The sequence below is a fragment of the Ranitomeya imitator genome, chromosome 1 (genome assembly GCF_032444005.1).
Source record: "Ranitomeya imitator isolate aRanImi1 chromosome 1, aRanImi1.pri, whole genome shotgun sequence".
Lineage (NCBI taxonomy): Eukaryota > Metazoa > Chordata > Amphibia > Anura > Dendrobatidae > Ranitomeya > Ranitomeya imitator.
Genome location: NC_091282.1, coordinates 31,157,874 through 31,229,962, shown reverse-complemented (window position 1 = coordinate 31,229,962; position 72,089 = coordinate 31,157,874). Strand labels below are relative to the sequence as shown.

Below are 72,089 nucleotides of genomic sequence, written 5' to 3'. Positions count from 1 at the left end.
GGGTTAGGGGTAGGGTTAGGGGTAGGGTTAGGGTTAGGGTTAGGGGTAGGGTTAGGGGTAGGGTTAGGGTTTCGGTATGTGCACACGTATTCTGTTCCTCTGCGGATTTTTCCGCTGCGGATTTGATAAATCCGCAGTGCTAAACCGCTACGGATTTATGGCGGATTTACCATGTTTTTTTCTGCGCATTTCAATGCGGTTTTACAACAGCGATTTTCTATTTGAGCAGTTGTAAAACCGCTGCGGAATCCGCAGAAAGAAATGACATGCTGCGGAATGTAAACCGCTGCGTTTCCGTGCAGTTTTTCCGCAGCATGTGTACAGCGATTTTTGTTTCCCATAGGTTTGCATTGAACTGTAAACTCATGGGAAACTGCTGCGGATCCGCAGCGTTTTCCGCAGCGTGTGCACATACCTTTAGAATTAGGCTATGTGCACACGGTGCGGATTGGCCGCTGCGGATCCGCAGCAGTGTTCCATCAGGTTTACAGTACCATGTAAACATATGGAAAGCCAAATCCGCTGTGCCCATGGTGCGGAAAATTCCGCGCGGGAACGCTGCGTTGTATTTTCCGCAGCATGTCAATTCTTTGTGCGGATTCCGCAGCGTTTTACACCTGTTCCTCAATAGGAATCCGCAGGTGAAATCCAGACAAAAAACACTGGAAATCCGCGGAAAATCCGCAGGTAAAACGCAGTGCCTTTTACCCGCGGATTTTTCAAAAATGGTGCTGAAAAATCTCATACGAATCCGCAACGTTGGCACATAGCCTTAGGGTTAGGGTTGGGTTGGAATTAGGGTTGTGGTTAGGGTTAGGGGTGTGTTGGGGTTACGGGTGTGTTGGGGTTAGGGTTGTGATTAGGGTTACGGCTACAGTTGGGATAAGGGTTAGGGGTGTGTTGGAGTTAGAATTGAGGGGTTTCCACTGTTTAGGCACATCAGGGGGTCTCCAAACGCAACATGGCGCCACCATTAATTCCAGCCAATCTTGTATTCAAAAAGTCAATTGGTGCTCCCTCACTTCCGAGCCCCGACGTGCACCCAAACAGTGGTTTACCCCCACATATGGGGTACCAGCGTACTCAGGACAAACTGCGCAACAATTACTGGGGTCCAATTTCTCCTGTTACCCTTGTGAAAATAAAGAAATGCTTGCTAAAACATCATTTTTGAGGAAAGAAAAATGATTTTTTATTTTTACGGCTCTGCGTTGTAAACATCTGTGAAGCACTTGGGGGTTCAAAGTGCTCACCACATATCTAGATAAGTTCCTTGGGGGGTCTAGTTTCTAAAATGGGGTCACTTGTGGGGGGTTTCTACTGTTTAGGCACACCAGGGGCTCTGCAAACGCAATGTGACGCCCGCAGACCATTCCATCAAAGTCTGCATTTCAAAAGTCACTACTTCCCTTCTGAGCCCCGACGTGTGCCCAAACAGTGGTTTACCCCCACATATGGGGTATCAGCGTACTCAGGAGAAACTGGACAACAACTTTTGGGGTCCAATTTCTCCTGTAACCCTTGGGAAAATAAAAAATTCTGGGCTAAATAATTATTTTTGAGGAAAGAAAACGTATTTATTATTTTCACGGCTCTGCATTATAAACTTCTATGAAGCACTTGGGGGTTCAAAGTGCTCACCACACATCTAGATAAGTTCCTTTCGGGGTCTAGTTTCCAAAATGGGGTCACTTGTGGGGGGTTTCTACTGTTAAGCCACATCAGGGGCTCTGCAAACGCAACGTGACGCCCACAGAGCATTCCATCAAAGTCTGCATTTCAAAATGTCACTACTTCACTTCCGAGCCCCGGCATGTGCCCAAACAGTGGTTTACCCCCACATATGGGGTATCAGCGTACTCAGGAGAAACTGGACAACAACTTTTGGGGTCAAATTTCTCCTGTTACCCTTTGTAAAATAAAAAATTGCAGGCTAAAATATCATTTTTGAGAAAATAATTTTTTTTTTTTTTCATGGCTCTGCGTTATAAACTTCTGTGAAGCACTTGGGGGTTCAAAGTCCTCACCACACATCTAGATTAGTTCCTTTGGGGGTCTAGTTTCCAAAATGGGGTCATTTCTGGGGGATCTCCAATGTTTAGGCACACAGGGGCTCTCCAAACGTGACATGGTGTCCGCTAATGATTGGAGCTAATTTTCCATTTAAAAAGCCAAATGGCGTGCCATCCCTTCCGAGCCCTGCTGTGCGCCCAAACAGTGGTTTACCCCCACATATGGGGTATCAGCGTACTCAGGACAAACTGGACAACAATATTTGGGGTCCAATTTCTCCTATTATCCTTGGCAAAATAGGAAATTCCAGGCTAAAAAATCATTTTTGAGGAAAGAAAAATTATTTTTTATTTTCATGGCTCTGCGTTATAAACTTCTGTGAAGCACCTGGGGGTTTAAAGTGCTCAATATGCATCTAGATAAGTTCCTTGGGGGGTCTAGTTTCCAAAATGGGGTCACTTGTGGGGGAGCTCCAATGCATAGGCACACAGGGGCTCTCCAAACGCGACATGGTGTCCGCTAACAATTGGAGCTAATTTTCCATTCAAAAAGTCAAATGGCGCGCCTTCCCTTCCGAGCCCTGCCGTGTGCCCAAACAGTGGTTTACCCCCACATATGAGGTATCGGCGTACTCGGGAGAAATTGCCCAACAAATTTTATGATCCATTTTATCCTACTGCCCATGTGAAAATGAAAAAATTGAGGCGAAAAGAATTTTTTTGTGAAAAAAAAGTACTTTTTCATTTTTACAGATCAATTTGTGAAGCACCTGAGGGTTTAAAGTGCTCACTAGGCATCTAAATAAGTTCCTTGGGGGGTCTAGTTTCCAAAATGGGGTCACTTGTGGGGGAGCGCCAATGTTTAGGCACACAGGAGCTCTCCAAACGCGACATGGTGTCCGCTAACGATGGAAATAATTTTTCATTCAAAAAGTCAAATGGCACTCCTTCCCTTCCGAGCCGTACCATGTGCCCAAACAGTGGTTTACCCCCCCATGTGAGGTATTGTTGTACTCAGGAGAAATTGCCCAACAAATTTTAGGATCCATTTTATCCTGTTTCCCATGTGAAAATGAAAAAATTGAGGCTAAAAGAATTTTTTTGTGAAAAAAAAGTACTTTTTCATTGTTACGGATCAATTTGTGAAGCACCTGGGAGTTCAAAGTGCTCACTATGCATCTAGATAAGTTCCTTGGGGCGTCTAGTTTCCAAAATGGGGTCACTTGTGGGGGAGCTCCAATTTTTAGGCACACGGGGGCTCTCCAAACGTGACATGGTGTCTGCTAAAGAGTGGAGCCAATTTTTGATTCAAAAAGTCAAATTGCCCTCCTTCCCTTCCAAGCCCTGCCGTGCGCCCAAACAGTGGTTTACCCCCACATATGAGGTATCAGCGTACTCAGGACAAATTGCACAACAACTTTCGTGGTTCAGTTTCTCCTTTTACCATTGGGAAAATAAAAAAATTGTTGCTAAAAGATAATTTTTGTGACTAAAAAGTTAAATGTTCATTTTTTCCTTCCATGTTGCTTCTGCTGCTGTGAAGCACCTGAAGGGTTAATAAACTTCTTGAATGTGGTTTTGAGTACCTTGAGGGGTGCCGTTTTTAGAATGGTGTCACTTTTGGGTATTTTCAGCCATATAGACCCCTCAAACTGACTTCAAATGTGAGGTGGTCCCTAAAAAAAATGGTTTTGTAAATTTCGTTGTAAAAATGACAAATCGCTGGTCAAATTTTAACCCTTATAACTTCCTAACAAAAAAAAATTTTGTTTCCAAAATTGTGCTGATGTAAAGTAGACGTGTGGGAAATGTTATTTATTAACTATTTTGTGTCACATATCTCTCTGGTTTAACAGAATAAAAATTCAAAATGTGAAAATTGCAAAATTTTCAAAATTTTCGCCAAATTTCCGTTTTTATCACAAATAAACGCAGAATTTATTGACCTAAATTTACCACTAACATGAAGCCCAATATGTCACGAAAAAACAATCTCAGAACCGCTAGGATCCGTTGAAGCGTTCCTGAGTTATTACCTCATAAAGGGACACTGGTCAGAATTGCAAAAAACGGCAAGGTCTTTAAGGTCAAAATAGGCTGGGTCATGAAGGGGTTAACACCCGAAGACACAGCAATGCATAGAGCCCGGGTCATAATTAGAGATCCTGTAAAAAGGCTCAAGTTGCCTGCCATGCAGGTAGTGTCCTACCTAAAAGGGACAGAGAGAAAGTGAGGACTACAACACAGCACATAGAGGAAGGCTTCCAATCCCACCTGGCTAAGGGGGTTCCTGAATCGCTTCCAAGCCGGCCGGATCACACCAGCACCTGTGATCCGGTACCCTGGACTGCGGCTGCCTTACAGTAAAAGGTAAAGAGACTGTAACCTTGTGTCCTCTGATTCTTTCTGGCACTACACCGTCTGTCATCTGTACTATTACATTGGGAGTCCTGGGGATCAAGCTTCACCTGTGGGAAGCCATACCTTCCCTGCTGCCATAACATCATTCCCAGTGCACCCCTTTAAGCAGCGTCGGTCATCCCTGACCGAATACCACAGGTGGCGTCATGAACATTCTTTATTTAAACAATCCCCTTAAAGACCTTTCCTTTAACTTGGACGCCCAGGGCCATGGACCGGGTCGCTGCCACCGTCTTGGCCTGTGGATCCCGTCCGGTGTGCCCGGTCTTGGTGCCGTTTTGGTAAGAGCCGCTTGTTATTTACCTGTCACTTCACGCCGGCTGGCATTTCATATGGATACATGTGACATGGATCTTTGTGCAGCAAATCTCTTTCACCCTTTGGGTTGCATGTCGGCTCCTTAGATGGTGCACACCGGGGGATACCCACTCACTATTTTCATCCTTGAGTACTGTTTTTTAGTATATATTATGTATATTGATTGCACTTTTAATTTTAGCGATTATTCAATAAAATACTATTACTATTTAACTACCTATATGCTCCTTGTGTACTCCTATTATCTATGGCTTGTGTGGAGTTGGCTCTTTTTCTTGGTGAGGGGCTGTGTGGCACTACTTAGTGCTTGATCTCCCCCTCGGTATCTAGTATGTTGCCTGGTTCTGGTATCTGTATATAGGGGGCTGTATGCAAGCTCATACAGTATATAGGGGGATGTCCGCATGCTTAATTCTACTCAATATTAAGTGATACAATATCAATATAAAATAATGATAATTGATATGATAATATTATTATTGAGCAGAATTAATTTCAGCCTATTGGTTCGGCCTCCACAACAGTCATGTTTTATCATGTGGCCCCTTGAGAGTATTAAATGCCCACCCCTAAAAAATAATTATCTTATACCCCTGTAGAAGACCATCACAAACTGGTCTCCTTGTGCCCTAAATTAGAGGCTTTTTCAAAAGACCCCCTCTTTATGGAGACCACCCTTGTTGCTCAGATATTTCTGCAGCAGATTTTCACCTCCCCTTCGTCCTATGTGCATTTGACGTTCGTTTCCGCATAGGCCGCCCCTTTAGAGGGCCGTTATTTTGCTTTAGGTTTGTTTGTGGGGTCTCATTGTATCGTAACACAGACAAATACATTGCCTTATGTCGTAGGACTCACATGGTTCTCTGTGTGGTCCAGGTATTCTGCACACCACCATCAGATACTATGTAGACCACCTTTTTTCAATGCAATTTTGGTTGCTTGTCTCTAAAAGGTCACATTGTATATCCTACAGAATATATGGAAGTACACAGACAGCGGATGTGGCGGCGTACACGAGTCCACAAGGAATGTACAAAGTTACAACTCAATTATACCGAAGCCAAATAACAGCAATGATACAAAATATTATCCTCATCTGCTCCTCATTAATTCAGCACCATTAGTATTGGACGCGATTGAAACTCCATGAGGTGCCAAAACTGTGAAGTATTTCCTGCGTCCCCCGCAGCGGCCCGATTATTTGTCAGTAGTGAGACGGATATGTGTGAATGAGTCTCGTGTTTATTAGAGGCCATTGTCTTCTTTCCCTCCAGTGGGATCCAAGTCATTTCTGGGCTCATCACATTTGTCACACATGGTTTGGCGGCACTAACTTATTATGGACATACAGTGCCTTGCGAGAGTATTCGGCCCCCTGGAACGTTTCAACCTTTTCACACATATCGTGCTTCAAACATAAAGATACCAAATCTAAATTTTTGGTGAAGAATCAACAACAAGTGGAACACAATTGTGAAGTTGAACGAAATTTATTGGTTATTTAAAATTTTTGTGTAAATTCAAAAACTGAAAAGTGGGGTGTGCAATATTATTCGTCCCCTGTAACTTAATACTTTGTTGCGCCACCTTTTGCTGCGATTACAAGTCGCTTGGGGTATGTCTCTATCAGTTTTGTACATCGAGAGACTGAAATTCTCGCCCGTTCTTCCTTGGCAAACAGCTCGAGCACAGTGAGGTTTGATGGAGATCGTTTGTGAACAGCAGTTTTCACCTCTTTCCACAGATTCTCGATTGGATTGAGGTCTGGACTTTGACTTGGCCATTCTGACACCTGGATACATTTATTTGTGAACCATTCCATTGTAGATTTTGCTTTATGTTTGGAATCATTGTCTTGTCGGAAGACAAATCTCTGTCCCAGTCTCAGGTCTTTTGCAGACTCCAACAGGTTTTCTTCTAGAATGGTCCTGTATTTGGCTCCATCCATCGTCCCATCAATTTTAACCATCTTCCCTGTCCCTGCTGAAGAAAAGCAGGCCCAAACCATGATGCTGCCACCACCATGTTTGACAGTGGGGATGGTGTGTTCAGGGTGATGAGCTGTGTTGCCTTTACGCCAAACATATCCTTTGACATTGTTGCCAAAAAGTTCGATTTTGGTTTCATCTGACCAGAGCACCTTCTTCCACATGTTTGGTGTGTCTCCCAGGTGGCTTGTTGCAAACTTTAAATGACACTTTTTACGGATATCTTTAATGGCTTTCTTCTTGCCACTCTTCCATAAAGGCCAGATTTGTGCAGTGTCCGACTGATTGTTGTCCTATGGACAGACTGTCCCACCTCAGCTGTAGATCTCTGCAGTTCATCCAGAGTGATCATGGGCCTCTTGGCTGCATCTCTGATCAGTCTTCTTGTTTGAGATGAAAGTTTAGAGGGACGGCCGGGTCTTGGTAGATTTGCAGTGGTATGATACTCCTTCCATTTCAGTATGATCGCTTGCACAGTGTTCCTTGGGATGTTTAAAGGTTTGGAAATCATTTTGTATCCAAATCCAGCTTTAAACTTCTCCACAACAGTATCACGGACCTGCCTGTTGTGTTCCTTGGTCTTCATGATGCTCTCTGTGCTTCACACAGAACCCTGAGACTATCACAGAGCAGGTGCATTTATACGGAGACTTGGTTACACACAGGTGGATTATATTTATCATCATTAGGCATTAATGACAACATTGGATCATTCAGAGATCCACAACGAACTTCTGGAGTGAGTTTGCTGCACTGAAAGTAAAGGGGCCGAATAATATTGCACGTATATTGCGGATTGTGACATAATACATAGGGGTCCATGGGATTTAATTTACACTTCGGGAAGGTGCCAACATGCACTATAATTATATAGAACAGATTTAAAGTATATGGGCTCATACCCATATGTGAGAAAAAAACATTCCATAATCTGGACCGAAAAAACGGACGAGTGCCATGCGATTTTCAGACCTAGCATCTGAATTACATCAGAATGCAGTGCGATTGCTATCCGATTGCAGTGTGATTTTAACATGAGCTTTTACATACAGCAATTCTCTGTCATTTACACATCATTTTCAAAGGAAGTGTTGGTCAAAACACACACTCACACATGTATATATATATATATATATATATATATATATACTAGCTATTGAACCCGTTCTACGCCCGGGTGGCGAGCATCTATATTGGTATATGTTCTCCATCCTGGTATGTGCTGCTCCATCCTGCGTCTCCATCCTGTCATGCGCTGCTCCCATCCTGCGTCCCCATCCTGACATGTGCTGCTCCATCCTGCGCCCCCATCCTGTAATGTGCTGCTCCATCCTGCGTCCCCATCCTGTCATGCGCTGCTCCCATCCTGCGTCCCCATTCTGACATGTGCTGCTCCATCCTGCGTCCCCATCCTGTCATGTGCTGCTCCATCCTGAACCCCCATTCTGACATGTGCTGCTCCATCCTGCGTCCCCATCCTGTCATGTGCTGCACCCATCCTGCACCCCCATTCTGACATGTGCTGCTCCATCCTGCGTCCCCATCCTGTCATGCGCTGCTCCCATCCTGCGTCCCCATTCTGACATGTGCTGCTCCATCCTGCGTCCCCATCCTGTCATGTGCTGCTCCATCCTGCACCCCCATTCTGACATGTGCTGCTCCATCCTGCGTCCCCATCCTGTCATGTGCTGCTCCATCCTGCGTCCTCATCCTGTCATGTGCTGCTCCATCCTGCGTCCCCATCCTGTCATGCGCTGCTCCCATCCTGTGCCTCCATTCTGACATGTGCTGCACCCATCCTGCACCTCCATTCTGACATGTTCTGCACCCATCCTGCGCCTCCATTCTGTCATTTTCTGCTCCCATCCTGTCATGTGCTGCTCCCATCCTGCGCCCCCATCCTGTCATGTGCTGCTCCCATCCTGTGCCCCCGTTCTGTCATATGTTGCTCCCATCCTGTGCCCCTGTTCTGTCATGTGCTGCTCCCATCCTGTGCCCCTGTTCTGTCATGTGCTGCTCCCATCCTGCGCCCGTTCTGTCATGTGCTGCCCTATTCTGTCATGTGCTGCTCCCATCCTGCGCCCCCGTTCTGTCATGTGCTGCTCCCATACTGCGCCACCATTCTTTAATTTGCTTCTCCCATCCATATGCCCCATACGCTGCTCCATTATGGTTGATGGCCCCCATAAGATGCTCCATAGTATATGCCCCGTACACTGCTCCATTATGGTTTATGGCCCCCATAAGATGCTCCATAGTGTATGCCCCCCGTACACTGCTCCATAAAGGTTTATGGCCCCCATAAGATGCTCCATAGTGTATGCCCCCCGTACACTGCTCCATAAAGGTTTATGGCCCCCATAAGATACTCCATATTATATGCCCCCGTACACTGCTCCATAAAGGTTTATGGCCCCCATAAGACGCTCCAGTGTGTATGCCCCCGTACACAGCTCCATAAAGGTTTATGGCCCCCATAAGACGCTCTAGTGTGTATGCCCCCGTACACTGCTCCATAAAGGTTTATGGCCCCCATAAGACGCTCCAGTGTGTATGCCCCCGTACACAGCTCCATAAAGGTTTATGGCCCCCATAAGACGCTCTAGTGTGTATGCCCCCGTACACAGCTCCATAAAGGTTTATGGCCCCCATAAGACGCTCTAGTGTGTATGCCCTCGTACACAGCTCCATAAAGGTTTATGGCCCCCATAACACGCTCCAGTGTGTATGCCCCCCCGTACACTGCTCCATAAAGGTTTATGGCCCCCATAAGACGCTCCAGTGTGTATGCCCCCGTACACAGCTACATAAAGGTTTATGGCCCCCATAAGACGCTCCAGTGTGTATGCCCCTCGTACACTGCTCCATAAAGATTTATGGCCCCCATAAGACGCTCCAGTGTGTATGCCCCCCGTACACTGATCCATAAAGGTTTATGGCCCCCATAAGACGCTCCAGTGTGTATGCCCCCGTACACAGCTACATAAAGGTTTATGGCCCCCATAAGACGCTCCAGTGTGTATGCCCCCCGTACACTGATCCATAAAGGTTTATGGCCCCCATAAGACACTCCAGTGTGTATGCCCCCGTACACTGCTCCATAAAGGTTTATGGCCCCCATAAGACGCTCCAGTGTGTATGCCCCCTTACACTGCTCCATAAAGGTTTATGGCCCCCATAAGATGCTCTAGTGTGTATGCCCCCGTACACTGCTCCATAAAGGTTTATGGCCCCCATAAGACGCTCCAGTGTGTATGCCCCTCGTACACTGCTCCATAAAGGTTTATGGCCCCCATAAGACGCTCCAGTGTGTATGCCCCCCGTACACTGATCCATAAAGGTTTATGGCCCCCATAAGACGCTCCAGTGTGTATGCCCCCGTACACTGCTCCATTATGGTTGATGGCCCCATAAGATGCTCCATTGTATTATATGCCACCCATAAGATGCTCCATTATATATGCCCCGTATGCTGCTGCCATATATAAAAAAAAAATATCATACTCACCTATCGTCGCTGGGCGCCGAGTGCTGGGGGGCCTGAGCAGGCGGGGACACCGGCGCGCTGTGGGGGTCAGGTGCCGGAGTCACCGCTAGCTCAGGCCCCCCAGCACTTGCTATACTCACCTGTCTGTCCCATTCCACCGCTGCGCGCCGCCATCTTCTGGCTCCTCTGCCTGTGACTGTTCAGTCAGAGGGCGGCGCATTAAGAACGTCATCGCGCCCTCTGAACTGTGAGCGTCACAGCAGAGGACCCGGGAGACGGAGCCGCACGCAGCGCTGGAACGGGGGACAGGTGAATATACTTACCCTCCTGGCGGTCCCTGACTCTCCGGTGGAGATCGCGGTGTGCGTTCAGTGTTTACGCATACCGCGATCTCCTGGGAGCGTCACTCTGTGACTCAGCTGAGAGCTGATGTTTTTAGCCAGGGGGGCCAATATCCATGGTCCCTTCCTAGGCTATTAATATGAGCCCGCAACTGTCTGCATAGGCTTTGCTGGTAATTTTTCTTGGGGTCCCACATTTTAATAACCAGAAAGGCAAAGTATACAGCTGTGAGCTGTTATTAATAGCCTGGGAAGCTCCATGGGTATTACCCCCTTCCCAGGCGAAAAACATATGGCCCCAGTCGCTGGCTTTCCCTCTGCTGGTTGCGAAAATTGCACGGGAACCCATGCCCTTTTTTTCTGTAAAATAATCTTTTATTAATTAAATACATGCCCAGTAATTTGCACACACTGTACTCAGGGGTGGATTAAGGGTAGCCAGGGCCCCGGGCTGTTCAGACACTGTGGGCCCCCCCAGGTCATGTGACGGGGGTCATGTGACGGGGGTCATGTGACGGGGGTCATGTGACGGGGGTCATGATATACCCGAACCAGATTATTCCAGAAAAATGGCCGGGCCCTACTCTACTGTAACCTATTAAATATTTGTTAAAATCTGCAATACAATTTAGGTATATTTTGACCAATAATATCACATACAAGGAACAAATACCACCGCACCATGACCAGACCACAAATTACAACTACAGTGATAGAATAATATCACATACAAGGAACAAATACCACCGCACCATGTCAAGACCACAAATTACAACCACAGTGATCGAATAATATCACATACAAGGAACAAATACCACCGCACCATGTCAAGACCACATATTACCACCACTTGGTGACCAAATATCACATACAAGGGACAAATACCACAACACCATTTCCAGACCACATATTACCACCACATAGTGACTGAATACTACAATACTGATCAGTAAAAAACAACAACACAATACTATCACCATAAGTGCCAGTATTCACAGGAGATCTGTACTTAGTATGCAGTGTCTGTGTAGAGGTAATACAGAGATCACTGGTGGTATTATACACAGTGTATAGTGTCAGTGTATAGGTAACACTGACTCACCAGTGACGTCTCTAGGTGAAGTCCTTCATCTTTCATCCAGCACAGACCACCATCATTTCTTCCAGCCAGGACTCGTTTCTGCAGGAAATAACACAGTTATCTCGAGCTCCGCTTGCAGAACACATTACTTAATTTTTTACAACTTCTACATTACACCACATGAAGAAAAAAAGGCGATATAGTGTCACTCTGCACAGTAACAGGACCGACCCCCATTTAAAACAGTGTCCTTAAAAAATAAAATAAATACATCACTGCAGTAATAATATCCCTTAATTAGCCCCTATGGTAATAATATTCCACATCCTGGCCCCGTGTGTCTCATTCCTGGCTCCAGCCATATGTTCTCGCATCCTGCCCTCATGAGTATCCATTCTACCCCATATGATCTCCACATCCTGCCCCATATGTCTCCATCGTATCCATCCTGCCCCATGATCCAATCCTGCACCATGTCTTTCATTCTGCCCCGTGTCTCCAATCATGCCCCGTATCTACATTCTGCCCATGCCTCCAGTCCTGCCCCCAGTGTGTCCAGCAATCTGCCCCAGTATGTCCAGCATATCGCCCCAGTGTCTCCAGCATACTGCCCCCAGTGTGTCCAGCATTGCCCCCAGACAGTGTGTCCCGCAATCTGCCCCAGTGTGTCCAGCAATCTGTCCCAGTGTCTCCAGCAATCTGCCCCAGTGTCTCCAGCAATCTGCCCCAGTGTCCTCCAGCATTGCCCCAGTGTCCTCCAGCATTGCCCCAGTGTCTCCAGCAATCTGCCTCAGTGTCCTCTAGCATTGCCCCAGTGTCCTCCAGCATTGCCCCAGTGTCCTCCAGCATTGCCCCAGTGTCCTCCAGCAATCTGCCCCAGTGTCCTCCAGCAATCTGCCCCAGTGTCCTCCAGCAATCTGCCCCAGTGTCCTCCAGCAATCTGCCCCAGTGTCCTCCAGCAATCTGCCCCAGTGTCCTCCAGCATTGCCCCAGTGTCCTCCAGCATTGCCCCAGTGTCCTCCAGCAATCTGCCTCAGTGTCCTCCAGCAATCTGCCCCAGTGTCCTCCAGCAATCTGCCCCAGTGTCCTCCAGCAATCTGCCCCAGTGTCCTCCAGCAATCTGCCCCAGTGTCCTCCAGCATCTGCCCCAGTGTCCTCCAGCAATCTGCCCCAGTGTCCTCCAGCAATCTGCCCCAGTGTCCTCCAGCATCTGCCCCAGTGTCCTCCAGCATTGCCCCAGTGTCCTCCAGCATTGCCCCAGTGTCCTCCAGCAATCTGCCCCAGTGTCCTCCAGCAATCTGCCCCAGTGTCCTCCAGCATTGCCCCAGTGTCCTCCAGCATTGCCCCAGTGTCCTCCAGCAATCTGCCCCAGTGTCCTCCAGCAATCTGCCCCAGTGTCCTCCAGCAATCTGCCCCAGTGTCCTCCAGCAATCTGCCCCAATGTCCTCCAGCATTGCCCCAGTGTCCTCCAGCATTGCCCCAGTGTCCTCCAGCAATCTGCCCCAGTGTCCTCCAGCAATCTGCCCCAGGGTCCTCCAGCAATCTGCCCCAGCGTCCTCCAGCAATCTGCCCCAGCGTCCTCCAGCAATCTGCCCCAGCGTCCTCCAGCAATCTGGCCCAGCGTCCTCCAGCAATCTGCCCCAGCGTCCTCCGTTATAAAAAAAAAAAAACAGTCTCCTCACCTGTCCGCGCTCCAGCGGTGAGGTCCCTCCAACAGAGCACACTCGCCGGCGACTGACAATGACGTCAGACGCCGGCGACGTGTGCGCCTGCGGCCGGCATCAGCCGCCAGCCTCCAATTGGCTGGCGGCTGTTGTTAACTATTGACGTGCGGGCGCGTGCCCGCACGTCAATAGGAAACCGCCGCAGCGCTGCAAGGGGCCCGGTGAGCAGATGAGAAGGGGCCCAATGCGGACCCCCTCTCTCTGCCCACCGGGTACGGCGGGGGCACATAAATGGCGGGGGCACATAAATGGCGGGGGCACATAAATGCCGGCGGCGGCCGCCGGCATTCACAGATGATTATCAGAGGGGCAATCTGTGCGGTAGCCCAGGGCCCCCCCAGACCACTGGGCCCTGGGCTACCGCCCATATTGACCCTCTGATAATCCGCCCCTGACTGTACTAATTGTATTGGTCACTGACATCCATACATCTACCTATTCTATTTGTATTTACTGTATGTAATCCATCTCTTCTATCCTGTCGGCTCCTGCAGTGATTTTACAGAAGCCGGCAGATGAATTACTGGCTTTTCTTCTATCTATCTCTCTATCTATGTAATATAAATACATATATACTGTATCCAGTGAGTAAAAATTGGACAGTAATTGCATAGTGCGAGTGCTGTGCATTTTTTTCTCACATCCATTGACTTGCATTGGTGAGTCTTGTCCAAGATACGCAGCAAATCTATTCTATCTTTTTGATTCTTAACATGTCAGTGTGATTTATATATTAGACGGTCATGAATTGCCAGCTTTTCAAAGGCTGTGCTGTGCGATTTTTTTTCTCACACCCATTGACTTACATTGGCGAGTCTCGTCCGAGAATCGCAGCAAATCGCAGCATGCTGCAATTATTTTCTCAGTCTGATTTCAGCTGAGAAAAAAATCGCAGATGAGATGTCACCCATTGAATAACATTGGTCTGAGTGCAATCCGATTTTTTATTGGATTGCACTCGTCCGTTTTTCTCGCAAATGAGTATGAGCCCTTAATCTGAGAACCAGCTCTATGTGGTAGGAAGGTCTCTAATCACAGCTGGTTTTATAGCAAATGGGGCCCTAAGCAGCAAACTAAGAAGTTCTTCCCAGGAATTTATTATTATTATTATTATACATTTTTATAGCGCCATTTATTCCATGGCACTTTACATGTGAATACGGGGCAAATATAGACAAATACATTAAACATGAGCAGATAACAAGGCACACGAGTACATAAGGAGGGAGGACCCTGCCCGCGAGGGCTCACAGTCTGCAGGGGGTGGGTGAGGATACACTAGGAGAGGGAAGGGCTGGCTGTGCGGCGGTTCAGTAGGTTGAGGATCACTGCAGGCTGTAGGCTTGTCGGAAGAGATGAGTCTTCAGGTTCTTTTTGAAGGTTTCTATGGTAGGCGCAAGTCTGATGTGTTGGGGTAGAGAGTTCCAGAGTATGGGGGAAGCACGGGAGAAGTCTTGGATGCGGTTATGGGAAGAAGAGATGAGAGGGGAGTAGAGAAGGAGATCTTGGGAGGATCGGAGGTCGCGTGTAGGTAGGTACCAGGAGACCATGTCACAGATGTATGGAGGAGACAGGTTGTGGATGGCTTTGTATGTCAGTGTGAGGGTTTTGAACTGGAGTCTCTGGGCGATAGGAAGACAGTGAAGGGCTTGACACAGGGGAGAGGCTGGGGAATAGCGGGGGGACAGGTGGATTAGTCGGGCAGCAGAGTGTAGGATGGATTGGAGTGGTGCCAGAGTGCTAGAGGGGAGACCAGAGAGTAGGAGGTTGCAGTAGTCGAGGCGGGAGATGATAAGGGCATGCACTAGCGTTTTTGCAGTGTTGCGGTCAAGGAAAGCACGGATCCAGGAAATATTTTTGAGTTTGAGACGACAGGAGGAGGCAAGGGCTTGGATATGTGGCTTGAAATTTAGCCATCAAATGATGCTGAGATAATGCTGCCAAATACAACCCACATAATACATACAGTCATGGCCAAAAGTATTTACACCCCTGCAATTCTGTCAGATAATACTCAGTTTCTTCCTGAAAATGATTGCAAACACAAATTCTTTGGTATTATCTTCATTTAATTTGTCTTAAATGAAAAAACACAAAAAGAATTGTCCTGAAGCCAAATTGGATATAATTCCAGACCAAACATAAAAAAGGGGGTGGACAAAAGTATTGGCACTGTTCGAAAAATCATGTGATGCTTCTCTAATTTGTGTAATTAACAGCACCTGTACCTTACCTGTGGCACCTAACGGGTGTTGGCAATAACTAAATCACACTTGCAGCCAGTTGACATGGATTAAAGTTGACTCAACCTCCGTCCTGTGTCCTTGTGTGTACCACATTGAGCATGGAGAAAAGAAAGAAGACCAAAGAACTGTCTGAGGACTTGAGAAACCAAATTGTGAGGAAGCATGAGCAATCTCAAGGCTACAAGTCCATCTCCAAAGACCTGAATGTTCCTGTGTCTACCGTGCGCAGTGTCATCAAGAAGTGTAAAGCCCATGGCACTGTGGCTAACCTCCCTAGATGTGGACGGAAAAGAAAAATTGACAAGAGATTTCAACGCAAGATTGTGCGGATGTTGAATAAAGAACGTCGACTAACATCCAAACAAGTTCAAGCTGCCCTGCAGTCCGAGGGTACAACAGTGTCAACCCGTACTATCCGTCGGCGTCTGAATGAAAAGGGACTGTAAGGTAGGAGACTCAGGAAGACCCCACTTCTTACCCCAAGACATAAAAAAGCCAGGCTGGAGTTTGCCAAAACTTACCTGAAAAGGCCTAAAACGTTTTGGAAGAATGTTCTCTGGTCAGATGAGACAAAAGTAGAGCTTTTTGGGCAAAGGCATCAACATAGAGTTTACAGGAGAAAAAAAGAGGCATTCAAAGAAAAGAACACAGTCCCTACAGTCAAACATGGCGGAGGTTCCCTGATGTTTTGGGGTTGCTTTGCTTTGTCTGGCACTGGACTGCTTGACCGTGTGCATGGCATTATGAAGTCTGAAGACTACCAACAAATTTTGCAGCATAATGTAGGGGCCAGTGTGAGAAAGCTGGGTCTCCCTCAGAGGTCATGGGTTTTCCAGCAGGACAATGACCCAAAACACACTTCAAAAAGCACTAGAAAATGGTTTAAGAGAAAGCACTGGAGACTAGGGTTGAGCGAAACGGGTCGAACATTTTCAAAAGTCGCCGACTTTTGGCTAAGTCGGGGTTTCATGAAACCCGATCCGACCCCTGTGCGGGGTCGGCCATGCGGTACGCGACTTTCGCGCCAAAGTCGCGTTTCAATGACGCGAAAAGCGCCATTTCTCAGCCAATGAAGGTAAACGCAGAGTGTGGGCAGCGTGATGACATAGGTCCTGGTCCCCACCATCTTAGAGAAGGGCATTGCAGTGATTGGCTTGCTGTCTGCAACGTCACAGGGGCTATAAAGAGGCGTTCCCGCCGACCGCCATCTTACTGCTGCTGATCTGAGCTTAGGGAGAGGTTGCTGCCGCTTTGTCAGAAGCAGGGATAGCGTTAGGCAGGGTCCATTAACCACAAAACCGCTTGTGCTGCAGCGATTTGCACTGTCCAACACCACCCTCGGTGTGCAGGGACAGTGGAAGTTTTTTTTTTTTTTTTTTCCCCTCAGCGCTGTAGCTCATTGGGCTGCCCTAGAAGGCTCCCTGATAGCTGCATTGCTGTGTGTACGCCGCTGTGCAAACCAACTGCTTTTTTCAAAGCACAAATCCTCTTGTTCCTTCCTTTCTGCACAGCTATCTTTTTTGTTTGTCCACACTTTTTATTTCATTTGTGCATCAGTCCACTCCTTATTGCTGCCTGCCATACCTGGCTGAGATTACTGCAGGTAGGGAGATAGTAGCTGCCTGCCATACCTGGCTGAGATTACTGCAGGCAGGGAGATAGTAATTGTAGGACATTCCCTGTTTTTTTTTTTTTTTTTTTTTTGGTGGGAGATTAAGATTGGCAATTTGGCATTTCTGCTAGAGTGCCATCCCTGTGTGTGCCATCTCTCTCACATAGTGGGCCATAGAAAGCCTTTTCATTTTTCTGTATTTTTTTTTGTGGGGTGTATAAATTCTCCCTGATAAAAATACAGTGGGAGATTAATATTGGCCTTTGGGCTTGTGTGCCAGTCCTGAGTGTGCCATCTCTCTCACAAATAGTGGGCCATAGAAAGCCTATTTTATTTTTTTTTGGGTTTTATAAATTCTCCCTGAAAAAAAGGGAGATTAATATTGGCCTCTGGGCTTCTGTGCCAGTCCTGAGCGTGCCATCTGTGCCAGTCCTGAGCGTCCCATCTCTCTCACAAATAGTGGGCCATAGAAAGCCTATTTAATTTTTTTTTTGGTTTTATAAATTTTCCCTGAAAAAAGGGAGATTAATATTGGCCTCTGGGCTTGTGTGCCAGTTGTGAGCGTGCCATCTGTGCCAGTCCTGAGCGTGCCATCTCTCTCACAAATAGTGGGCCATAGAAAGCCTATTTAATTTTTTTTTTGGTTTTATAAATTTTCCCTGAAAAAAGGGAGATTAATATTGGCCTCTGGGCTTGTGTGCCAGTTGTGAGCGTGCCATCTGTGCCAGTCCTGAGCGTGCCATCTCTCTCACAAATAGTGGGCCATAGAAAGCCTATTTAAATATTTTTTTGGTTTTATAAATTCTCCCAGAAAAAAAGGGAGATTAATATTGGCCTCTGGGCTTCTGTGCCAGTCCTGAGCGTGCCATCTGTGCCAGTCCTGAGCGTCCCATCTCTCTCACAAATAGTGGGCCATAGAAAGCCTATTTAATTTTTTTTTTGGTTTTATAAATTTTCCCTGAAAAAAGGGAGATTAATATTGGCCTCTGGGCTTGTGTGCCAGTTGTGAGCGTGCCATCTGTGCCAGTCCTGAGCGTGCCATCTCTCTCACAAATAGTGGGCCATAGAAAGCCTATTTAATTTTTTTTTTGGTTTTATAAATTTTCCCTGAAAATAGGGAGATTAATATTGGCCTCTGGGCTTGTGTGCCAGTTGTGAGCGTGCCATCTGTGCCAGTCCTGAGCGTGCCATCTCTCTCACAAATAGTGGGCCATAGAAAGCCTATTTAAATATTTTTTTGGTTTTATAAATTCTCCCAGAAAAAAAGGGAGATTAATATTGGCCTCTGGGCTTCTGTGCCAGTCCTGAGTGTGCCATCTGTGCCAGTCCTGAGCGTCCCATCTCTCTCACAAATAGTGGGCCATAGAAAGCCTATTTTTTTTGGGGGGGGGGTTTTAGAAATTCTCCCTGGAAAAAAAAAGGGAGATTAATATTGCCCTTTGGGCTTGTGTGCCAGTACTAAGCGTTCCATCTCTCTCTCTCTCTCTTAGTCAGTGGGCCATAGAACGCCTATTTTTGGTTTTATTTGTTTTCTAAATTCTCCCTGAAAAAATCATTTTATTTTATTTGGTTTCTAAATTCTTCCTGATAAAATCATATTTTTTTTATTATTTTTTTTTCTAAAGTCTCCCTGAAAAAAAAAAAAAAAAAAAAAAAACAGTGGGAGATTAATATTGGCCTTTCTGCTTGTGTGCCAGTCTTGACTCCTGGGTGTGCCATCTCTCTCTCTCTCTCTCTCTCTCTCTCTCTCTCTCCAATTGTGGTCCATAGAAAGCCTATATTTTTTTTCCTTGATTTGGGTTCCAAAATCTACCAGAGAAAATAACTCCATCAATCATTGGTAGAAAAATATTGGCCTCTGGGCTTGTGTGCCACTCCTGATTCCTGTGTGCGTCATCTCTCACTCAGTGGCCCATAGAAAGCATATAGTTTGTTACATTTGTTTTCTAAATTCTCCCTGCAAAAATCAATTTTTTTTTTGGGGGGGGGTTTCTAAAGTGTTCCTGAAAAAAATAAAAATAAAAAACAAATAATAGTGTGACATTAATATTAACATTTGTGCTTCAGTGACAGTCCTGCGTGTGGGGCATCTCTCTAATTTGCAGCCACCAAAAAAAGAGTGTGTAACATTGTGCCTGATTTTCGCGGTGGTCTCACCAACCTGTAAAGGGGTAGCTAAATCATACTGAAGTTATAGCTCACCGTGTAAGTTGTGTGACTGCAACAAATAACGTTAGTTTGGTTACGTTTTTAAAACAATGAGGAAGTCTAGTGGAAGAGGTCGTGGCCGGGGGCGTTCATTGTCAGCTGGTAATGAGGGTAGTGGTAGTGGTGGAGCATCAGGTGGTCGTGGGGAAAAAAATATTGCACCTAAGTCTGGAGCTGTGGAGCCAGGTTCGTCGTCCGGCTACACAAGGCCTCGAACGCTCCCTTTTCTGGGATTAGGAAAACCGCTTTTAAAGCCGGAGCAGCAAGAGCAAGTTTTGGCTTATCTTGCTGACTCAGCCTCTAGCTCTTTTGCCTCCTCTCGTGAAACTGGTAAAAGTAAAAGCAGCGCGTCGTTAGTGGATGTTCACGGTCAGGGACAAGTCACTTCCTTGTCCTCTTCAGCAAAAACAACAACAGAGAAGAATGCAGCAGGCGACACAACGGGTTACTCCATGGAGCTCTTTACACATACCGTCCCTGGCTTAGAAAGTGAAGCAGTTAACAGTCCATGCCCATTACAAATTGAATCTGACATGGAGTGCACTGACGCACAGCCACAGCCAGACTACTATGCTGGTCCTTTGACTCAGACCACAACATTGCCCTCGCAGGGTGCTGATCAAGAATCAGACCCTGATGAGACTATGTTGCCCCATCACGAACGCTATACCACCGAACGACACGGTGACACAGACGAAGTTGCGCAGGAGGTACAAGAAGAGTTATTAGATGACCCAGTTCTTGACCCCGATTGGCAGCCATTGGGGGAACAGGGTGCAGGCGGCAGCAGTTCTGAAGCAGAGGAGGAGGAGGGGCCGCAGCAGGCATCAACATCGCCACAGGTTCCATCTGCCGGGCCTGTATCTTGCCCAAAACGCGTGGCAAAGCCAAAACCTGGTGGAGGACAGCGTGGCCATCCGGTTAAAGCTCAGTCTGCAATGCCTGAAAAGGTATCCGATGCTAGAAAGAGTGCAGTCTGGCATTTTTTTAAACAACATCCAATTGATCAGCGCAAAGTCATCTGTCAAAAATGTTCTACTTCCTTAAGCAGAGGTCAGAATCTGAAAAGTCTCAATACTAGTTGCATGCATAGACATTTAACCACCATGCATTTGAAAGCTTGGACTAACTACCAAACGTCCCTTAAGGTTGTTGCACCCTCGGCCAATGAAGCTAGTCATCAACGCAACATCCCTTCCGGCAGTGTAGGACCACCATTTAGCGCACCACCTGCTGTATCTGTGCAGGTATCTTTGCCAGGCCAAAGCAGTCAGGGTCAGGGAATCACCAGTTTCGTAGTAGGAAACACTGCATCTAGGGCACCGGCGGCAACAATACCATCTCCCACCGTCTCTCAGTCTGCCATGTCCACCGGCACCCCCGCTAGTTCCACGATCTCCATCTCTCCAGTCCAGCTCACCCTACATGAGACTATGGTTAGAAAAAGGAAGTACTTAGCCTCGCATCCGCGTACACAGGGTTTGAACGCCCACATAGCTAGACTAATCTCGTTAGAGATGATGCCCTACCGGTTAGTTGAAAGCGAAGCTTTCAAAGACCTGATGGACTACGCTGTACCACGCTACGAGCTACCCAGTCGACACTTTTTTTCCAGAAAAGCCATCCCAGCCCTCCACCAGCATGTTAAAGAGCGCATCGTCCATGCACTCAGGCAATCTGTGAGCACAAAGGTGCACCTGACAACAGATGCATGGACCAGTAGGCATGGCCAGGGACGTTACGTGTCCATCACGGCACACTGGGTAAATGTGGTGGATTCAGGGTCCACAGGGGACAGCAAGTTTGGGACAGTTCTGCCTAGCCCACGGTCTAGTAAACAGTTGTCTGTAGCCGTTCGCACCCCCTCCTCCTCCTCCTCCTCCTCGTCCTCCTGCAGAAGCAAGAGCTCGTCCACAGACCGCAGTCGCACAAACACTCCATCCGCACCTGCCACTGTTGCACACCAGGTCTCCCATTATGGGGCAGCTACTGGCATACGTCAGCAGGCTGTATTGGCTATGAAGTGTTTGGGCGACAATAGACACACCGCGGAAGTTCTGTCCGAGTTCTTGCAGCAAGAAACGCAGTCGTGGCTGGGCACTGTAGATCTTGAGGCAGGCAAGGTAGTGAGTGATAACGGAAGGAATTTCATGGCTGCCATCTCCCTTTCCCAACTGAAACACATTCCTTGCCTGGCTCACACCTTAAACCTGGTGGTGCAGTGCTTCCTGAAAAGTTATCCGGGGTTATCCGACCTGCTCCTCAAAGTGCGTGGACTTTGCGCACATATCCGCCGTTCGCCTGTACACTCCAGCCGTATGCAGACCTATCAGCGTTCTTTGAACCTTCCCCAGCATCGCCTAATCATAGACGTTGCAACAAGGTGGAACTCAACACTGCACATGCTTCAGAGACTGTGCGAACAGAGGCGGGCTGTTATGTTTTTGTGGGAGGATACACATACACGGGCAGGCAGTAGGATGGCAGACATGGAGTTGTCAGGTGTGCAGTGGTCGAAGATTCAAGACATGTGTCAAGTCCTTCAGTGTTTTGAGGAATGCACACGGCTGGTTAGTGCAGACAACGCCATAATAAGCATGAGCATCCCCCTAATGCGTCTGCTGATGCAAAGTTTGACGCACATAAAGGATCAGGCGTCTGCACCAGAGGAAGAGGAAAGCCTTGATGACAGTCAGCGATTGTCTGGTCAGGGCAGTGTACATGACGAGGTACCGGGCGAAGAGGAGGTAGAGGATGAGGAGGATGATGGGGATGAGTATATTTTTAATGAGGAAGCTTTCCCGGGGGCACGGGAAATTGGTGGCGTGGCAAGGCCGGGTTCTGGTTTTTTGAGGGACACAAGTGACGTAGATTTGCCTGCAACTGCCCCTCAACCAAGCACAACCGCAGATTTGACAATGGGAACTTTGGCCCACATGGCGGATTATGCCTTGCGTATCCTCAAAAGGGACACACGCATTACAAAAATGATGAACGATGACGATTACTGGTTGGCCTGCCTCCTTGATCCTCGCTATAAAGGCAAATTGCAAAATATTATGCCACATGAGAACTTGGAACTAATATTAGCAACAAAACAATCAACTCTTGTTGACCGTTTGCTTCTGGCATTCCCTGCACACAGCGCCCGTGATCGTTCTCACACGAGCTCCAGGGGCCAGCAGACCAGAGGTGTTAGAGGGGCAGAAATCAGAAGTGGCGTTGGCCAGAGGGGTTTTCTGACCAGGTTGTGGAGTGATTTTTCTATGACCGCAGACAGGACAGGTACTGCAGCATCAATTCAAAGTGACAGGAGACAACATTTGTCCAGTATGGTTACAAACTATTTTTCATCCCTTATCGACGTTCTCCCTCAACCGTCATTCCCATTTGATTACTGGGCATCCAAATTAGACACCTGGCCAGAATTGGCAGAATATGCATTGCAGGAGCTTGCTTGCCCGGCAGCTAGTGTCCTATCAGAAAGAGTATTCAGTGCTGCAGGTTCAATACTAACAGAAAAAAGGACTCGTCTGGCTACCCAAAATGTAGATGATCTAACCTTCATTAAAATGAACCACAACTGGATTTCAAAATCTTTTGCCCCACCCTGCCCGGCTGACACCTAGCTTTCCTATGAAAAGGTCTTGCCTGTGGACTATTCTGAATGACTTTTCCAATCTCGTAATTTTCTTCACCTGATTGTCCAGCATACGACATGTTTCCACCTCACGAAATGGCCAAACTCCCCACACGGGGTCGTGCTATCGCCACTTTGCGCTTGGACCCTTGAGAGTGCTGTTTGTCTGAAGAGGTGGGTGTGGCCGCTTTTGGTCGACGGCACTGCCACTGGGTCCCTCATAGTACAATAAAGTGTCTCTGGCGGTGGTGGTGCGCACCCAACGTCAGACTCACCGTTGTAATATGAGGGGCCCTGTGCCTGTACCGCCGGCCACAAGCCAGTTCCCCCCCCCCCAGCTCAAACAGTGCTCTACCACTAGCAAAATTATCTCTCACAGCTTCACCAATGTGTAGTCTAGGCGCTGACATCCTTCAATGCCTGGCACTGACAATACCATTGTTTTGACATTTTTGTTATGTTAGGCCTTCGAAGCCTGTCTGCGGTCACTCCTTCCACTAGACTTCCACTGACCATACACTGCTGCCCATGTACCCCTGGAACCAATTTAAAGTGCCTACAGCCAGCCCAATTTTGTTATGTTAGGCCTTCGAAGACTGTCTGCCGTCACTCCTTCCACTAGACTTCCACTGACCATACACTGCTGCCCATGTACCCCTGGAACCAATTTAAAGTGCCTACAGCCAGCCCAATTTTGTTATGTTAGGCCTTGGAAGCCTGTCTGCGGTCACTCCTTCCACTAGACTTCCACTGACCAGACCACTGCTGCCCATGTACCCCTGGAACCAATTTAAAGTGCCTACAGCCAGCCCAATTTTGTTATGTTAGGCCTTGGAAGCCTGTCTGCGGTCACTCCTTCCACTAGACTTCCACTGACCAGACCACTGCTGCCCATGTACCCCTGGAACCAATTTAAAGTGCCTACAGCCAGCCCAATTTTGTTATGTTAGGCCTTGGAAGCCTGTCTGCGGTCACTCCTTCCACTAGACTTCCACTGACCAGACCACTGCTGCCCGTGTACCCCTGGAACCAATTTAAAATTGCCTACAGCCATGTGTTAATATTTTAGGCCTTCGATGCCTGTCTGTGGTCACTCCTTCCACTAGGCCTCCACTGACCACACCACTGCTGCCCGTGTACCCCTGGAACCAATTTAAAATTGCCTACAGCCATGTGTGATTATTTTAGGCCTTCGATGCCTGTCTGCGGTCACTCCTTCCACTAGGCCTCCACTGACCACACCACTGCTGCCCGTGTAACCCTGGAACCAATTTAAAATTGCCTACAGCCATGTGTTATTATTTTAGGCCTTCGATGCCTGTCTGCGGTCACTCCTTCCACTAGGCCTCCACTGACCACACCACTGCTGCCCGTGTACCCCTGGAACCAATTTAAAATTGCCTACAGCCAGCCCAATTTTTTTATTTTAGGCCTTCGATGCCTGTCTGCGGTCCATTCTTTCAACTACTACTACACTGACCAGGGCACTGCTGCCCAAGTACCCCTGGAACCAATTTAAAATTGCCTACAGCCATGTGTTAATATTTTAGGCCTTCGATGCCTGTCTGTGGTCACTCCTTCCACTAGGCCTCCACTGACCACACCACTGCTGCCCGTGTACCCCTGGAACCAATTTAAAATTGCCTACAGCCATGTGTGATTATTTTAGGCCTTCGATGCCTGTCTGCGGTCACTCCTTCCACTAGGCCTCCACTGACCACACCACTGCTGCCCGTGTAACCCTGGAACCAATTTAAAATTGCCTACAGCCATGTGTTATTATTTTAGGCCTTCGATGCCTGTCTGCGGTCACTCCTTCCACTAGGCCTCCACTGACCACACCACTGCTGCCCGTGTACCCCTGGAACCAATTTAAAATTGCCTACAGCCAGCCCAATTTTTTTATTTTAGGCCTTCGATGCCTGTCTGCGGTCCATTCTTTCAACTACTACTACACTGACCAGGGCACTGCTGCCCAAGTACCCCTGGAACCAATTTAAAATTGCCTACAGCCATGTGTTAATATTTTAGGCCTTCGATGCCTGTCTGTGGTCACTCCTTCCACTAGGCCTCCACTGACCACACCACTGCTGCCCGTGTACCCCTGGAACCAATTTAAAATTGCCTACAGCCATGTGTGATTATTTTAGGCCTTCGATGCCTGTCTGCGGTCACTCCTTCCACTAGGCCTCCACTGACCACACCACTGCTGCCCGTGTAACCCTGGAACCAATTTAAAATTGCCTACAGCCATGTGTTATTATTTTAGGCCTTCGATGCCTGTCTGCGGTCACTCCTTCCACTAGGCCTCCACTGACCACACCACTGCTGCCCGTGTACCCCTGGAACCAATTTAAAATTGCCTACAGCCAGCCCAATTTTTTTATTTTAGGCCTTCGATGCCTGTCTGCGGTCCATTCTTTCAACTACTACTACACTGACCAGGGCACTGCTGCCCAAGTACCCCTGGAACCAATTTAAAATTGCCTACAGCCATGTGTTAATATTTTAGGCCTTCGATGCCTGTCTGTGGTCACTCCTTCCACTAGGCCTCCACTGACCACACCACTGCTGCCCGTGTACCCCTGGAACCAATTTAAAATTGCCTACAGCCATGTGTGATTATTTTAGGCCTTCGATGCCTGTCTGCGGTCACTCCTTCCACTAGGCCTCCACTGACCACACCACTGCTGCCCGTGTAACCCTGGAACCAATTTAAAATTGCCTACAGCCATGTGTTATTATTTTAGGCCTTCGATGCCTGTCTGCGGTCACTCCTTCCACTAGGCCTCCACTGACCACACCACTGCTGCCCGTGTACCCCTGGAACCAATTTAAAATTGCCTACAGCCAGCCCAATTTTTTTATTTTAGGCCTTCGATGCCTGTCTGCGGTCCATTCTTTCAACTACTACTACACTGACCAGGGCACTGCTGCCCAAGTACCCCTGGAACCAATTTAAAATTGCCTACAGCCATGTGTTAATATTTTAGGCCTTCGATGCCTGTCTGTGGTCACTCCTTCCACTAGGCCTCCACTGACCACACCACTGCTGCCCGTGTACCCCTGGAACCAATTTAAAATTGCCTACAGCCATGTGTGATTATTTTAGGCCTTCGATGCCTGTCTGCGGTCACTCCTTCCACTAGGCCTCCACTGACCACACCACTGCTGCCCGTGTAACCCTGGAACCAATTTAAAATTGCCTACAGCCATGTGTTATTATTTTAGGCCTTCGATGCCTGTCTGCGGTCACTCCTTCCACTAGGCCTCCACTGACCACACCACTGCTGCCCGTGTACCCCTGGAACCAATTTAAAATTGCCTACAGCCAGCCCAATTTTTTTATTTTAGGCCTTCGATGCCTGTCTGCGGTCCATTCTTTCAACTACTACTACACTGACCAGGGCACTGCTGCCCAAGTACCCCTGGAACCAATTTAAAATTGCCTACAGCCATGTGTTAATATTTTAGGCCTTCGATGCCTGTCTGTGGTCACTCCTTCCACTAGGCCTCCACTGACCACACCACTGCTGCCCGTGTACCCCTGGAACCAATTTAAAATTGCCTACAGCCATGTGTGATTATTTTAGGCCTTTGATGCCTGTCTGCGGTCACTCCTTCCACTAGGCCTCCACTGACCACACCACTGCTGCCCGTGTAACCCTGGAACCAATTTAAAATTGCCTACAGCCAGCCCAATTTTTTTATTTTAGGCCTTCGATGCCTGTCTGCGGTCCATTCTTTCAACTACTACTACACTGACCAGGGCACTGCTGCCCAAGTACCCCTGGAACCAATTTAAAATTGCCTACAGCCATGTGTTAATATTTTAGGCCTTCGATGCCTGTCTGTGGTCACTCCTTCCACTAGGCCTCCACTGACCACACCACTGCTGCCCGTGTACCCCTGGAACCAATTTAAAATTGCCTACAGCCATGTGTGATTATTTTAGGCCTTCGATGCCTGTCTGCGGTCCCTCCTTCCACTAGGCCTCCACTGACCTGTCTACTGCGGCCCGTGTACCCCTTGAACCAACCTAATAAAATATTTAAAAAATTAATTTGATTATAAAAAATAAGATCGTGTTGAGATCTCAAATGCAGACATTTTAACAATCAAAACAAACACACAACAAATATCTGGAACTGTACTACAAAGGTCCAACAGCTACAATTTCTTTCTCCTGCAAGAAGTTAACTGAAAGTTTTTTGGAGTTGTTAACACAGATATGGCATCCACCGAGTGTTGTCCTGTCGCGTCTCCTTTAAATTATTTCCAATAAGATGTTAAACTATTAATTTAATAAAATCAATAATTAAAAAAATAATTGAGTAAGTCAAAAGCACATTGCAAATAAACATTAATTACAAATCAAGAAGCATGGCGCGTCCGAGGGTGAGTAGATACCGAATAAGAATATAATCACCCTCGGACGCGCAATGCTTATTTACAACAGCCTTCCTTCCTAAGAATCAGCCCTTCCGTGGTGTAGAGAGAGGTTGTTGTTACACTCCAAGGTGTTCCCCAGGTTGCCTTTCCTGAGCTTCGATCTTCCGGCTCTCGTTTAGTAGCTGTTGGAAACTACGCTGCATTAGGCCTACTAATTGTGTATGGGTGAAACAGTGGCGCATCTGCGGTCCCTCCTTCCACTAGGCCTCCACTGACCTGTCTACTGCGGCCCGTGTACCCCTTGAACCAACCTAATAAAATATTTAAAAAATTAATTTGATTATAAAAAATAAGATCGTGTTGAGATCTCAAATGCAGACATTTTAACAATCAAAACAAACACACAACAAATATCTGGAACTGTACTACAAAGGTCCAACAGCTACAATTTCTTTCTCCTGCAAGAAGTTAACTGAAAGTTTTTTGGAGTTGTTAACACAGATATGGCATCCACCGAGTGTTGTCCTGTCGCGTCTCCTTTAAATTATTTCCAATAAGATGTTAAACTATTAATTTAATAAAATCAATAATTAAAAAAATAATTGAGTAAGTCAAAAGCACATTGCAAATAAACATTAATTACAAATCAAGAAGCATGGCGCGTCCGAGGGTGAGTAGATACCGAATAAGAATATAATCACCCTCGGACGCGCAATGCTTATTTACAACAGCCTTCCTTCCTAAGAATCAGCCCTTCCGTGGTGTAGAGAGAGGTTGTTGTTACACTCCAAGGTGTTCCCCAGGTTGCCTTTCCTGAGCTTCGATCTTCCGGCTCTCGTTTAGTAGCTGTTGGAAACTACGCTGCATTAGGCCTACTAATTGTGTATGGGTGAAACAGTGGCGCATCTGCGGTCCCTCCTTCCACTAGGCCTCCACTGACCTGTCTACTGCGGCCCGTGTACCCCTTGAACCAACCTAATAAAATATTTAAAAAATTAATTTGATTATAAAAAATAAGATCGTGTTGAGATCTCAAATGCAGACATTTTAACAATCAAAACAAACACACAACAAATATCTGGAACTGTACTACAAAGGTCCAACAGCTACAATTTCTTTCTCCTGCAAGAAGTTAACTGAAAGTTTTTTGGAGTTGTTAACACAGATATGGCATCCACCGAGTGTTGTCCTGTCGCGTCTCCTTTAAATTATTTCCAATAAGATGTTAAACTATTAATTTAATAAAATCAATAATTAAAAAAATAATTGAGTAAGTCAAAAGCACATTGCAAATAAACATTAATTACAAATCAAGAAGCATGGCGCGTCTGAGGGTGAGTAGATACCGAATAAGAATATAATCACCCTCGGACGCGCAATGCTTATTTACAACAGCCTTCCTTCCTAAGAATCAGCCCTTCCGTGGTGTAGAGAGAGGTTGTTGTTACACTCCAAGGTGTTCCCCAGGTTGCCTTTCCTGAGCTTCGATCTTCCGGCTCTCGTTTAGTAGCTGTTGGAAACTACGCTGCATTAGGCCTACTAATTGTGTATGGGTGAAACAGTGGCGCATCTGCGGTCCCTCCTTCCACTAGGCCTCCACTGACCTGTCTACTGCGGCCCGTGTACCCCTTGAACCAACCTAATAAAATATTTAAAAAATTAATTTGATTATAAAAAATAAGATCGTGTTGAGATCTCAAATGCAGACATTTTAACAATCAAAACAAACACACAACAAATATCTGGAACTGTACTACAAAGGTCCAACAGCTACAATTTCTTTCTCCTGCAAGAAGTTAACTGAAAGTTTTTTGGAGTTGTTAACACAGATATGGCATCCACCGAGTGTTGTCCTGTCGCGTCTCCTTTAAATTATTTCCAATAAGATGTTAAACTATTAATTTAATAAAATCAATAATTAAAAAAATAATTGAGTAAGTCAAAAGCACATTGCAAATAAACATTAATTACAAATCAAGAAGCATGGCGCGTCCGAGGGTGAGTAGATACCGAATAAGAATATAATCACCCTCGGACGCGCAATGCTTATTTACAACAGCCTTCCTTCCTAAGAATCAGCCCTTCCGTGGTGTAGAGAGAGGTTGTTGTTACACTCCAAGGTGTTCCCCAGGTTGCCTTTCCTGAGCTTCGATCTTCCGGCTCTCGTTTAGTAGCTGTTGGAAACTACGCTGCATTAGGCCTACTAATTGTGTATGGGTGAAACAGTGGCGCATCTGCGGTCCCTCCTTCCACTAGGCCTCCACTGACCTGTCTACTGCGGCCCGTGTACCCCTTGAACCAACCTAATAAAATATTTAAAAAATTAATTTGATTATAAAAAATAAGATCGTGTTGAGATCTCAAATGCAGACATTTTAACAATCAAAACAAACACACAACAAATATCTGGAACTGTACTACAAAGGTCCAACAGCTACAATTTCTTTCTCCTGCAAGAAGTTAACTGAAAGTTTTTTGGAGTTGTTAACACAGATATGGCATCCACCGAGTGTTGTCCTGTCGCGTCTCCTTTAAATTATTTCCAATAAGATGTTAAACTATTAATTTAATAAAATCAATAATTAAAAAAATAATTGAGTAAGTCAAAAGCACATTGCAAATAAACATTAATTACAAATCAAGAAGCATGGCGCGTCCGAGGGTGAGTAGATACCGAATAAGAATATAATCACCCTCGGACGCGCAATGCTTATTTACAACAGCCTTCCTTCCTAAGAATCAGCCCTTCCGTGGTGTAGAGAGAGGTTGTTGTTACACTCCAAGGTGTTCCCCAGGTTGCCTTTCCTGAGCTTCGATCTTCCGGCTCTCGTTTAGTAGCTGTTGGAAACTACGCTGCATTAGGCCTACTAATTGTGTATGGGTGAAACAGTGGCGCATCTGCGGTCCCTCCTTCCACTAGGCCTCCACTGACCTGTCTACTGCGGCCCGTGTACCCCTTGAACCAACCTAATAAAATATTTAAAAAATTAATTTGATTATAAAAAATAAGATCGTGTTGAGATCTCAAATGCAGACATTTTAACAATCAAAACAAACACACAACAAATATCTGGAACTGTACTACAAAGGTCCAACAGCTACAATTTCTTTCTCCTGCAAGAAGTTAACTGAAAGTTTTTTGGAGTTGTTAACACAGATATGGCATCCACCGAGTGTTGTCCTGTCGCGTCTCCTTTAAATTATTTCCAATAAGATGTTAAACTATTAATTTAATAAAATCAATAATTAAAAAAATAATTGAGTAAGTCAAAAGCACATTGCAAATAAACATTAATTACAAATCAAGAAGCATGGCGCGTCCGAGGGTGAGTAGATACCGAATAAGAATATAATCACCCTCGGACGCGCAATGCTTATTTACAACAGCCTTCCTTCCTAAGAATCAGCCCTTCCGTGGTGTAGAGAGAGGTTGTTGTTACACTCCAAGGTGTTCCCCAGGTTGCCTTTCCTGAGCTTCGATCTTCATGCTCTCGTTTAGTAGGTGTCGGAAAGTAGGCTGCATTAGGCCTAAAAAATGGGGAATGGGGTGGAGAGAGATGGTGTGTTACACTCCAAGGTGTTCTCCAGGTTTCCTCGCCATTGCTTCGATCTTCCGACTCTCGTTTAGTAGTTGTAGAAAACTACACTGCATTAGGCCTACAAAATGGGTATCGGGTGGAGAGAGATGGTGTGTTACACTCCAAGGTGTTCCCCAGGTTGCCTTTCCTGAGCTTCTATCTTCAGGCTCTCATTAAATTGTGGTTAAATGGAACAACTGCATTTGGCGTACTAGTTGGTTTGGGGCCTACTATCGGTGTCTGCCACTCCTTGCTGTTCTCCTGGTTTCCTGTCCTGAAATTCCATTTTCAGCCTCTCGTTAAGTAGTTGTTAATGTTAGACTGCATTTGGCCTACTAGTTGGGTTGGGGCCTACTATCGGTGTCTGCCACTCCTTGCTGTTCTCCTCCACTGAACAAAGCTGTGCCGCCTGTTTACTACGGTTGCCAATTTTGAACTGCATTTCGACTACTTACTGATTTGGCCCTACTCTCTGTGTCAGCCTCTCATTCCAGTTGTCCTCCACTGCAATGCCCCCTGGTTATTCCTGTGTTACCAATTTTGAACTGCATTTAGCCCACTTTATTCTTTGGGCCTATATCTGTGTTTCCACTTCATCGTGCCCATTGCCCAGCCAGTGATAGATGAGTCTGCTGGTACATTGACCCATAACGCAACATTCCCCGTGCACGCTACACAACAACATTGTGACCCTGCTGAAAGTCAGGTTGCTCTTCCCGCATACCATACCACCTTACACGGGGACAAAGAGGAAGGTGCAGATGAAAGTGCAGGTTCCTTCATCAGGTGGGGGGAGGAATACTAGTTGGCGACGTCACTGGCACAGGGCCTCTCATAGTACGCAAAAGTGTTGCTGCCGGTGGGAGGCGCCCCCGCCGTGCAAACACACCGCTGTACTTTGAGGGGCCCTGTGCCAGTGCCAATGCCAACGAGTGGGCCCCCCCTGCTTGCTCAGGATCACAGCACTTGCAAAGTTGAAATACTTACCTCTCCCTGCTCCACTGCCGTGACGTGGTCCAGATTTACTGGGCCCACTAATTACTTGAACCAGCCCTACCCCCCACAACTTTAGCCAAATGACCCCCAATTTCAAATGCCTTCCAATTATTTTAAGGTAAATTACGCTTGACAAGCTTCATTAAGAAGAATGGATGGTTTTGACATTAAAATGGGCACTCTAGGTGTTTTCCTGGCCCCCACTCACTGCCGACTATGCTGCCCCATTGACTTGCATTGGGTTTCGTGTTTCGGTCGATCCCGACTTTACGTCATAATCGGCCGATTTCACTCGACCCGACTTTGGACATAGTCGGGTTTCGCAAAACCCGGCTCGACTCTAAAAAGGTCAAGGTCGCTCAACTCTACTGGAGACTTCTAAGGTGGCCAGCAATGAGTCCAGACCTGAATTCCATAGAACACCTGTGGAGAGATCTAAAAATGGCAGTTTGGAGAAGGCACCCTTCAAATATCAGGGACCTGGAGCAGTTTGCCAAAGAAGAATGGTCTAAAATTCCAGCAGAGCATTGTAAGAAACTCATTGATGGTCACCGGAAGCGGTTGGTCGCAGTTATTTTGGCTAAAGGTTGTGCAACCAAGTATTAGGCTGAGGGTGCCAATACTTTTGTCTGGCCCATTTTTAGAGTTTTGTGTGAAATGATCAATGTTTTGCTTTTTGCTTCATTCTCTTTTGTGTTTTTTCATTTACGACAAATTAAATGAAGATAATAATATCAAAGAATTTGTGATTGCAATCATTTTCAGGAAGAAAATGAGTATTATCTGACAGAAATGCAGGGGTGTGAATACTTTTGGCCATCACTGTATATTATTCATATACAGTATCAGGATAAGACTACCACACACAGCACACATGATACTGCAGGGTAATACCGCCAGATACAGCTGAAATAATACAGCCATATAGCATCAGAATAAGACTACAGCACACGGCCACATAATACTGCAAGGTAATACTGCCATATAGAGCTCAAATAATACTGTCATATAGTGTCAGGATAAAACTGCCACACAGACTACCACACACAGCCAACATAATACTGCAGGATAATACTGCCATATAGAGCCTACATAATACTGCCATATAGTGTCAGTATAGCACTTACACATACAACCCACATATACCGGAATATAGTGTCAGGATAAGACTACCACGCACAGCCCACATAATACTGCAGGGTAATACCGCCACATAGAGCCTAAATAATACTGCCGTATATTATTAGGATAAGACTACCACACACAGCTACATAATATTTCAGGGTAATACCGTCACATAGAGCCTAAATAATACCGCCATATAGCGTCAAGATAAGACTACCAAACACAGCCCATATAATACTGCAGGTTAATACTGCCACATATAGCTCAAATAATACCGCCATATAATGTCAGGATAAAACTACCACACACAGATCACAAAATACTGCAGGGTAATACCGCCACATAGAGCCCATAATACTGCCATATAGTGTCAGGATAAGACTACCACACATAGCCCACAAAATACTGTAGGGTAATATTGCCACATAGAGCCCAAATATTACTGCCATATAGTGTCAGGATAAGACTACCACACACAGCCACATAATACTGCAGGATAATACCACCACATAGAGCCCAAATATTACTGCCATATAGTGTCAGGATATGACTACCACACACAGCACACATAATACTGCAGGTTAATACTGCCACATAGAGCCCAAATAATACCGCCATATAGTGTCAGGATAAGACTACCACACACAGCCCCATAATACTGTAGGGTAATACTGCCACATAGAGCCCAAATATTACTGCCATATAGTGTCAGGATAAGACTACCGCACACAGCTACATAATACTGCAGGATAATACCACCACATAGAGCCCAAATAATACTGCTATTTAGTGTCAGAATAAGACTACCACACAGGCCCCACATAATACTGCAGGATAATACCACCACATAGAGCCCAAATTATACTGCTGTCACGATATTGTATGAAATATCATATAAGTTTAGTTTCTCTGCCAGCCCATATAGGGTGGGCGGCGACCCCCCTTCACTCTGTGTTTAGCTTGTCTTGTCCATGCATGTGGGGGAGTTTTATTGAAGGAAGGTATTTACGACTAGGCTCAAATCTTCCTCTAGCAGACACTGGTTTAGAAGTTTCCAGAATCCATGAGAGTCTTTGTTCTAATATGATAAGATATTGGGCTAATGAGTTAGGCTAGAAAAAAGGAAAATACATATTCTTTATGTCCAGCGACGGATCTGTTAACCGCTGTAAACATGAGCTTCCAACTCCATCAGGTAAAAAAGTAGGGATTTCTCGGTAATTAGGCATCCCAAATAGGACATATTTGATCTCGTTAGAATGCCAATGTTAATACGAGATGAATGCTGGGTTTGTTATGACCATGACATGTTCTGTAGCGGAGTTACAAGCATTAGACAAATTTAGGTTAGAGTTAGTTAAACTGAAGAGGTAGGAGGGACGGGGTAAACTAACCCCTTTCTGTGATGTCACAGGCTGCAGCTATAAGTTTTTGGCCAGACCCCAGCAGGGAGTCTGCTGCTGGAGTCTATGTGAGCCTGATGTGAAGAGCTGTTCCTAACCAGTTCTAATGCACTGGGACAGATGGAAACTCCAATAGCCTGGTTGCCTGCAATGCTCTGAACACATGTAAGTGTTACTTCTCATTTAACCCGTTTATTTTATAATTACCTTGTACATATGTTCAACTGTCTCATATTGTAACATCTTTATATAACTGTTTATAAACACTGCCTGAAACTTTTGATGGGGTATATTATTTAATACTAGTTCGTTCTTCATGTTCTAAAACGTACCCTAAGTCTTCTGAAGGGAATTACGCTACTGTTTTGGGTTAGCTTCGGACCCGTTTAATCGAAGCTGGTGGCAGCAATACCGTGTGCCGGCCTTTGGGTGTCGTTGTAGCGACTGCGTCGTTGATAATTATTGTTCCTGCCTGAGTGGGAGTAGTTAATTGCATCGCTGCAGCGTGCCCAATAGCCAGTACATAGCAGGCAGCCTTTCTGGCGACTAATTACCCCAGGTGCTGTACCTAATCTGACCTGAGAGTAAGGGGGCGCCAGAGAGCTGCAAGTTTCAAGGGGAACTGTAAGCGGGATATACATAAATCCCTGCAGTTCGTGGTATATTGAAGAGCAGTGGGATACCTAAAATAAGCCCCTGCTGTAAACTAAGAGGTCAATAGCCTTGTGTGTGTTTTTCATCACATTGTGGAGTGGAGGGATAACTAAGATAAGCCCCCCTGCACATGTGATAGCCGTCTGTTGGCCTAAAGTCACCCCGACCCGTGACGTAGGGGTGACGGTCACGGTGTGAATCGTGACAACTGCCATATAGTGTCAGGATAAGACTATCACACACAGCTCACATAGTACTGCAGGTTAATACTGCCACATAGAGCCCAAATAATACCGCCATATAGTGTCAGGATAAGACTACCACATACAGCCACATAATACTGCAGGATAATACCACCACATAGAGCCCAAATTATACTGCCATATAGAGTCAGGATAAGACTACCACACACAGCTCACAAAGTACTGCAGGTTAATACTGCCACATAGAGCCCAAATAATACTGCCATATAGTGTCAGGATAAGACTACCACACACAGCCCCATAATACTGTAGGTCAATACTGCCACATAGAGCCCAAATCATACTGCCATATAGTGTCAGGATAAGACTACCACACATAGCCACATAATACTGCAGGATAATACCACCACATAGAGCCCAAATAATACTGCCATATAGTGTCAGAATAAGACTACCACACAGGGCCCACATAATACTGCAGGATAATACCACCACATAGAGCCCAAATCATACTGCCATATAGTGTCAGAATAAGACTATCACAGACAGCCCACATAATACTGCAGGTTAATACTGCCACATAGAGCCCAAATAATACCACCATATAGTGTCAGGATAAGACTACCACACACAGCCACATAATACTGCAGGATAATACCACCACATAGAGCCCAAATTATACTGCCATATAGTGTCAGGATAAGACTACCACACACAGCCCACATAATACTGCAGTATAATACCACCACATAGAGCCCAAATTATACTGCCATATAGTGTCAGGATAAGACTACCACGCACAGCCCACATAATACTGCAGGGTAATACCGCCACATAGAGCCTAAATAATACTGCCATATATTATTAGGATAAGACTACTACACACAGCTACATAATATTGCAGGGTAATACCGCCACATAGAGCCTAAATAATACCGCCATATAGCATCAAGATAAGACTACTAAACACAGCCCATATAATACTGCAGGTTAATACTGCCACATATAGCTCAAATAATACCGCCATATAATGTCAGGATAAAACTACCACACACAGATCACAAAATACTGCAGGGTAATACCGCCACATAGAGCCCATAATACTGCCATATAGCCATATAGTGTCAGGATAAGACTACTACACATAGCCCACAAAATACTGTAGGGTAATATTGCCACATAGAGCCCAAATATTACTGCCATATAGTGTCAGGATAAGACTACCACACACAGCCACATAATACTGCAGGATAATACCACCACATAGAGCCCAAATAATACTGCCATATAGTGTCAGAATAAGACTACCACACAGGGCCCACATAATACTGCAGGATAATACCACCACATAGAGCCCAAATCATACTGCCATATAGTGTCAGAATAAGACTATCACAGACAGCCCACATAATGCTGCAGGTTAATACTGCCACATAGAGCCTAAATAATACCGCCATATAGTGTCAGGATAAGACTACCACACACAGCCCCATAATACTGTAGGGTAATACTGCCACATAGAGCCCAAATATTACTGCCATATAGTGTCAGGATAAGACTACCACACACAGCCACATAATACTGCAGGATAATACCACCACATAGAGCCCAAATAATACTGCCATATAGTGTCAGAATAAGACTGCCACACAGGGCCCACATAATACTGCAGGATAATACCACCACATAGAGCCCAAATAATACTGCCATATTGTGTCAGAATGAGACTACCACACAGGGCCCACATAATACTGCAGGATAATACCACCACATAGAGCCCAAATTATATTGCCATATAGTGTCAGGATAAGACTACCACACACAGCTCACATAGTACTGCAGGTTAATACTGCCACATAGAGCCCAAATAATACCGCCATATAGTGTGAGGATAAGACTACCACACACAGCCCCATAATACTGTTGGGTAATACTGCCACATAGAGCCCAAATATTACTGCCATATAGTGTCAGGATAAGACTACCACACACAGCCCACATTATACTGCAGGATAATACCACCACATAGAGCCCAAATAATTCTGCCATATAGTGTCAGAATAAGACTACCACACACAGCCCACATAATACTGCAGGATAATACCACCACAAGAGCCCAAATTATACTGCCATATAGTGTCAGAATAAGACTACCACACACAGCCCACATAATACTGCAGGATAATACCACCACAAGAGCCCAAATTATACTGCCATATAGTGTCAGGATAAGACTACCACACACAGCCCACATAATACTGCAGGTTAATACCACCACATAGAGCCCAAATAATACTGCCATATAGTGTCAGAATAAGACTACCACACACAGCCCACATAATACTGCAGGTTAATACTGCCACATACAGCCCAAATAATACCTACATATAGTGTTAGGATAAGACTACCACACACAATCCACATATACCGGAATATAGTGCCAGGGTAATACTGCCACATACTGCAAGCATCATATTGCCATATTGTGTTAGGAAAATACTGTCACATAGACCAAACATAACACGGTCATATAGAACACACATAATACTACCATATATTGTTAATACCATGACATACTGTAGTCTCTGGATAATTCTGCCACATACAATCCACTAATACTGCCATATGATGCCACAATACTAAAGGCACATACAGCCCATCAGAATTATACTGCCAAATACAAAAAAGTTAATGCTGCCATATACTCAATACCGTCATATTGTGTCAGGACAATAGTACCATATACAGCTCATATATCTTCACAACACAAATCTAATTTAATATTGCAATATCCCGGTAATATTATCTTTTAATAACTCACATAATACCGCCATATAGTGATTGTGCAGAAACAGCGCCACACTGTCCATAGGTTGTGTCCGGTTCTGCAGCCTCTGGACAATCCATTGATGTTCAAAGCAAAATCTCGATTCCCTGTCTACCATATGGAGACTTTGGGGGCACCGTGGCTTTGGTGCCCCCCTGGTCTCATGCCTCAGACAGGGGGGGTTTATGAGGGGCTTCTGGATGCCATGTATCGCTGCGGTGCGTAATCTGTGACATCCTGACTATGTCGCCCGGTTATAGCCGTCCAGTGTCAGAAGTCCTTCCTGTAGTGTCCTAAGTGGAATGTAATAGGAAGCTGCCGTGTTACGAGGCCACGTCTGCGGGGGGCACCTGCTGTCCTGGCATCGTCAGCTCCATGTCTGGGATTGGCAGCAGCGCTCCATCCTGGGGTAATGCTGATCCCTGGAGCCAGTGCCGGCTATTAGGACACATAAAAGTGTTGGGTTCCTGCGGCTTCTTGGCAGCAGAACAAGGCGCGTCCTGATGGGGAGAACTTAGCAGCATTCCTGTAAACTCCGCGGCCCTCGGGGGGCTTATACCGCAGATTATTTACGAGAGAGACCTCATACTTGTGATTGTTACCGTGAGCATGCAGACAGTGCATGCTCCCCCCCGGATGGTGGGCACCTGTCGGGAGTGCGGACCCCCAGTGACAGGTGCAAAAGCAAATCCTGAACCACCGCAGCACTAATTCACAGCATGTGCCGAGAAGAGGGGCAGGAAACCCAAACACTACACCCCCTGGGCGCAGGACCCATATAGTGAGCAGCGATCACCCCAATAATGGTCTAATGCAGGTTGGAGGGGGCGCACAGGCTTCCCTCATCAGTAACGCTACCTGAAGCTCATGGACCCCAATGTAAAAGCTCCAACAGGCCCCCAATTATTGCAAGTCTTCAACTTCAACTTTTGGGGCCTTTTAGGCTCCATTGCTCAGGTGCGATTATAACCCCTGCACCTATTGTAGTTATGCCCCTGCCCCTCATTATTGTCATATAACCTTTCAGCCATACACCCCACAACATTGTAACCCCATAACAGTGCAGCCACAATAACCCCAACAACAGTGTCAGCTACAGGAACATGATAACATTGCAGCTACATACCCCCATAATAACAGTGAAGGATATGTGCCCCCACAACAGTGCAACTACACTAAATCTTCAGAAGCCTCGGTGGTGGACGGTGGTGCCAATGCATCACTGGTTACTAAATCTTGTGGTGGGCGGTGGCGCCAATACATCACTGGTTACTAAAGCTTGTGGTGGGCGGTGGCCACAATATATCACTGGTTGCTAAAATCTTGTGGTGGGCGGTGGCGCCAATACATCACTGGTTACTAAAGCTTCAGAAGCATTGGTGGTGGACGGTGGCGCTAATACATCACTTGATACTAAAGCTTCAGAAGCCTCAGTGGTCGGTGGTGGCGCCAATACATTACTGGTTACTAAAGCTTCAGTAGCCTCGGTGGTGGATGGTGGCGCCAATACATTACTGGTTACTAAAGCTTCAGTAGCCTCGGTGGTGGATGGTGGTACCAATACACTACTGGTTACTAAGGCTTCAGTAGCCTCGGTGGTGGATGGTGGTACCAATACACTACTGGTTACTAAGGCTTCAGTAGACTCGGGGGTGGACGGTGGTGCCAATACATCACTGCTTAGTAAAGCTTCAGTAGCCTCGGTGGTGCCAATACATTACTGCTTAGTAAAGCTTCAGTAGCCTCAGTGGTGGACGGTGGTGCCAATATATCACTGGTTACTAAATCTTTGGAAGCCTCAGTGGTGGACGGTGGTGCCAATATATTACTGGTTATTAAAGCTCCAGACGCCTCGGTGGTGGACGGTGGTGACAATACATCACTGCTTAGTAAAGCTTCAGTAGCCTCGGTGGTGCCAATACATTACTGCTTAGTAAAGCTTCAGTAGCCTCGGTGGTGGACGGTGGTGCCAATACATCAATGGTTACTAAATCTCTAGAAGCCTCAGTAGTGGACGGTGGTGACAATACATCACTGGTTACTAAATCTTCAGAAGCCTCGGTGGTGAACGGTGGTGACAATACATTATTGATTACTAAAACTTCAGAAGCCTGGGTGGTGGACGGTGGTGCCAATACATTACTGGTTACTAAAGCTTTAGAAACCTCGGTGGTGGACGGTGGTGCCAATACATCACTGGTTACTAAAGCTTCAGAAGCCTCGGTGGTGGACGGTGGTGCCAATACATCACTTGTTACTAAAGCTTCAGAAACCTCGGTGGTACATGGTGGTGCCAATACATCACTGGTTATTAAAGCTTCAGAAGCCTCAGTGGTGGATGGTGGTGCCAATACATTACTAGTTAATAAAGCTTCAGACGCCTCGGTGGTGGACGGTGGTGACAATTAGGGTTGAGCGAAACGGGTCGTTCATTTTCAAAAGTCGCCGACTTTTGGCGAAGTCGAGTTTCATGAAACCCGATCCGACCCCTGTGCGTTGTCAGCCATGCGGTACGCGACTTTCGCGCCAAAGTCGCGTTTCAATGACGCGAAAAGCGCCATTTCTCAGCCAATGAAGGTGGACGCAGAGTGTGGGCAGCGTGATGACATAGGTCCTGGTCCCCACCATCTTAGAGAAGGGCATTGCAGTGATTGGCTTGCTGTCCGCGGCGTCACAGGGGCTATAAAGGGGCGTTCCCGCCGACCGCCATGTTACTGCTGCTCATCTGAGCTTAGGGAGAGGTTGCTGCCGCTTCGTCAGAAGCAGGGATAGCGTTAGGCAGGGTCCATTAACCACCAAACCGCTTGTGCTGTAGCGATTTCCACTGCCCAACACCACCTTCGGTGTGCAGGGACAGTGGAAGCTACATTTTTTTTCCCCTCAGCGCTGTAGCTCATTGGGCTGCCCTAGAAGGCTCCCTGATAGCTGCATTGCTGTGTGTACGCCGCTGTGCAAACCAACTGCTTTTTTCAAAGCACAAATCCTCTTGTTCCTTCCTTTCTGCACAGCTATCTTGTTTGTTTGTCCACACTTTTTATTTAATTTGTGCATCAGTCCACTCCTTATTGCTGCCTGCCATACCTGGCTGAGATTACTGCAGGGAGATAGTAATTGAAGGACAGTCCCTGTTGTTTTTTTTTTTTTTTTGTGGGAGATTAAGATTGACATTTCTGCTAGAGTGCCATCCCTGTCTGTGTCATCTCTCACTCAGTGGGCCATAGAAAGCCTATTTATTTTTTTGCTTGATTTGGGTTCTAAATCCTACCTGAAAAAATCACTACATCAATCAGTGGGAGAAAAATATTGGCCTCTGGGCTTGTGTGCCACTCCTGACTCCTGTGTGTGCCATCTCTCACTCAGTGGGCCATAGAAAGCCTATTTATTTTTTTGCTTGATTTGGGTTCTAAAATCTACCTGAAAAAATCACTACATCAATCAGTGGGAGAAAAATATTGGCCTCAGGGCTTGTGTGCCACTCCTGACTCCTGTGTGTGCCATCTCTCACTCAGTGGGCCATAGAAAGCCTATTTATTTTTTTGCTTGATTTGGGTTCTAAATCCTACCTGAAAAAATCAATAAATCAATCAGTGGGAGAAAAATATTGGCCTCTGGGCTTGTGTGCCACTCCTGACTCCTGTGTGTGCCATCTCTCACTCAGTGGGCCATAGAAAGCCTATGTATTTTTTTGCTTGATTTGGGTTCCAAAATCTACCTGAAAAAATCACTACATCAATCAGTGGGAGAAAAATATTGGCCTCAGGGCTTGTGTGCCACTCCTGACTCCTGTGTGCATCATCACTCACTCAGTGGGCCATAGAAAGCCCATTTTTTTTTTTTTTTTGCTTTATTTGGGTTCTAAATTCTACCTGAAAAAATCAATAAATCAATCAGTGGGAGATTAATATTGGCCTTTGGGCTTGTGTGCCAGTCCTAAGCGTGCCATCTCTCTCTCTCAGATAGTGGGCCATAGAAAGCCTATTTATTTTTTTATTTTTTTATTGGGTTTATAAATTTTCCCTGGAAAAAAAAAAAAAGTGGGAGATTAATATTGGCCTCTGGGCTTGTGTGCCAGTCCTGAGCGTGCCATCTCTCTCACAAATAGTGGGCCATAGAAAGCCTATTTATTTATTTTTTTTTGGTTTTATAAATTCTCCCTTACAAAAAAAAAGGGAGATTAATATTGGCCTTTGGGCTTGTGTGCCAGTCCTAAGCGTGCCATCTCTCTCTGTCTCTCAGATAGTGGGCCATAGAAAGCCTATTTATTATTTTTTTTATTGGGTTTATAAATTTTCCCTGGAACAAAAAAAAAAAAGTGGGAGATAAATATTGGCCTCTGGGCTTGTGTGCCACTCCTGACTCCTGTGTGCGTCATCTCTCACTCAGTGGGCCACAGAAAGCCTTTTTTTGTTTTATTTGTTTTCTAAATTCTCCCTGAAAAAATCATTTTATTTTCTTTGGTTTCTAAATTCTTCCTGAAAAAATCATTTTATTCTATTTTTTTTTTCCTAAAGTCTCCCTGAAAAAAAAAACAAAAAAAAACAAATCAGTGGGAGATTAATATTGCCCTTTCTGCTTGTGTGCCAGTCTTGACTCCTGGGTGTGCCATCTCTCTCTCTCTCTCCAATTGTGGGCCATAGAAAGCCTATTATTTTTTTAGCTTGATTTGGGTTCCAAAATCTACCTGAAAAAATCACTACATCAATCAGTGGGAGATAAATATTGGCCTCTGGGCTTGTGTGCCACTCCTGACTCCTGTGTGCGTCATCTCTCACTCAGTGGGCCATAGAAAGCCTTTTTTTTGTTTTATTTGTTTTCTAAATTCTCCCTGAAAAAATCATTTTATTTTATTTGGTTTCTAAATTCTTCCTGAAAAAATCATTTTATTCTATTTTTTTTTTCCTAAAGTCTCCCTGAAAAAAAAAAAAACAAAAAAAAACAAATCAGTGGGAGATTAATATAGCCCTTTCTGCTTGTGTGCCAGTCTTGACTCCTGGGTGTGCCATCTCTCTCTCTCTCTCCAATTGTGGGCCATAGAAAGCCTATTATTTTTTTTAGCTTGATTTGTGTTCCAAAATCTACCTGAAAAAATCACTACATCAATCAGTGGGAGATAAATATTGGCCTCTGGGCTTGTGTGCCACTCCTGACTCCTGTGTGCGTCATCTCTCACTCAGTGGGCCATAGAAAGCCTTTTTTTGTTTTATTTGTTTTCTAAATTCTCCCTGAAAAAATCATTTTATTTTCTTTGGTTTCTAAATTCTTCCTGAAAAAATCATTTTATTCTATTTTTTTTTTTCCTAAAGTCTCCCTGAAAAAAAACAAAAAAAAAAACAAATCAGTGGGAGATTAATATTGCCCTTTCTGCTTGTGTGCCAGTCTTGACTCCTGGGTGTGCCATCTCTCTCTCTCTCTCCAATTGTGGGCCATAGAAAGCCTATTATTTTTTTAGCTTGATTTGGGTTCCAAAATCTACCTGAAAAAATCATTACATCAATCAGTGGGAGATAAATATTGGCCTCTGGGCTTGTGTGCCACTCCTGACTCCTGTGTGCGTCATCTCTCACTCAGTGGGCCATAGAAAGCCTTTTTTTGTTTTATTTGTTTTCTAAATTCTCCCTGAAAAAATCATTTTATTTTATTTGGTTTCTAAATTCTTCCTGAAAAAATCATTTTATTCTATTTTTTTTTTTCCTAAAGTCTCCCTGAAAAAAAAAAAAAAAAAAACAAATCAGTGGGAGATTAATATTGCCCTTTCTGCTTGTGTGCCAGTCTTGACTCCTGGGTGTGCCATCTCTCTCTCTCTCTCCAATTGTGGGCCATAGAAAGCCTATTATTTTTTTAGCTTGATTTGGGTTCCAAAATCTACCTGAAAAAATCACTACATCAATCAGTGGGAGATAAATATTGGCCTCTGGGCTTGTGTGCCACTCCTGACTCCTGTGTGCGTCATCTCTCACTCAGTGGGCCATAGAAAGCCTTTTTTTGTTTTATTTGTTTTCTAAATTCTCCCTGAAAAAATCATTTTATTTTATTTGGTTTCTAAATTCTTCCTGAAAAAATCATTTTATTCTATTTTTTTTTTCCTAAAGTCTCCCTGAAAAAAAAAAAAAAAAAACAAATCAGTGGGAGATTAATATTGCCCTTTCTGCTTGTGTGCCAGTCTTGACTCCTGGGTGTGCCATCTCTCTCTCTCTCTCCAATTGTGGGCCATAGAAAGCCTATTATTTTTTTAGCTTGATTTGGGTTCCAAAATCTACCTGAAAAAATCACTACATCAATCAGTGGGAGATAAATATTGGCCTCTGGGCTTGTGTGCCACTCCTGACTCCTGTGTGCGTCATCTCTCACTCAGTGGGCCATAGAAAGCCTTTTTTTGCTTTATTTGTTTTCTAAATTCTCCCTGAAAAAATCATTTTATTTTATTTGGTTTCTAAATTCTTCCTGAAAAAATCATTTTATTCTATTTTTTTTTTTCCTAAAGTCTCCCTGAAAAAACAAAAACAAAAAACAAATCAGTGGGAGATTAATATAGCCCTTTCTGCTTGTGTGCCAGTCTTGACTCCTGTGTGTGCCATCTCTCTCTCTCTCTCCAATTGTGGGCCATAGAAAGCCTATTATTTTTTTTAGCTTGATTTGTGTTCCAAAATCTACCTGAAAAAATCACTACATCAATCAGTGGGAGATAAATATTGGCCTCTGGGCTTGTGTGCCACTCCTGACTCCTGTGTGCGTCATCTCTCACTCAGTGGGCCATAGAAAGCCTTTTTTTGTTTTATTTGTTTTCTAAATTCTCCCTGAAAAAATCATTTTATTTTCTTTGGTTTCTAAATTCTTCCTGAAAAAATCATTTTATTCTATTTTTTTTTTCCTAAAGTCTCCCTGAAAAAAAAAAACAAAAAAAAACAAATCAGTGGGAGCTTAATATTGTCCTTTCTGCTTGTGTGCCAGTCTTGACTCCTGGGTGTGCCATCTCTCTCTCTCTCTCCAATTGTGGGCCATAGAAAGCCTATTATTTTTTTAGCTTGATTTGGGTTCCAAAATCTACCTGAAAAAATCACTACATCAATCAGTGGGAGATAAATATTGGCCTCTGGGCTTGTGTGCCACTCCTGACTCCTGTGTGCGTCATCTCTCACTCAGTGGGCCATAGAAAGCCTTTTTTTGTTTTATTTGTTTTCTAAATTCTCCCTGAAAAAATCATTTTATTTTATTTGGTTTCTAAATTCTTCCTGAAAAAATCATTTTATTCTATTTTTTTTTTCCTAAAGTCTCCCTGAAAAAAAAACAAAACAAAAAAACAAATCAGTGGGAGATTAATATTGCCCTTTCTGCTTGTGTGCCAGTCTTGACTCCTGGGTGTGCCATCTCTCTCTCTCTCTCTCTCCAATTGTGGGCCATAGAAAGCCTATTATTTTTTTTAGCTTGATTTGTGTTCCAAAATCTACCTGAAAAAATCACTACATCAATCAGTGGGAGATAAATATTGGCCTCTGGGCTTGTGTGCCACTCCTGACTCCTGTGTGCGTCATCTCTCACTCAGTGGGCCATAGAAAGCCTTTTTTTGTTTTATTTGTTTTCTAAATTCTCTCTGAAAAAATCATTTTATTTTCTTTGGTTTCTAAATTCTTCCTGAAAAAATCATTTTATTCTATTTTTTTTTTTCCTAAAGTCTCCCTGAAAAAAAAAAAAAAAATCAAATCAGTGGGAGATTAATATTTACATTTGTGCTTCAGTGACAGTCCTGCGTGTGTGGCATCTCTCTCATTTGTTGCCACCAACAACAGAGTGTGTAACATTGTGCCTGATTTTCGTTGTGGTCTCACTCACCTGTAAAGGGGTAGCTAAATCATACTGAAGTTATAGCTCACCGTGTAATTTGTGTGACAGCAACAAATACCGTTAGTTTGTTTACGTTTTTAAAACAATGAGGAAGTATGGTGGAAGAGGTCGTGGCCGGGGGCGTTCATTGTCAGCTGGTAATGAGGGTAGTGGTAGTGGTGGAGCATCAGCTGGTCGTGGGAAAAAAAATATTGCACCTAAGTCTGGAGCTGTGGAGCCAGGTTCGTCGTCTGGCTACACAAGGCCTTGAACGCTCCCTTTTCTGGGAGTAGGAAAACCGCTTTTAAAGCCGGAGCAGCAAGAGCAAGTTTTGGCTTATCTTGCTGACTCAGCCTCTAGCTCTTTTGCCTCCTCTCGTGAAACTGGTAAATGTCAAAGCAGCGCGTCGTTAGTGGATGTTCACGGTCAGGGACAAGTCGCTTCCTTGTCCTCTTCAGCAAAAACAACAACAGAGAAGAATGCAGCAGGCGACACAACGGGTTACTCCATGGAGCTCTTTACACATACCGTCCCTGGCTTAGAAAGTGAAGCAGTTAACAGTCCATGCCCATTACAAGTTGAATCTGACATGGAGTGCACTGATGCACAGCCACAGCCAGACTACTATCCTGGTCCTTTGACTCAGACCACAACATTGCCCTCGCAGGGTAATGATCAAGAATCAGACCCTGATGAGACTATGTTGCCCCATCACGAACGCTATACCACCGACCGACACGGTGACACAGACGAAGTTGCACACGAGCTACAAGAAGAGGTAATAGATGACCAAGTTCTTGACCCCGATTGGCAGCCATTGGGGGAACAGGGTGCAGGCGGCAGCAGTTCTGAAGCGGAGGAGGAGGGGCCGCAGCAGGCATCAACATCGCAACAGGTTCCATCTGCCGGGCCCGTATCTTGCCCAAAACGCGTGGCAAAGCTAAAACCTGTTGGAGGACAGCGTGGCCATCCGGTTAAAGCTCAGTCTGCAATGCCTGAAAAGGTATCCGATGCTAGAAAGAGTGCAGTCTGGCATTTTTTTAAACAACATCCAATTGATCAGCGCAAAGTAATCTGTCAAAAATGTTCAACTACCTTAAGCAGAGGACAGAATCTGAAAAGTCTCAATACAAGTTGCATGCATAGACATTTAACCACCATGCATTTGCAAGCCTGGACTAACTACCAAACGTCCCTTAAGGTTGTAGCACCCTCGGCCAATGAAGCTAGTCAGCAACGCAACATCCCTTCCGGCAGTGTAGGGCCACCATTTTCCGCACCACCTGCAGTATCTGTGCAGGTTTCTTTGCCAGGCCAAAGCCGTCAGGGTCAGGGAATCACCAGTTTCGTAGTAGGAAACACTGCATCTAGGGCACCGGTGGCAACAATACCATCTCCCACCGTCTCTCAGTCTGCCATGTCCACCGGCACCCCCGCTAGTTCCACGATCTCCAGCTCTCCAGTCCAGCTCACCCTACATGAGACTATGGTTAGAAAAAGGAAGTACTTAGCCTCGCATCCGCGTACACAGGGTTTGAACGCACACATAGCTAGACTAATCTCGTTAGAGATGATGCCCTACCGGTTAGTTGAAAGCGGAGCTTTCAAAGCCCTGATGGACTACGCTGTACCACGCTACGAGCTACCCAGTCGACACTTTTTTTCCAGAAAAGCCATCCCAGCCCTCCACCAGCATGTTAAAGAGCGCATCGTCCATGCACTCAGGCAATCTGTGAGCACAAAGGTGCACCTGACAACAGATGCATGGACCAGTAGGCATGGCCAGGGACGTTACGTGTCCATCACGGCACACTGGGTAAATGTGGTGGATGCAGGGTCCACAGGGGACAGCAAGTTTGGGACAGTTCTGCCTAGCCCACGGTCTAGGAAACAATTGGCTGTAGCCGTTCGCACCCCCTCCTCCTCCTCTTCGTCCTCCTGCAGAAGCGAGAGCTCGTCCACAGACCGCAGTCGCACAACCACTCCATCCGCAGCTGCCACTGTTGCACACCAGGTCTCCCATTATGGGGCAGCTACTGGCAAACGTCAGCAGGCTGTATTGGCTATGAAGTGTTTGGGCGACAACAGACACACCGCGGAAGTTCTGTCCGAGTTCTTGCAGAAAGAAACGCAGTCGTGGCTGGGCACTGTAGATCTTGAGGCAGGCAAGGTAGTGAGTGATAACGGAAGGAATTTCATGGCTGCCATCTCCCTTTCCCAACTGAAACACATTCCTTGCCTGGCTCACACCTTAAACCTGGTGGTGCAGTGCTTCCTGAAAAGTTATCCGGGGTTATCCGACCTGCTCCTCAAAGTGCGTGGACTTTGCTCACATATCCGCCGTTCGCCCGTACACTCCAGCCGTATGCAGACCTATCAGCGTTCTTTGAACCTTCCCCAGCATCGCCTAATCATAGACGTTGCAACAAGGTGGAACTCAACACTGCACATGCTTCAGAGACTGTGTGAACAGAGGCGGGCTGTTATGTTTTTGTGGGAGGATACACATACACGGGCAGGCAGTAGGATGGCAGACATGGAGTTGTCAGGTGTGCAGTGGTCGAAGATTCAAGACATGTGTCAAGTCCTTCAGTGTTTTGAGGAATGCACACGGCTGGTTAGTGCAGACAACGCCATAATAAGCATGAGCATCCCCCTAATGCGTCTGCTGATGCAAAGTTTGACGCACATAAAGGATCAGGCGTCTGCAGCTGAGGAAGAGGAAAGCCTTGATGACAGTCAGCCATTGTCTGGCCAGGGCAGTGTACAGGACGAGGTAGCGGGCGAAGAGGAGGAGGAGGACGAGGAGGATGATGGGGATGATTATATTTTTAATGAGGAAGCTTTTCCGGGGCCACTGGAAATTGGTGGCGCGGCAAGGCCGGGTTCTGGTTTTTTGAGGGACACAAGTGACGTTGATTTGCCTGAAACTGCCCCTCAACCAAGCACAACCGCAGATTTGAGAACTGGAACTTTGGCCCACATGGCGGATTATGCCTTACGTATCCTCAAAAGGGACACACGCATAACTAAAATGATGAATGATGACGATTACTGGTTGGCCTGCCTCCTTGATCCTCGCTATAAAGGCAAATTGCAAAATATAATGCCACATGAGAACTTGGAACTAATATTAGCAACCAAACAATCAACTCTTGTTGACCGTTTGCTTCTGGCATTCCCTGCACACAGCGCCCGTGATCGTTCTCACACGAGCTGCAGGGGCCAGCAGACCAGAGGAGTTAGAGGGGCAGAAATCAGAAGTGGCGTTGGCCAGAGGGGTTTTCTGACCAGGTTGTGGAGTGATTTTGCTATGACCGCAGACAGGACAGGTACTGCAGCATCAATTCAAAGTGACAGGAGACAACATTTGTCCAGTATGGTTACAAACTATTTTTCATCCCTTATCGATGTTCTCCCTCAACCGTCATTCCCATTTGATTACTGGGCATCAAAATTAGACACCTGGCCAGAATTGGCAGAATATGCATTGCAGGAGCTTGCTTGCCCGGCAGCTAGTGTCCTATCAGAAAGAGTATTCAGTGCTGCAGGTTCAATACTAACAGAAAAAAGGACTCGTCTGGCTACTCAAAATGTAGATGATCTAACCTTCATTAAAATGAACCACAACTGGATTTCGAAATCTTTTGCCCCACCTTGCCCGGCTGACACCTAGCTTTCCTATGAAAAGGTCTTGCCTGTGGACTATTCTGAATGCTTTTTCCAATCTCGTAATTTTCTGCACCTGATTGTCCAGCATACGACATGTTTACACCTCACTAAATGGCCAAACTCCCCACACGGGGCCGTGGTATCGACACTTGGCGACAGCACCCGTGAGAGTGCAGTTTGTCTGAAGAGGTGGGTGAGCCCGCTTTTGGTCGACGGCACTGCCACTGGGTCCCTCCTAGTACAATAAAGTGTCTCTGGCGGTGGTGGTGCGCACCCAACGTCAGACACACCGTTGTAATATGAGGGGCCCTGGGCCTGTACCGCCGGCCACAAGACAGTTTCCCCCCACCCCAGCTCAAACAGTGCTCTACCACTTGCAAAATTATCTCACAGCTCCACCAATGTTTAGTCTATGCGCTGACATCCTTCAATGCCTGCCACTGACAATACCATTGTATTGACATTTTTGTTATGTTAGGCCTTCGATGCCTGTCTGTGGTCACTCCTTCCACTAGGCCTCCACTGACCACACCACTGCTGCCCGTGTACCCCTGGAACCAATTTAAAATTGCCTACAGGCATGTGTTATTATTTTAGGCCTTCGATGCCTGTCTGCGGTCACTCCTTCCACTAGGCCTCCACTGACCACACCACTGCTGCCCGTGTACCCCTGGAACCAATTTAAAATTGCCTACAGCCAGCCCAATTTTTTTATTTTAGGCCTTCGATGCCTGTCTGCGGTCCATTCTTTCAACTACTACTACACTGACCAGGGCACTGCTGCCCGTGTACCCCTGGAACCAATTTAAAATTGCCTACAGCCATGTGTTATTATTTTAGGCCTTCGATGCCTGTCTGCGGTCACTCCTTCCACTAGGCCTCCACTGACCACACCACTGCTACCCGTGTACCCCTGGAACCAATTTAAAATTGCCTACAGCCATGTGTTATTATTTTAGGCCTTCGATGCCTGTCTGCGGTCACTCCTTCCACTAGGCCTCCACTGACCACACCACTGCTGCCCGTGTACCCCTGGAACCAATTTAAAATTGCCTACAGCCATGTGTTATTATTTTAGGCCTTCGAAGCCTGTCTGCGGTCCCTCCTTCCACTAGGCCTCCACTGACCACACCACTGCTGCCCGTGTACCCCTGGAACCAACATCAGAAAATATAAAAATAAGTATTTTGCTTATAAAAAAGAAAATACTGGAGAGATATCAAATGCAGACATTTTAACATTAAAAACAAACACATACAACAAAAATCTGGTACAGTACTAAAAATGGCCACCAGCTACAATAACTTTCTCCTGCAAGTAGTTAACTGAAAGGTTTTTTCAATTTTAAACACAGATATGGCATCCACCGAGTGTTGTCCTGTCGCGTCTTCTTTATATTATTGCCAAGAAGATGCAAAACAATGAAAATAATAAAATCATTATTTACCAAAAAAATAGAGTAAGTCAAAACCACATTGCAAATAAACATTCATTACAAATAAAGAAGCAGGGCGCGTCCGAGGGTGAGTATATACCTAATAAGAATATAATCACCCTCGGACGCGCCCTGCTTCTTTCCGACAGCCTTCCTTCCTAAGAATCAGCCCTTCCGTGGTGTAGAGAGAGGGTTTGTTACACTCCAAGGTGTTCCCCAGGTTGCCTTTCCTGAGCTTCGATCTTCCGGCTCTCGTTTAGTAGTTGTTGGAAACTACGCTGCATTGGGCCTACAAATTGGGTATGGGGTGTAGAGAGATGGTGTGTTCCACTCCAAGGTGTTCCCCAGGTTGCCTTTCTTGAGCTTCGATCTTCCGGCTCTCGTTTAGTAGTTGTTGGAAACTACGCTGCATTAGGCCTACAAATTGGGTATGGAGTGTAGAGAGATGGTGTGTTCCACTGTAGAGAGATGGTGTGTTCCACTCCAAGGTGTTCCCCAGGTTTCCTCGCCAATGCTTCGATCATCATGCTCTCGTTTAGTAGTTGTTGGAAACTACGCTGCATTAGGCCTACAAATTGGGTATGGGGTGTAGAGAGATGGTGTGTTCCACTCCAAGGTGTTTTCCAGGTTGCCTTTCCTGAGCTTCGATCTTCCGGCTCTCGTTTAGTAGTTCTTGGAAACTACACTGCATTAGGCCTACAAATTGGGTATGGGGTGTAGAGAGATGGTGTGTTCCACTCCAAGGTGTTCCCCAGGTTTCCTCGCCAATGCTTCGATCTTCATGCTCTCGTTTAGTAGTTGTTGGAAACTACACTGCATTAGGCCTACAAATTGGGTATGGGGTGTAGAGAGATGGTGTGTTCCACTCCAAGGTGTTCTCCAGGTTGCCTTTCCTGAGCTTCGATCTTCCGGCTCTCGTTTAGTAGTTCTTGGAAACTACACTGCATTAGGCCTACAAATTGGGTATGGGGTGTAGAGAGATGGTGTGTTCCACTCCAAGGTGTTCTCCAGGTTGCCTTTCCTGAACTTCTATCTTCAGGCTCTCATTAAATTGTGGTTAAATGGAACAACTGCATTTGGCGTACTAGTTGGTTTGGGGCGTACTATCGGTGTCTGCCACTCCTTGCTGTTCTCCTGGTTTCCTGTCCTGAAATTCCGTTTTCAGGCGCTCGTTAAGTAGTTGTTAATGTTAGACTGCATTTTGCCTACTAGTTGGGTTGGGGCCTACTATCGGTGTCTGCCACTCCTTGCTGTTCTCCTCCACTGAACAAAGCTGTGCCGCCTGTTTACTACGGTTGCCAATTTTGAACTGCATTTCGACTACTTACTGATTTGGGCCTACTCTCTGTGTCAGCCTCTCATTCCAGTTGTCCTACACTGCAATGCCCCCTGGTTATTCCTGTGTTACCAATTTTGAACTGCATTTAGCCAACTTTATTCTTTGGGCCTATATCTGTGTTTCCTCCTCATCCTGCCCATTGCCCAGCCAGTGATAGATGAGTCTGCTGGTACATTGACCCATAACGCAACATTCCCCGTGCACGCTACACAACAACATTGTGACCCTGCTGAAAGTCAGGTTGCTCTTCCCGCATACCATACCACCTTACACGGGGACAAAGAGGAAGGTGCAGATGAAAGTGCAGGTTCCTTCATCAGGTGGGGGGGAGGAATACTAGTTGGCGACGTCACTGGCACAGGGCCTCTCATAGTATGCAAAAGTGTTGCTGCCGGTGGGAGGCGCCCCCGCCGTGCAAACACACCGCTGTACTTTGAGGGGCCCTGTGCCAGTGCCAATGCCAACGAGTGGGCCCCCCCTGCTTGCTCAGGTTCACAGCACTTGCAAAGTTGAAATACTTACCTCTCCCTGCTCCACTGCCGTGACGTGGTCCAGATTTCCTGGGCCCACTAATTACTTGAACCAGCCCTACCCACCACAACTTTAGCCAAATGACCCCCAATTTCAAATGCCTTCCAATTATTATAAGGTAAATTACGCTTGACAAGCTTCATTAAGAAGAATGGATGGTTTTGACATTAAAATGGGCACTCTAGGTGTTTTCCTGGCCCCCACTCACTGCCGACTATGCTGCCCCATTGACTTACATTGGGTTTCGTGTTTCGGTCGATCCCGACTTTACGTCATAATCGGCCGATTTCACTCGACCCGACTTTTGAGATAGTCGGGTTTCGCGAAACCCGGCTCGACTCTAAAAAGGTCAAGGTCGCTCAACTCTAGTGACAATACGTCACTGGTTGCCTAAGCTTCAGAAGCCTCGGTGGTGGATGGTGGTGCAAATACATTACTGGTTACTAAAGCTTCAGTAGCCTTGGTGGTGGATGGTGGTGAAAATGCATCACTGGTTACTAAAGCTTCAGAAGCCTCGGTGGTTGGCGGTGGTGCCAATACATTACTGGTTACTAAAGCTTCAGAAGCCTCGGTGGTGGACGGTGGTGCCAATACATCACAGGTTACTAAAGCTTCAGATGCCTCGGTGGTGGACGGTGGTGACAATACATCACTGGTTACTAAAGCTTCAGAAGCCTCGGTGGTGGACGGTGGTGACAATACATCACTGGTTACTAAAGCTTCAGAAGCCTCGGTGGTTGGCGGTGGTGCCAATACATTACTGGTTACTAAAGCTTCAGAAGCCTCGGTGGTGGACGGTGGTGACAATACATCACTGGTTACTAAAGCTTCAGAAGCCTCGGTGGTTGGCGGTGGTGCCAATACATTACTGGTTACTAAAGCTTCAGAAGCCTTGGTGGTGGACGGTGGCGCAAATACATTACTGCTTACTAAAGCTTCAGAAGCCTCGATGGTGGATGGAGGTGCCAATACATTACTGGTTACTAAAGCTTCAGACATCTCAGTGGTGGACGGTGGTGCCAATACATTACTGGTTACTAAAGCTTCAGACGCCTCGGTGGTGGACGGTGGTGCCAATACATCACTGGTTACTAAAGCTTTAGAAGCCTCGGTGGTGGATGGTGGTGCCAATACATCACTGGTTACTAAAGCTTCAGACGCCTCGGTGGTGGATGGCGGTGCCAATACATCACTTGTTACTAAAGCTTCAGAAACCTCGGTGGTAGATGGTGGTGCCAATACATCACTGGTTGCTAAAGCTTCAGAAGCCTCAGTGGTGGACGGTGGTGCCAATTCTTTACTGGTTATTAAAGCTTCAGACGCCTCGGTGGTGGGCGATGGTGACAATACATTACTGGTTAATAAAGCTTCAGACGCCTCCGTGGTGGACAGTGGTGACAATACATCTCTGGTTAATAAAGCTTCAGATGCCTCGGTGGTGGACGGTGATGACAATACATTACTGGCTACTAAAGCTTCAGACGCCTTGGTGGTGGACGTGGTGCTAATACATTACTGGTTACTAAAGCTTCAGAAGCCTCGGTGGTGGATGGAGGTGCCAATACATTACTGGTTACTAAAGCTTCAGACGCCTCGGTGGTAGACAATGGTGACAATACATTACTGGTTAATAAAGCGTCAGACGCCTCCGTGGTGGACAGTGGTGACAATACATCTCTGGTTAATAAAGCTTCAGATGCCTCGGTGGTGGACGGTGGTGACAATACATCAGTGGTTACTAAAGCTTCAGTAGCCTTGGTGGTGGACAATGGTGACAATACATCACTGGTTGCCTAAGCTTCTGAAGCCTCGGTGGTGGATGGTGGTGCAAATACATTACTGGTTACTAAAGCGTCAGTAGCCTTGGTGGTGGATGGTGGTGAAAATGTATCACTGGTTACTAAAGCTTCAAAAGCCTCGGTGGTGGACGGGGGTGCCAATACATTACTGGTTACTAAAGCTTCAGACGCCTCGGTGCTGGATGGTGGTGCCAATACATCACTGGTTACTAAAGCTTCAGAAGCCTCGGTGGTGGACGGTGGTGACAATACATCACTGGTTACTAAAGCTTCAGAAGCCTCGGTGGTGGATGGTGGTGACAATACATTACTGGCTACTAAAGCTTCAGACGCCTTGGTGGTGGACATGGTGCCAATACATTACTGGTTACTAAAGCTTCAGAAGCCTCGGTGGTGGATGGAGGTGCCAATACATTACTGGTTACTAAAGCTTCAGACGCCTCGGTGGTGGACGGTGGTGCCAATACATCACTGGTTACTAAAGCTTCAGAAGCCTCGGTGGTGGATGGTGGTGCCAATACATCACTGGTTAATAAAGCTTCGGAAGCCTCGGTGGTGGACGATGGTGACAATACATTACTGATTAATAAAGCTTCAGACGCTTCGGTGGTTGACAGTGGTGACAATACATCACTGGTTACTAAAGCTTCAGAAGCCTCCTCGGTGGATGGTGGTGCCAATACATTACTGGTTACTGAAGCTTCAGACGCCTCGGTGGTGGACGGTGCTGCCAATACATTTCTGGTTACTGAAGCTTCAGTAGCCTCGGTGGTGGACGGTGGTGACAATACATCTCTGGTTAATAAAGCTTCAGAAGCCTCGGTGGTGGATGGTGATGCCAATACATCAGGGCCGGCTCCAGGTTTTTGAGGGCCCCGGGCGAAAGAGTCTCAGTGGGCCCCCCTTTAACACATACCCCGATTCATGATCGCATATAAACACAGCCATGTAGTATATAACACTGCCCACGTAGTATATAGCAGCCCACGTAGTATATAGCAGCCCACGTAGCATATAGCAGCCCATGTAGTATATAGCACAGCCCACGTAGTATATAGCACAGCCCACGTAGTATATAGCAGCGCAGCCCACGTAGTATATAGCAGTGCAGCCCACGTAGTATATAGCAGTGCAGCCCACGTAGTATATAGCAGCGCAGCCCACGTAGTATATAGCAGCGCAACCCACATAGTATATAGCAGCGCAGCCCACGTAGTATATAGCACAGGCAGCCCACGTAGTATATAGCACAGGCAGCCCACGTAGTATATAGCAGCGCAGCCCACGTAGTATATAGCAGCGCAGCCCACGTAGTATATAGCAGCGCAGCCCATGTAGTATATAGCAGCGCAGCCCACGTAGTATATAGCAGCGCCACTCACTCAGGCACTGGTAGGACTAGGAGCTCCTCCTGAATCTGCCTCATAACTTCAGCAGCATGGCAGCCAGCCAGGGGCAGAGATCAGAACAGGAGAACATGCTCTCTCCGCCCACAAACAATGTCACACTGGCTGCCTTCTCTTAACCCCTATGTGCCTGCCTGGCTGCACTGACTGAGTGAGAAGATGCTTGTGTCAGAGCTGGCACATAGGGGTTAAGAGAACGCAGCCAGCAGTGACTTTTTGGGCAGAGAGAGCATGTTCTCCTGCTCTGCTCTCCCAGCTGTATCTATGACAGCGTGAGTGGGCCCCCCTCTCTCCCCAGGGCCCCGGCATTTGCCCGGTGCGCCGGGTGCTGACACCGGCCCTGCAATACATTACTGGATAATAAAGCTTCAGAAGCCTCATTGATGGATGGTGGTGCCAATGCATTACTGGTTAATAAAGCTTAAGACGCCTCGGTGGTGGACGGTGGTGACAATACATCACTGGTTACTAAAGCTTCAGAAGCCTCAGTGGTGGATGGTGGAGACAATACATTACTGGTTAATAAAGCTTCAGACACCTCGGTGGTGGATGGTGGTGCCAATACATTACTGGTTAATAAATCTTCAGAAGCCTCGGTGGTGGACAGTGATGACAAAACATTTCTGGTTAATAAGCTTCAGACGCCTCGGTGGTGGACGGTGGGGACCATACATTGCTGGTTAATAAAGCTTCAGACGCCTCAGTGGTGGACGGTGGGGACCATACATTGCTGGTTAATAAAGCTTCAGACGCCTCGGTGGTGGACAGTGGGGACCATACATTGCTGGTTAATAAAGCTTCAGACGCCTCGGTGCTGGACGGTGGTGACAATACATCTCTGGTTAATAAAGCTTCAGAAGTCTCGGTGGTGACAATACATCACTGGTTACTAAAGTTTCTGAAGCCTCGGTGGTGGATGGTGGGGACCATACATTACTGGTTAATAAAGCTTCAGACACCTCGGTGGTGGATGGTGGTGCCAATACATCACTGGTTACTAAAGCTTCAGACGCCTCGGTGGTGGACAGTGGTGACCATACATTACTGGTTAATAAAGCTTCAGACGCCTCGGTGGTGGACGGTGGTGACAATACATCACTGGTTACTAAAGCTTCAGACGCCTCGGTGGTGGATGGTGGTGCCAATACTTTACTGGTTACTAAAGCTTCAGACGCCTCAGTGGTGGATGGTGGTGACAATACATTACTGGTTAATAAGCTTCAGACGCCTCGGTGGTGGACGGTGGTGACAATATATCTCTGGTTACTAAAGCTTCAGACGCCTTGGTGGCGGACGGTGGTGACAATACATCACTGGTTACTAAAGCTTCAGACACCTCGGTGGTGGACGGTGGTGACAATACATCACTGGTTACTAAAGCTTCAGAAGCCTCAGTGGTGGATGGTGGAGACAATACATTACTGGTTAATAAAGCTTCAGAAGCCTCGGTGGTGGACAGTGGGGACCATACATTACTGGTTAATAAATCTTCAGAAGCCTCGGTGGTGGACAGTGATGACAAAACATTTCTGGTTAATAAGCTTCAGACGCCTCGGTGGTGGACGGTGGGGACCATACATTGCTGGTTAATAAAGCTTCAGATGCCTCAGTGGTGGACGGTGGGGACCATACATTGCTGGTTAATAAAGCTTCAGACGCCTCGGTGCTGGACGGTGGTGACAATACATCTCTGGTTAATAAAGCTTCAAATGCCTCGGTGGTGACAATACATCACTGGTTACTAAAGTTTCTGAAGCCTCGGTGGTGGATGGTGGGGACCATACATTACTGGTTAATAAAGCTTCAAACTCCTCGGTGGTGGATGGTGGTGCCAATACATCACTGGTTACTAAAGCTTCAGACGCCTCGGTGGTGGACAGTGGTGACCATACATTACTGGTTAATAAAGCTTCAGACGCCTCGGTGGTGGACGGTGGTGACAATACATCACTGGTTAATAAAGCTTCAGACGCCTCGGTGGTGGACGCTGGTGACAATACATTACTGGTTACTAAAGCATCAGACGCCTCGGTGGTGGACGGTGGCGCCAATACATTACTGGTTACTAAAGCTTCAGACGCCTCGGTGGTGGATGGTGGTGCCAATACTTTACTGGTTACTAAAGCTTCAGACGCCTCAGTGGTGGATGGTGGTGACAATACATTACTGGTTACTAAAGCTTCAGAAGCCTCGGTGGTGGACGGTGGTGACAATACATTACTGGCTACTAAAGCTTCAGACGCCTCGGTGGTGGACGGTGGTGACAATACATTACTGGCTACTAAAGCTTCAGAAGCCTCGGTGGTGGATGGTGCTGCCAATACATTACTGGTTACTAAAGCTTCAGACGGCTCGGTGGTGGACGGTGGTACCAATACATCACTGGTTACTAAAGCTTCAGAAGCCTGGGTGGTGGACGGTGGTGCCAATACATCACTGGTTACTAAAGCTTCATACGCCTTGGTGGTGGATGGCGGTGCCAATACATCACTTGTTACTAAAGCTTCAGAAACCTCGGTGGTGGATGGTGGTGCCAATACATCACTGGTTACTAAACCTTCAGAAACCTCGGTGGTGGATGGTGGTGCCAATACATCACTGGCTACTAAAGCTTCAGAAGCCTCGGTGGTGGACGGTGGTGCCAATACATCACTGGTTACTAAAGCTTCAGACGCCTCGGTGGTGGATGGTGGTGCCAATACATCACTGGTTAATAAAGCTTCGGAAGCCTCGGTGGTGGATGGTGGTGCCAATATATTACTGGTTACTAAAGCTTCAGAAGCCTCGGTGGTGGATGGTGGTGACAATACATCACTGGTTACTAAAGCTTCAGACGCCTCGATGGTGGATGGTGGTGACAATACATTACTGGTTAATAAAGCTTCAGACGCCTCGGTGGTGGATGGTGGTGACAATACATTACTGGTTACTAAAGCTTCAGAAGCCTCGGTGGTGGATGGTGGTGACAATACATCACTGGTTACTAAAGCTTCAGACGCCTCGGTGGTGGATGGTGGTGACAATACATTACTGGTTAATAAAGCTTCAGATACCTCGGTGGTGGACGGTGGTGACAATACATCACTGGTTACTAAAGCTTCAGACGCCTCGATGGTGGATGGTGGTGACAATACATTACTGGTTAATAAAGCTTCAGACGCCTCGGTGGTGGATGGTGGTGACAATACATTACTGGTTACTAAAGCTTCAGAAGCCTCGGTGGTGGATGGTGGTGACAATACATCACTGGTTACTAAAGCTTCAGACGCCTCGGTGGTGGATGGTGGTGACAATACATTACTGGTTAATAAAGCTTCAGATACCTCGGTGGTGGACGGTGGTGACAATACATCACTGGTTACTAAAGCTTCAGACGCCTCAGTGGTGGACGGTGGTGACAATATATCTCTGGTTAATAAATCTTCAGAAGCCTCGGTGGTGGATTTACCCAATGCATTTGCGCTTCGTTGGCTCAGACCAGTTCACACTCGGAGGATTGAACCGTTTGGGTTTTCTCAGTTTCCTAGGTTGATTTCAGGAGGTTCCAAATCTCCTTGTAGCTCGATGATGGTTGACACATGTGATACTTGCAGATCCGCCATCACCCAGGAATCATTTTCGATCAATGTGCCATCTGTGGTGTCTATGGTGCCATGTGCTTGTAATCTCCAATGTGTCGTCAGAATCGTCCAAGCCGCCGGGGAAAGGATGAACCGGTGCAGGTCTAACATCAGAAAGGCTCGATCGCAGCGCGGCTTATCCAAAGCCTTTTTATGGGACCCTCCAAGGATCACAGTGGTCTTCATTTAATAATATTTTAATAGATACCAGAAACAGTTGCTAATCGGTTTCAGGAATTAATTAACCGTGAATCCTAAGAAAGAAACCCTAAGTGCTGGTACGATATACATTGTTCTGTATCAAAGAAATTGCTTCTCCTGTAACATTGTTTATATATATTTACTTCTTTGCTTGTTTAATCATTGCAGAGACTGTGCCCAATAGCACTACTATCCTCAGCATGCTCAGAATCAGTGACTGAGACCACACTAGAAAGCTAGAAGCCCCCAGAATATATACAGCACATGTGCTGACATCTAGTGGTCAACATCAGTACTGTTGCTACATACAGGTGCATCTCACAAACTTAGAATATCACCAAAAAGTGAATTTATTTCAGTTCTTCCATACTAAAAGTGAATCTCCTATATTCTATAGAGTCATTACACACAGAGCGATCTATTTCACGGGTTTATTTCTGTTAATGTTGAGGATTATGGCTTACAGCCAATGAAAACCCAAAAGTCATTATCTCAGTAAATTAGAATAATTGACCTGGTGGACGAATGGCTCCTAACAGCCATCATCGATGCAGAAGAGCAATATGTACAGAGATATATATCAGCAGTTCATCTAGTGCCTCTTATATTTTGGCCACAAAAATCTTCCTTTTGAATTTTCCCCCTTTATGGATTTTTTTATTTTATTTCATGTATTTGAGGGCAAAAATAGTTTTTACAATTTTGATTTCTTAAAAACGTTTTGCACCATTTGCATTCAATATCCTCTGTCGATTGCTGGATTCAGAAGGAGTTAACTGAGAATCCAACAGTGAGCTCATTTTTTATGGTCTGTCAGGATTTTGTCACTTTTTTTTTTATTTTCAATTTTCTGAGCTCCTCTCGGCTGATTTATGACGACAGATCACATCAAAATTGAATGTGCAGGAAAGCAAAAAGCCGTAAAAGCAAACGGTGCAACATTTTTTGCTGAAACTGAATTGCAAAAATTATGTTTTTAGGCCAAAGTACATGAATAAGTCATTTAACAAAAAAATTAATTGGGGTGTACAAATGTAAATTCTGTGCACTTTTCATAAACTCCAATCCTCCAATGATCTATATTTTCAGACAGGCATTAAAAATGGCAGACTTATAAAATTTGCCGCTTTATGTTAATTAGTCTTTTACCAAGATCCCTGCTTTCTGTCAGTGAATGAAAACGCTCTCGTTTTCATTCACAGGCAGTAACCCTGCACATCGCTGCTCCTGCTCTCATCTGATACAATGTATCCTGTGCAGACAATGCTCTGTGAGCGAAACACATCAGCAGCCGCTGCACAGATCTCTCTGCTGGATTGTTATAATTAGTGATGAGCGAGTGGACTCCTTGCTGGGGTTTTTCAGAGCACGCTGGGTTGGTCTCCGAGTATTTATGACTGCTGGAAGATTTAGTTTTCCTTGCTGCATCTGGATGATTTACAGCTACTAGCCAGCCTGAGTACATGTGGAGGTTATATTGTATCAGTCTGGAGTCACAGAGCATTGTCTGCACTGGATACATTGTATCAGTCTGAGGTCACAGAGCATTGTCTGCACTGGATACATTGTATCAGTCTGGAGTCACAGAGCATTGTCTGCACTGGATACATTGTATCAGTCTGGAGTCACAGAGCATTGTCTGCACTGGATACATTGTATCAGTCTGGAGTCACAGAGCATTGTCTGCACTGGATACATTGTATCAGTCTGGAGTCACAGAGCATTGTCTGCACTGGATACATTGTATCAGTCTGGAGTCACAGAGCATTGTCTGCACTGGATACATTGTATCAGTCTGGAGTCACAGAGCATTGTCTGCACTGGATACATTGTATCAGTCTGGAGTCACAGAGCATTGTCTGCACTGGATACATTGTATCAGTCTGGAGTCACAGAGCATTGTCCGCACTGGATACATTGTATCAGTCTGGAGTCACAGAGCATTGTCTGCACTGGATACAATGTATCAGTCTGGAGTCACAGAGCATTGTCTGCACTGGATACAATGTATCAGTCTGGAGTCACAGAGCATTGTCTGTACTGGATACATTGTATCAGTCTGGAGTCACAGAGCATTGTCTGCACTGGATACATTGTATCAGTCTGGAGTCACAGAGCATTGTCTGCACTGGATACATTGTATCAGTCTGGAGTCACAGAGCATTGTCCGCACTGGATACATTGTATCAGTCTGGAGTCACAGAGCATTGTCTGCACTGGATACATTGTATCAGTCTGGAGTCACAGAGCATTGTCTGCACTGGATACATTGTATCAGTCTGGAGTCACAGAGCATTGTCTGCACTGGATACATTGTATCAGTCTGGAGTCACAGAGCATTGTCTGCACTGGATACATTGTATCAGTCTGGGGTCACAGAGCATTGTCTGCACTGGATACAATGTATCAGTCTGGAGTCACAGAGCATTGTCTGCACTGGATACATTGTATCAGTCTGGAGTCACAGAGCATTGTCTGCACTGGATACATTGTATCAGTCTGGAGTCACAGAGCATTGTCTGCACTGGATACATTGTATCAGTCTGGAGTCACAGAGCATTGTCTGCACTGGATACATTGTATCAGTCTGGAGTCACAGAGCATTGTCTGCACTGGATACATTGTATCAGTCTGGAGTCACAGAGAATTGTCTGTACTGGATACATTGTATCAGTCTGGAGTCACAGAGCATTGTCCGCACTGGACACATTGTATCAGTCTGGAGTCACAGAGCATTGTCTGCACTGGATACATTGTATCAGTCTGGAGTCACAGAGCATTGTCTGCACTGGATACATTGTATCAGTCTGGAGTCACAGAGCATTGTCTGCACTGGATACATTGTATCAGTCTGGAGTCACAGAGCATTGTCCGCACTGGATACATTGTATCAGTCTGAGGTCACAGAGCATTGTCTGCATTGGATACATTGTATCAGTCTGGAGTCACAGAGCAATGTCTGCACTGGATACATTGTATCAGTCTGGAGTCACAGAGCATTGTCTGCACTGGATACATTGTATCAGTCTGGAGTCACAGAGCATTGTCCGCACTGGATACATTGTATCAGTCTGAGGTCACAGAGCATTGTCTGCACTGGATACATTGTATCAGTCTGAGGTCACAGAGCATTGTCTGCACTGGATACATTGTATCAGTCTGGAGTCACAGAGCATTGTCTGCACTGTATACATTGTATCAGTCTGGAGTCACAGAGCATTGTCTGCACTGGATACATTGTATCAGTCTGGAGTCACAGAGCATTGTCTGCACTGGATACATTGTATCAGTCTGGAGTCACAGAGCATTGTCTGCACTGGATACATTGTATCAGTCTGGAGTCACAGAGCATTGTCTGCACTGGATACATTGTATCAGTCTGAGGTCACAGAGCATTGTCTGCACTGGATACATTGTATCAGTCTGGAGTCACAGAGCATTGTCTGCACTGGATACATTGTATCAGTCTGGAGTCACAGAGCATTGTCTGCACTGGATACATTGTATCAGTCTGGAGTCACAGAGCATTGTCTGCACTGAATACATTGTATCAGTCTGGAGTCACAGAGCATTGTCTGCACTGGATACATTGTATCAGTCTGGAGTAACAGAGAATTGTCTGTACTGGATACATTGTATCAGTCTGGAGTCACAGAGCATTGTCTGCACTGGATACATTGTATCAGTCTGGAGTCACAGAGCATTGTCCGCACTGGATACATTGTATCAGTCTGAGGTCACAGAGCATTGTCTGCACTGGATACATTGTATCAGTCTGGAGTCACAGAGCATTGTGTGCACTGGATACATGGTATCAGTCTGGAGTCAGAGAGCATTGTCTGCACTGGATACATTGTATCAGTCTGGAGTCACAGAGCATTGTCCGCACTGGATACATTGTATCAGTCTGGAGTCACAGAGCATTGTCTGCACTGGATACATGGTATCAGTCTGGAGTCAGAGAGCATTGTCTGCACTGGATACATTGTATCAGTCTGGGGTCACAGAGCATTGTGTGCACTGGATACATTGTATCAGTCTGGGGGTCACAGAGCATTGTCTGCACTGGATACATTGTATCAGTCTGGAGTCACAGAGCATTGTCTGTACTGGATACATTGTATCAGTCTGGAGTCACAGAGCATTGTCTGCACTGGATACATTGTATCAGTCTGGAGTCACAGAGCATTGTCTGCACTGGATACATTGTATCAGTCTGGGGGTCACAGAGCATTGTCTGTACTGGATACATTGTATCAGTCTGAGGTCACAGAGCATTGTCTGCACTGGATACATTGTATCAGTCTGGAGTCACAGAGCATTGTCCGCACTGGATACATTGTATCAGTCTGGAGTCACAGAGCATTGTCGTCACTGGATACATTGTATCAGTCTGGAGTCACAGAGCATTGTCTGTACTGGATACATTGTATCAGTCTGCAGTCACAGAGCATTGTCTGCACTGGATACAATGTATCAGTCTGGAGTCACAGAGCATTGTCTGTACTGGATACATTGTATCAGTCTGGAGTCACAGAGCATTGTCTGCACTGGATACATTGTATCAGTCTGGAGTCACAGAGCATTGTCTGCACTGGATACATTGTATCAGTCTGGAGTCACAGAGCATTGTCCGCACTGGATACATTGTATCAGTCTGGAGTCACAGAGCATTGTCTGCACTGGATACAATGTATCAGTCTGGAATCACAGAGCATTGTCTGCACTGGATACATTGTATCAGTCTGGAGTCACAGAGCATTGTCTGCACTGGATACATTGTATCAGTCTGGAGTCACAGAGCATTGTCTGCACTGGATACATTGTATCAGTCTGGAGTCACAGAGCATTGTCTGCACTGGATACATTGTATCAGTCTGGAGTCACAGAGCATTGTCTGCACTGGATACATTGTATCAGTCTGGAGTCACAGAGCATTGTCTGCACTGGATACATTGTATCAGTCTGGAGTCACAGAGCATTGTCTGCACTGGATACATTGTATCAGTCTGGAGTCACAGAGAATTGTCTGTACTGGATACATTGTATCAGTCTGGAGTCACAGAGCATTGTCTGCACTGGATACATTGTATCAGTCTGGAGTCACAGAGCATTGTCTGCACTGGATACATTGTATCAGTCTGGAGTCACAGAGCATTGTCCGCACTGGATACATTGTATCAGTCTGGAGTCACAGAGCATTGTCTGCACTGGATACATTGTATCAGTCTGGAGTCACAGAGCATTGTCTGCACTGGATACATTGTATCAGTCTGGAGTCACAGAGCATTGTCTGCACTGGATACATTGTATCAGTCTGGAGTCACAGAGCATTGTCTGCATTGGATACATTGTATCAGTCTGGAGTCACAGAGCATTGTCTGCACTGGATACATTGTATCAGTCTGGAGTCACAGAGCATTGTCTGCACTGGATACATTGTATCAGTCTGGAGTCACAGAGCATTGTCCGCACTGGATACATTGTATCAGTCTGAGGTCACAGAGCATTGTCTGCACTGGATACATTGTATCAGTCTGAGGTCACAGAGCATTGTCTGCACTGGATACATTGTATCAGTCTGGAGTCACAGAGCATTGTCTGCACTGTATACATTGTATCAGTCTGGAGTCACAGAGCATTGTCTGCACTGGATACATTGTATCAGTCTGGAGTCACAGAGCATTGTCTGCACTGGATACATTGTATCAGTCTGGAGTCACAGAGCATTGTCTGCACTGGATACATTGTATCAGTCTGGAGTCACAGAGCATTGTCTGCACTGGATACATTGTATCAGTCTGAGGTCACAGAGCATTGTCTGCACTGGATACATTGTATCAGTCTGGAGTCACAGAGCATTGTCTGCACTGGATACATTGTATCAGTCTGGAGTCACAGAGCATTGTCTGCACTGGATACATTGTATCAGTCTGGAGTCACAGAGCATTGTCTGCACTGAATACATTGTATCAGTCTGGAGTCACAGAGCATTGTCTGCACTGGATACATTGTATCAGTCTGGAGTAACAGAGAATTGTCTGTACTGGATACATTGTATCAGTCTGGAGTCACAGAGCATTGTCTGCACTGGATACATTGTATCAGTCTGGAGTCACAGAGCATTGTCCGCACTGGATACATTGTATCAGTCTGAGGTCACAGAGCATTGTCTGCACTGGATACATTGTATCAGTCTGGAGTCACAGAGCATTGTGTGCACTGGATACATGGTATCAGTCTGGAGTCAGAGAGCATTGTCTGCACTGGATACATGGTATCAGTCTGGAGTCAGAGAGCATTGTCTGCACTGGATACATTGTATCAGTCTGGAGTCACAGAGCATTGTCCGCACTGGATACATTGTATCAGTCTGGAGTCACAGAGCATTGTCTGCACTGGATACATGGTATCAGTCTGGAGTCAGAGAGCATTGTCTGCACTGGATACATTGTATCAGTCTGGAGTCACAGAGCATTGTGTGCACTGGATACATTGTATCAGTCTGGGGGTCACAGAGCATTGTCTGCACTGGATACATTGTATCAGTCTGGAGTCACAGAGCATTGTCTGTACTGGATACATTGTATCAGTCTGGAGTCACAGAGCATTGTGTGCACTGGATACATTGTATCAGTCTGGAGTCACAGAGCATTGTCTGCACTGGATACATGGTATCAGTCTGGAGTCAGAGAGCATTGTCTGCACTGGATACATTGTATCAGTCTGGAGTCACAGAGCATTGTGTGCACTGGATACATTGTATCAGTCTGGGGGTCACAGAGCATTGTCTGCACTGGATACATTGTATCAGTCTGGAGTCACAGAGCATTGTCTGCACTGGATACATTGTATCAGTCTGGAGTCACAGAGCATTGTCTGCACTGGATACATTGTATCAGTCTGGGGGTCACAGAGCATTGTCTGCACTGGATACATTGTATCAGTCTGGAGTCACAGAGCATTGTCCGCACTGGATACATTGTATCAGTCTGGAGTCACAGAGCATTGTCGTCACTGGATACATTGTATCAGTCTGGAGTCACAGAGCATTGTCTGTACTGGATACATTGTATCAGTCTGCAGTCACAGAGCATTGTCTGCACTGGATACATTGTATCAGTCTGGGGTCACAGAGCATTGTCTGCACTGGATACATTGTATCAGTCTGGAGTCACAGAGCATTGTCTGCACTGGATACATTGTATCAGTCTGGGGTCACAGAGCATTGTCTGCACTGGATACATTGTATCAGTCTGGAGTCACAGAGCATTGTCTGCACTGGATACATTGTATCAGTCTGGAGTCACAGAGCATTGTCTGCACTGGATACATTGTATCAGTCTGGAGTCACAGAGCATTGTCCGCACTGGATACAATGTATCAGTCTGGAGTCACAGAGCATTGTCTGCACTGGATACATTGTATCAGTCTGGAGTCACAGAGCATTGTCTGTACTGGATACATTGTATCAGTCTGGAGTCACAGAGCATTGTCTGCACTGGATACATTGTATCAGTCTGGAGTCACAGAGCATTGTCTGCACTGGATACATTGTATCAGTCTGGGGTCACAGAGCATTGTCTGCACTGGATACATTGTATCAGTCTGGAGTCACAGAGCATTGTCTGTACTGGATACATTGTATCAGTCTGCAGTCACAGAGCATTGTCTGCACTGGATACATTGTATCAATCTGGAGTCACAGAGCATTGTCTGTACTGGATACATTGTATCAGTCTGCAGTCACAGAGCATTGTCTGCACTGGATACATTGTATCAGTCTGGAGTCACAGAGCATTGTCTGCACTGGATACATTGTATCAGTCTGGAGTCACAGAGCATTGTCCGCACTGGATACAATGTATCAGTCTGGAGTCACAGAGCATTGTCTGCACTGGATACATTGTATCAGTCTGGAGTCACAGAGCATTGTCTGCACTGGATACATTGTATCAGTCTGGGGTCACAGAGCATTGTCTGCACTGGATACAATGTATCAGTCTGGAGTCACAGAGCATTGTCTGCACTGGATACATTGTATGAGTCTGGAGTCACAGAGCATTGTCTGCACTGGATACAATGTATCAGTCTGGAGTCACAGAGCATTCTCTGCACTGGATACATTGTATCAGTCTGGAGTCACAGAGCATTGTCCGCACTGGATACATTGTATCAGTCTGGAGTCACAGAGCATTGTCTGTACTGGATACATTGTATCAGTCTGAGGTCACAGAGCATTGTCTGCACTGGATACATTGTATCAGTCTGGAGTCAGAGAGCATTGTCTGCACTGGATACATTGTATCAGTCTGGAGTCACAGAGCATTGTCTGCACTGGATACAATGTATCAGTCTGGAGTCACAGAGCATTCTCTGCACTGGATACATTGTATCAGTCTGGAGTCACAGAGCATTGTCCGCACTGGATACATTGTATCAGTCTGGAGTCACAGAGCATTGTCTGTACTGGATACATTGTATCAGTCTGAGGTCACAGAGCATTGTCTGCACTGGATACATTGTATCAGTCTGGAGTCAGAGAGCATTGTCTGCACTGGATACATTGTATCAGTCTGGAGTCACAGAGCATTGTCTGCACTGGATACATTGTATCAGTCTGGAGTCACAGAGCATTGTCTGCACTGGATACATTGTATCAGTCTGGAGTCACAGAGCATTGTCTGCAAGGAATACATTGTATCAGTCTGGAGTCACAGAGCATTGTCTGCCCTGGATACATTGTATCAGTCTGGAGTCACAGAGCATTGTCCGCAGTGGATACATTGTATCAGTCTGGAGTCACAGAGCATTGTCTGCCCTGGATACATTGTATCAGTCTGGAGTCACAGAGCATTGTCCGCAGTGGATACATTGTATCAGTCTGAGGTCACAGAGCATTGTCTGCACTGGATACATTGTATCAGTCTGGAGTCAGAGAGCATTGTCCGCACTGGATACATTGTACCAGTCTGGAGTCACAGAGCATTGTCTGCACTGGATACATTGTATCAGTCTGGAGTCACAGAGCATTGTCTGCACTGGATACATTGTATCAGTCTGGAGTCACAGAGCATTGTCTGCACTGGATACATTGTATCAGTCTGGAGTCACAGAGCATTGTCTGCACTGGATACATTGTATCAGTCTGGGGTCACAGAGCATTGTCTGCACTGGATACATTGTATCAGTCTGGAGTCACAGTGCATTGTCTGCACTGGATACATTGTATCAGTCTGGAGTCACAGAGCATTGTCTGCACTGGATACATTGTATCAGTCTGTAGTCAGTGAGCATTGTCCGCACTGGATACATTGTATCAGTCTGGAGTCACAGAGCATTGTCTGCACTGGATACATTGTATCAGTCTGGAGTCACAGAGCATTGTCCGCACTGGATACAATGTATCAGTCTGGAGTCACAGAGCATTGTCTGCACTGGATACATTGTTGTTGTGAATTCTGTGGCTGAATTCACTCCTGTGGTCACAAGTGGTACTGCAGCTTCTGAGCTTCCTCCCTCAGGTGTTCTGGTGAGCTCGTTAACTGCTTCATTACTTAACTCCGCCTGATGCTGCTATCCTTGCTCCTTGTCAATGTTTCAGTGTTGGATCTGAGCTTCTCCTGATTGTTCCTGTGACCTGCTGCTCTGTATAGCTAAGTGCTTTTTGCTTTTTTGTTGCTTTTTTTCTGTCCAGCTTGTCTTTTGTTTTGCTGGAAGCTCTGAGACGCAAAGGGTGTACCGCCGTGCCGTTAGTTCGGCACGGTGGGTTTTTTTTGCCCCCTTTGCGTGGTTTTGCTTTAGGGTTTTTTGTAGACTGCAAAGTTCGCTTTACTGTCCTCGCTCTGTCCTAGAATATCGGGCCCCACTTTGCTGAATCTATTTCATCCCTACGTTTTGTCTTTTCATCTTACTCACAGTCATTATATGTGGGGGGCTGCCTTTTCCTTTGGGGAATTTCTCTGGGGCAAGTCAGGCCTATTTTTCTATCTTCAGGCTAGCTAGTTTCTTAGGCTGTGCCGAGTTGCCTAGGTAGTTGTTAGGCGCAATCCACAGCCGCTTTTAGTTGTGTTTAGGATAGGATCAGGTGTGCAGTCTACAGAGTTTCCACGTCTCAGAGCTCGTTCTTGTATTTTTGGGTATTTGTCAGATCACTGTGTGCGCTCTGATCGCTAAGCACACTGTGTTTCTGGATTGCCTTCATAACACCTGTCATTAGCAAACATAACACATTGTATCAGTCTGGAGTCACAGAACATTGTCTGCACTGGATACAATGTATCAGTCTGGAGTCACAGAGCATTGTCTGCACTGGATACATTGTATCAGTCTGGAGTCACAGAGCATTGTCTGCACTGGATACATTGTATCAGTCTGGGGTCACAGAGCATTGTCCGCACTGGATACATGGTATCAGTCTGGAGTAACAGAGCATTGTCCACACTGGATACATTGTATCAGTCTGGGGTCACAGAGCATTGTCTGCATTGGATACAATGTATCAGTCTGGAGTCACAGAGCATTGTCTGCACTGGATACATTGTATCAGTCTGGAGTAACAGAGCATTGTCCGCACTGGATACATTGTATCAGTCTGGGGTCACAGAGCATTGTCTGCATTGGATACATTGTATCAGTCTGAGGTCACAGAGCATTGTCTGCACTGGATACAATGTATCAGTCTGAGGTCACAGAGCATTGTCTGCACTGGATACAATGTATCAGTCTGGAGTCACAGAGCATTGTCTGCACTGGATACATTGTATCAGTCTGGAGTCACAGAGCATTGTCTGCACTGGATACATTGCATCAGTCTGGAGTCACAGAGCATTGTCTGCACTGGATACATTGTATCAGTCTGGAGTCACAGAGCATTGTCCGCACTGGATACAATGTATCAGTCTGGAGTCACAGAGCATTGTCTGCACTGGATACATTGCATCAGTCTGGAGTCACAGAGCATTGTCCGCACTGGATACAATGTATCAGTCTGGAGTCACAGAGCATTGTCCGCACTGGATACATTGTATCAGTCTGGAGTCACAGAGCATTGTCCGCACTGGATACATTGCATCAGTCTGGAGTCACAGAGCATTGTCTGCACTGGATACATTGCATCAGTCTGGAGTCACAGAGCATTGTCTGCACTGAATACATTGTATCAGTCTGGAGTCACAGAGCATTGTCTGCACTGGATACAATGTATCAGTCTGGAGTCACAGAGCATTGTCTGCACTGGATACATTGTATCAGTCTGGAGTCACAGAGCATTGTCTGCACTGGATACATTGTATCAGTCTGGAGTCACAGAGCATTGTCTGCACTGGATACAATGTATCAGTCTGGAGTCACAGAGCATTGTCTGCACTGGATACATTGTATCAGTCTGGAGTCACAGAGCATTGTCTGCACTGGATACATTGTATCAGTCTGGAGTCACAGAGCATTCTCTGCACTGGATACATTGTATCAGTCTGGAGTCACAGAGCATTGTCTGCACTGGATACAATGTATCAGTCTGGAGTCACAGAGCATTGTCTGTACTGGATACATTGTATCAGTCTGAGGTCACAGAGCATTGTCTGCACTGGATACAATGTATCAGTCTGGAGTCACAGAGCATTGTCTGCACTGGATACATTGTATCAGTCTGGAGTCACAGAGCATTGTCTGCACTGGATACAATGTATCAGTCTGAAGTCACAGAGCATTGTCTGCACTGGATACAATGTATCAGTCTGGAGTCACAGAGCATTGTCTGCACTGGATACATTGTATCAGTCTGGGGTCACAGAGCATTGTCCGCACTGGATACATTGTATCAGTCTGGAGTGACAGAGCATTGTCTGCACTGGATACAATGTATCAGTCTGGAGTCACAGAGCATTGTCTGCACTGGATACATTGTATCAGTCTGGGGTCACAGAGCATTGTACGCACTGGATACATTGTATCAGTCTGGAGTCACAGAGCATTGTCTGCACTGGATACAATGTATCAGTCTGGAGTCAC

General features: G+C 46.0%; 2 protein-coding genes across 2 annotated transcripts; both read left to right on the top strand.

Annotated features, from left to right (window-relative positions):
* The first annotated feature begins 40,236 nt into the window (after positions 1–40,236).
* Positions 40,237–54,654, top strand: LOC138665575 (uncharacterized). Its single transcript, XM_069753604.1, has 2 exons — positions 40,237–40,654; positions 53,447–54,654. Exons 1-2 carry the CDS (start codon positions 40,237–40,239, stop codon positions 54,652–54,654), a joined length of 1,626 nt encoding a protein of 541 aa, XP_069609705.1.
* Positions 54,655–55,196: 542 nt separating this feature from the next.
* On the top strand, positions 55,197–60,066 carry LOC138664902 (serine-rich adhesin for platelets-like). Its single transcript, XM_069752348.1, has 6 exons — positions 55,197–55,348; positions 55,468–55,682; positions 56,892–57,080; positions 57,152–57,448; positions 57,529–57,768; positions 58,004–60,066. The coding sequence occupies exons 1-6, from the start codon at positions 55,197–55,199 to the stop codon at positions 60,064–60,066; spliced, it is 3,156 nt and encodes a 1,051-aa protein (XP_069608449.1).
* The last annotated feature ends 12,023 nt before the right edge of the window (positions 60,067–72,089 follow it).

Bases quoted from the DNA above. Each gene is read 5' to 3' on its own strand.
- LOC138665575 (XM_069753604.1), top strand. From the start codon at position 40,237: ATGGTTACTAAATCTCTAGAAGCCTCAGTAGTGGACGGTGGTGACAAT. The intron at 40,655-53,446 runs GTGACAATTAGG...TGGTTGCCTAAG, and splicing joins CGCCTCGGTGGTGGACGGTG to CTTCAGAAGCCTCGGTGGTG.
- LOC138664902 (XM_069752348.1), top strand. From the start codon at position 55,197: ATGGTGCCAATACATTACTGGTTACTAAAGCTTCAGAAGCCTCGGTGG. The intron at 55,349-55,467 runs GTGGTGGATGGT...GGTGGTTGACAG, and splicing joins CTAAAGCTTCAGAAGCCTCG to TGGTGACAATACATCACTGG. The intron at 55,683-56,891 runs GTGATGCCAATA...CTGGTTAATAAG, and splicing joins AGAAGCCTCGGTGGTGGATG to CTTCAGACGCCTCGGTGGTG.